Consider the following 68425-nt stretch of genomic DNA (forward strand, 5'->3'; position numbering starts at 1 on the left):
CATCTGCTGGTTCATTCCCCAAATGGCCACAACAGCCAAGCTGAGCCAATCAGGAGCCAGGAGCTTCTTCCAGGTCTCCCATGCGGGTGCAGGGTCCCAAGGCTTTGGGGCATCCTCTACTGCATTACCAGGCCACGAGCAGGGAGCTGGATGGGAAGTGGGGCAACCCAGTAGCTTTCCCTTTCCAAGGTTTATTTTAAAGGCAGAGTTACAGAGAGAAAGAGATATTTCATCTTCTGGTTCACTCCCCAAATAGCTGTAACAGCTGAGACTGGATCAAGCCAAAACCAAGATTTAGGAGCTACTTCCGGTTCTCCCACATGGGGTACAGTGGACCAAAGATCTGAGCTGTCCTCTACTGCATTCTCAGGCTGTTAAGGAGCAGGACCAAAAGTGGAGCACTTGAAACACAAACAGGCGTCTATATAGAATGTAGCCACTGCAGGTGGCAGCTTAGCGGACAGCACCAGCCCCAGTTCTATCTTTCAAATAATTAAATATAATAATACTTTTTTAAAAAAAAAAAAGACAATCCAATTCCCACCAGTCAAGTGACTAATGTAACAGAAGACCCAAAATTTGAATTGAATGGCTTCAGGGAGGGAGGGAAGAGAAAAACAAGCTGAGCCAAGAGTGATTGTGGCTGGAACAACGGGATGGGCAAGTGGGTGGAGGCTCTTTTTCTTTTTCTTCTTCTCTAGTTTAGCTTATTTTTGAAAGTTTCTGGGATGACTGTTCCTGCTAGGATAAGAGGCGAACTGGCACATGGACCCACTGATATGCGCGAAACCTGGCACATGGAGGGGTTCTGATGGAGGAGCTCAGGCAACTCCTCTGGCAGGACACAGACCCTGCAGGTCAGCGCAAGGAACATGCAAGGCAACAGCCAAGAGGTCATAGAAAGTGTCCCACTGGCATGCATTTGGCATGGGTCGGGGGCAGACCAGGCTGAATCTGTTCATGTCATCCACTGGTAAATCTGATCACCAGAACAGAGTGTGGGTCGAACCAGGTCCGGTCGTAACAAAAGCAACACACAAGCTGGAATGCCAAGGCGAGGTAGCCTGAGCCGGATGCAGCCGCAGCACCCAACCAACACATGTGAGAACCAGGAAAGGAGGCGGCAGAGCTGACAGGAGAAAAAGGGGAGGTTCCCTAGCTGAACAGCAAATTACACTGAGGAGCGGGAGCTGGGTGGGGGGTAGACTAGACCAGGCAGGGACACAGCGCCTGTGCACCTCATGGGGACCAGATTGGGTGAAAACCAGGCTGGGCTGACTATTCCCACCGGAGCAAGCTACAATCAGAGTTGGTGAGGGTTGTTGGGGCTTAGTTGTAGCACCAGTTGGCGGAAGCTGGTACAAAGGGTTAGTCACGTTGAGTTGAACCACAGGGCCAAATGGAGAGGGCACAACTGGAATGGGAGCGACCTGGGAGGGAAAGAGTGGGTTCCTCCTTCATGGGTCATCACCTTCCACGGGAGGGCATGGGAACTAGGACAGGGGCTGGGGTGGCTAGACAGACACCCAACAATATCCGTTGGGGACGGTAGGAGGAGATAGTTGGATGGAAGTAGGTGGCAACACCTGTTGGCAAGAATATGAACAGAAGGGTACTGGGGACAGACTGGGCTAGTATGCCATATATACTGGCAAGCCAGGGTAGGAGGTGGGCCTGGTTGAGGCTACTGTGGGCCGCCCTGACTGGGCTGCAACTCCTACTAGTACGTGCGAGGGACAAATGCGTCCAGGGTGGAACCAGGCGGGACTGCAAGAGGACACGGGTGGAGATAGAACCGGCCCAGCAACTGCAGCCACCAGCTGACCGGGGCAGTGGACTGTGCCGGGCCCTATGCTACTAAAACAGCAGGAATCTGGACTGGGAATACCTCAAAATTTCTTCAAGGATCTTCCCATTCGAGACACCGGACTCGGAGTCCTAACCAGGGAAAGACAGGACAAATCAAGCAACAACCTCAGCCATCTGTTGGCAGCAGAGACTGGGCAAATGGAGACCCTAGAAGGGACTGTGTCAATCAATGAACTCTTCAATGACCACATCATGATTGGGGTGGCGAGACTGGCAACGACCCATGAATGGTGAACTATTGGAACCACTTGATCGAGTATCTCGAAGCGCGCCCCACACCCGGGACTTGGGGTGGGCAGGAGACTGGGTGGGGCTTCTTCCTCTATATCCCCCTTTAGACCTTGAACCTTTTTTACCCCAATTAAATTTGTAAGGATTGTCAAAATTAAATAAATAAAAAAAAAGAGAGAAAAAAAAAAGAAAAGAAAGTTTCTGGGATGAAACATGTTTTAAAGGAAAGTCAGAGGCTTGACACAATGACCCAGCGGCTAAGTCTTGCCCTAGAATCCCATATGAACTCCAGAGTATGTTCTGGCTACTGCACTTTCCATCCAGACCCCTGCTTGTGGTCTGGGAAAACAATAGAGGATGGCCCAAAGCCTTGGGATCCTGTACACACATGGGAGACCTGGAAGAAGCTCTTGGCTCCTGGCTTAGGATCAGCTTAGCTCTGATTGTTGTAGCCACTTGGGGAGTGAACCAACAGATGGAAGATCTCTCTGGCTCTCCTTATCTCTGTAAATCTGCCTTTCCAAGAAAAATAAATAAAACTTTTTTTAAAGTCAGAGAAACAGATTTGTACACATTCATTTTAACAGTGAAAAAGTAAATACACAGCATAAAAGCACAATGCTAAAATAGTTCAAAAATTTATGCTGCCGCCACACAGTGGAATATTATACAACTATTCAAATAAAAGGGTAAGGTCCTGGTGAGGTAGCCTAGTGGCTAAAGTTCTCAGCTTGAACATACCAGAATCCCATATGAGTGCTGGTTCATGTCCTGGCTGCTCCACTTCCCATCCAGCTCCCTGGGAAAGCAATAGAGGATACTCCAAAACCTTGGAACCCTACACCCACATAGGAGACCTGGAAGAAACTCCTGGCTCCTGGCTTCAGATTGGCTCAGCTTGGCTGTTGTGGCCATCTGGGGAATGAGCCAGCAGATGGAAGATCTCTCTCTCTGTCTCTCTTCCTCTGTCTCTGTAAATCTTTCTCATAAAAAAATAATAATAATTCTTTTTTTAAATATGAAAAGGTGTTTTAGCAAAATGAAAAAAAAATGTTTACAATGTGAAGCTAAGTAAAAAATGGACACAATTTCAAGGGCCATATTTAACTAATTGTGTTAATTTAAAAATGCATACAAATAAAAATGGATAGAAGTGACTGAAAAAAACCCAAGTGTATCAGTGAGGCTTTGGGTAAATTTTACTTGTGTTCTGGGTGCTGCTACTGTATTTTCCTAATTCCATTTTTTAACACTTATTTACTTTTATTTGAAAGGCAAAGCTACACAGGGAGAGATCTTCCATCCACTGGTTCAGTCTCCAGAGGGCTGCAGCAGCCAGAACTGAGCTAGTCTGAAGCCAGGAGCTTCTTCCAGGTCTCCCAGGCGGGTACAGGGGCACAAGGACTTGGGTCATGCTCTGTTACTTTCCCAGGCCATTAGCAAGGAGCAGGATGGGAAGTAAAGCAACCGGCACTCAAACCAGTGTCCGTTTGGGATGTTGGCACTGCAGACTGAGGATTAGCTTGATGTACCACCATGTTGGCCCCCAAATCTGATATACAGAAAAGCCTGATGGCTGACACAGGAGTTAGCTGGATAACAGCAAAGCAAATTAAATTCTGGGGCCCAGATTCTTCACCTGGAAAAGCAGCATATTGTCAGTATATTTTTCAAGCCACTGTTTATCTGACATTTATTATCCATTGAATACCAAGGCAAGCAGACTACCCTCCATGTATGATGCTAATTCTATTCGTGTATACAGCTTGCACATGGTCACTTCCATCCTCAGCAGAAGTTATGGAGTATGTTACAATGTTTCCATTTTAGATAGAAGGGTTGGGAATACCCTCAAATCTACCCTATTCACAGATGGCAGAGGCAGGACTGGGACGTGGGTCCATCCAGCCCCGAGAGCCTCACTCTTGGCCTTCAGCCTGGATGGCTTGCAGCTTCCGCTAGGTTGGGAGGAGCAGATGAGGTCATGCAGACAGAGTGCCAAGCACAGCACTGGGCTGTCAGCACAGAGCTTCTCCATGTACCTCTGGTTGTCTTTTCTGTGCCACCTGAACGTGGCCAGACAGTAGCCAAAAAAACAAGTATACTCTTGGGGGTGGGAGAGGGTGAGACACAAAGGTGTCCTTAGACTGGAAGGGGGGATTGGAAGAGGTGTCAGGACAGAAGAGAAATGGCAGAAGGCTAACTGCCTTAGCGACCCTGTGGCTCACCCCTCCCAGGCTTCAGTAGTCCTTCTGTCTTTATGTGCAACTCAGAACAGAGTCCAAAGCACCCGTCCCAACTTCCTCCATCACCTTCGTGCTCCAGAGCTGTCAAGAGGAACCCGCCAACTGGCTTGACTTGGCTTGCAGTCCCCTGTCTCTTGGAGGAAAAGGGGTACTCTTCAGAGTTGAGTAAGACGTCTATGGCCATACCTCCCTGAATGCGCTCAATCTTGTCAAAGCTGAGTAAGACATGACACCATGTGAAGCAGGAAGGGTTGGCTGACCCCCAAGGAGCACTAAGCAATCACACTGGAGATTGCTAGTCACTGTCTGTCTTCTCAATTAGATAACAGGCGCCACAATGTTCACCACTGTATCTCTAGCTCCCCACTATGTACCAGGTACCCAGTAAACTAGGTCATGCTTGATGGAAATCTGAATGAAGGAAGAAACAAATGAACTATCAACCATCAGGTACCAGGTGAAGTCCTAGCTCCTGGCTGCACTTTTTTTTTTAAGATTTAGTTATTAGTATTGAATAAGCAGATGTACAGAGACAAAGATCTTCCATCCACTGGTTCATTCCCCAAGGAGTCACAATGGCTAAACTGAGCAGATCTGAAGCAGGAGCTTCTTCCAGTCTCCCACATGGGTGCAGGGTCCTGAGGCTTCGGATCATCCTCTACTGCTTCCCCAGGCCACAAGCAGGGAACTGAATGGGAAATGGAGCGGTCAGGACAGGACGTGAACTGGGATCCCTGGGCTTGGAGGTGGGGGATTAGCCAATTGAACCATTGCACCAGGCCCACTGTGTTCAGCATCTCAATGCTATAGTCCCAGATCTGCATTTTTACATTAAACATTTTTTTTTCACAGTCTCATAGAACACACAATACAAGGAAACTCAAGTGTATCCCAAACATGATGCTGTTTATTTTTGCAAGGAACTCAAATTGGAGCCCCTGAGCCAAGAAGTATTTGGAAAGTGCATGGGATTCTGAGAGCATCTCCAGGGCTCAAAATGACTGAAGCCCAGGGCCCTAACCTTCACCACCTCTGCTGTATGACCTGTGGAGTGATGAGCCTTTTCTCTATGAAATGATAAGGGGAAAGGGAAAAGTTAGTACTTTTAACTGTCCACCGTGCTGGGGGTGGTTAGACAGGGTCATCCCTCCTCCTTTCTGGATGTGCAGGGCCCGGGACAGACCTATCTCAGGAAGCCTAGGACCAGGCACCACTGTGTACACCTGCCTGTGGCTGTCAGGGTCTGGCCCAGGATACCCGCCCCTCTGCCCAACTGACTTGGCGGGGCCTTGGGGAGGCTGAAAGGATCTCCTTGTATGAAGGGCCTGCCCAGCACCGTGCAGCTGTCTTAGCCATACAGTGGCAAAAGGAAAGATTCCCCAAAGCCTCAGAAACTTCACGGCACCACCATGCATGAACCCCTACTCCCCACTTTAGACTAACACAGCCCTCCCCTCCAGGGAGCCCTGGGTTGTTGGGGGAGGAGGGAGTTTGGGTGGCACCAGGCCTGGGTCCAGCTTCCTGAGTTCAGGGAGAACAGGACCCCCAGCATCCATGCCCAGGGGCTTCCTGGCTTCAGGCCAAGCCGGTGGCAGGTTCCTGCTTCTCCCTTGGGCGCCAGCAAACACCACTTCCCAGCCGCCTGCCTTTCTATACCCACACCTGCCCTTCCCTCTGTGCTCAGCCCTTCTTGTGCTCTCACTGTCTCCATATCTATTTCTCCCCCTCCTGGCTCACTGCTCTCCCCACGGAGCCATCCTTCACCTGCCCCAGAATGCTGCTCCCGCCTGCTCCCGCGGTACCTTCCCCCTCCTGGTGCTCAGCCCTGTACCTCCTCTCGCCCTCTCCAGGCCTCGTCGGCATCTCTCCTCCCCCCACCTACCCCGCCCAGCTCAGGCCTCCCCATCCTCAGCCCAGTCTCCTCCTCCTGGCTCCTCTTCCCTCCCCTCCACCTCACCCCACTCTCTGTCAGCAGGCCAGCAATTCCACCCTGGGGGTCTCCTGCCTTTCACCTGCTACACACACACACACACACACACACACACACACACACACACACACACACACACACACTGCGGGTGAGCAGGCACCCATCCTTCCACCACCACCACCTTCTCATCTCCGGCACTGCCTCTTCTTCATCTGCCTCCTCCTCTCCCCACCCTCTCCTCTCTTCTCTCTGCCCCTTTAAATCTGCCTGGTCCAGCCTCCCCTGTGATGCTGAGATGGAGCAAACATTGATTTGTGCTCAGATGGAATCAGAATTTTGATTTTTTTTTCCCTCTCCCAACCACATAAGAAGAAAAAAAATAATAAAAACACCTCCTCTTGCTTGCCCCCTCCCTCTTGCCATCCCGCTTCCAAGCTCCTCTTCCCTAGCTCCATCGAAATCCAAGGCATATTTTTCCCCCTACACTATTCTCATCTCCTTCCAGCGCTGCCACTGCCTCGCCCCCCACTCCATCAGCCTGCTCCTCCAGCTGGAGAGAGACAGAGAGAGAGAGAGCGCGAGCGAGCCAGGCCTCTCTCCTGCGGCTCTCCCACCTCGCGGCCTGGGGTGGAGCAGTCTCCGGAAGGGGAGGGGGCTTGGCTGGCCCCAGCGAGGTGGGAGTGGAGGTGTCCTGCCATGGATGTTGAGCCTGGGAGGCGGCCTGCGCCCCAGCCCACATGGTGAGTACCAGACCCCTCCTTGCCTGCCCATCCCCGCAGGGCCACCCCATCTTCATCCTTCCCTCCTACCCCTACTCCAACAGATGCACCCTCTGCCCACTTTGGTCCGATTTGCCCTCCCCCCACCCCAGTCTTCACCCCTGCTTCTCCAGGGAAGGCAAAAGAACGGGAGCAGAAGGGTACCGGCAGCACCTAGGAAGCGGGTAGCCTGCGAGTCTACCCACCCCCTCCTTCAGGACCCCTAAGCTGCCATCCTCACTGGGCTCTTTAGGATTCTAGATTGGAAAAGTGGCACTCCCGCTTCGGCTCCCAGCCCTGGGAGGGACCTTTTAAAAGAAAGGAAGGGATGGGGAAACCCCCCGGGGCCCCCAAAGCTTGGAAGCTGTTGGAAGATGCTACCGGGGATGGAGAGGGGGAGGGTGGCGGTGGGGGGGAGGCGGTGCTGATGTTCTGGAGCCACCCGGCCAGGGAGCGGCGGGCAGAGAGGAGGGGCCTCGCTCACCACCTGCCTCCTCCCTCCCCACCCCCCACCCCTCCACTCTCTCCGCAGCCACTCAGGATGAGGGTCCGGCCTTGCCTGCCCGCTCTGGGCGCCCTCCGCCCGGCCCCGGTCTAGCTGCTCCCGCCCCCAGGCCTCGCCCGGCTCCCAGGCCCCCAGCCGGCTTCTCCAGCCCCAGGATGCGCTGAGCCACAGGGGTGGGACTGAGGCCGCGCCAACTACATGCATGTCCCCCGGGGGCAAGTTCGACTTTGACGACGGGGGCTGCTACGTGGGGGGCTGGGAGGCGGGGCGGGCACATGGCTACGGCGTGTGCACGGGGCCCGGCGCCCAGGGCGAGTACAGCGGCTGCTGGGCGCACGGCTTCGAGTCGTTGGGCGTCTTCACCGGGCCCGGCGGACACAGCTACCAGGGCCACTGGCACCAGGGCAAGCGTGAAGGGCTGGGCGTGGAGCGCAAGAGCCGCTGGACGTACCGCGGCGAGTGGCTGGGCGGGCTGAAGGGACGCAGCGGCGTGTGGGAGAGCGTGTCCGGCCTGCGCTACGCCGGCCTCTGGAAGGACGGCTTTCAGGACGGTTACGGCACCGAGACCTACTCCGACGGAGGTGCGCGGCCCGGCCCGGCCCACCGCTGTCAGCCTGCCTGCTCGGCCGCCGGCGCCTCCCCCGCCCCCAGCCACATGTGCACCCCTGCGCCTCAGCCTTCCTCCCCATGCCATTCCCGCGTCCTTCAGCCCTTTCCCTCCACCGCCCACTCCTGCCTTGCTCATGCACCTATCCCCTACCCTCCTCGCAGGCGGTTGCTCTCACCCTTGCCTGTCCGCCCGTGCCTGCCGCCTCTCCTCCCCACCCCCTCAAGTCCCCAACACCCCTTTTCTGCCTTCACGCCCGCGCTCCAGTCTCCGGCGTGGCCTGCCTCGTGTCTGTCGTGTTGTCAGTGTGCGCGCCTGGCAGCCCGGCCCTCACGCCCCCTGGCCGCCTGCCTGTGCCTCGCCCTCGCCCTGTCTGCCCACACTGCCCCTTTCCACGTGCCTCCCCGCCTCTTGGCTTGTCTTGGCTCTGCAGTGCACGCCTTCACACCTAGTCCCCAGTGCCCTGGCCTAACCTCCCCTTCCTATCCCATCTGCTTCCAGAGGTACTGGCGATCCGGAGGGTGGGAGGGGGGGTGTCAAAAGCCTAGTGAGGTTTGACTTTTTCTTCCCGTCCCCGACCCCTCCCGCAGGCACCTACCAGGGTCAGTGGCAGGCTGGGAAGCGCCACGGGTACGGGGTACGCCAGAGCGTGCCCTACCATCAGGCAGCGCTGCTGCGCTCGCCCCGACGTACCTCCCTGGACTCGGGCCACAGCGACCCCCCGACGCCGCCCCCGCCCCTGCCCCTGCCGGGCGACGAGGGCGGCAGCCCCGCAACGGGCTCCCGAGGCGGCTTTGTGCTAGCCGGGCCCGGGGACGCCGACGGGGCGTCCTCCCGAAAGCGCACCCCGGCAGCCGGCGGATTCTTCCGTCGCTCGCTGCTGCTCAGCGGGCTCCGGGCAGGCGGGCGCCGCAGCTCCCTGGGCAGCAAGCGAGGCTCCCTGCGCAGCGAGGTGAGCAGCGAAGTGGGCAGCACGGGACCCCCGGGCTCCGAGGCCAGTGGGCCGCCGGCACCTGCGCCGCCAGCCCTCATCGAGGGCTCTGCCACGGAAGTGTATGCAGGCGAGTGGCGTGCTGACCGGCGAAGTGGCTATGGTGTGAGCCAGCGCTCCAACGGGCTGCGCTACGAGGGCGAGTGGCTGGGCAACCGGCGGCACGGCTACGGGCGTACTACCCGCCCCGACGGCTCCCGCGAGGAGGGCAAGTACAAGCGCAACCGGCTGGTGCACGGAGGGCGCGTCCGCAGCCTCCTGCCTCTGGCCCTCCGACGGGGCAAAGTCAAGGAGAAGGTGGACAGGGCTGTCGAGGGCGCCCGTCGAGCCGTGAGTGCTGCCCGCCAGCGCCAGGAGATCGCCGCCGCCAGGTGCGCATCTAGTGTAGACACCAAGGCTGGGCAAGCAGGAGGGCAGTGCTGGGGACCAGGAAAGAGGGGCTGCCTGGCAGAGAACCAAGACCCAAGGCTTAGGAGCCTGCAGAGGAAAGGAGAGGCCTAAGATATGGCAGGTGTAGTTCTAGGCGTTTGGGTGCTTATATCTGAGGCAACAGGTGGAGTGGGTGTTTCCCTGGAGGAGGCTGTGTAAGAGGATCCAAGGCTGGGAGCGTGTCTGGGGATTGCCTGTGGGAAGGTATGTATCTATAGAACCCACTGGTGGGTGTGGGAGTGCCAATGGGCATTGCTTTGGCAGGCCCAAAAACCTCTTTTGGAGCTCAGACATGTCCCTAGTGGGAAGACTCTTGCATCCAGTCCAGCCTTCAGGCCTGGGCAGCAGTCCCAGGCAGAACAGGGAATGTTCCTCTTAAGCACACTGCAGGCTGACACCTTTTCAGCCTGGGGCTTTGGACAGGTCTCATTTGCACAGCTGACCTACCCACCTGAAAAAAGAGTCTCTTCCGGTTTTGCCTCCCTTGCCTCCTTTCACCCAGCTCATAAAGATGTCAGAGGAGGCAGTGGCTTGCCTGCAAATTAAATTTTCTTTCTGCAAATCATATTAGAATCCCACACACCAGGAACCTTGCTATCTCAAGCAGAGCTGTCCAAGAAGACTATCAGTCAAACGTGTAATTTAAAATCTTCTCATAGCCACATTTTAAAGCACAAAAAGAAACAGGTCGAATGAATTTGGTAACGTACTGTTACTTAAACCTGTATGAGTTTATCTGAAAGTGTATCATTTCAACCTGTAACCAATATATAGTTATTGGAATATTCAGGTGTGTATTTGAACTAAGCATATGATTTCAGATCACACTGACCATATTTCGGGTGTTTAATATCCACACATGGCTTTGAATGACTGAACTAGACAGCACAGATCTAAAGCAAGCCACCAATCTATCTGTAATGAGATTCCCGGGCCTTTGATTGATACAACTCACGTATTTGAACTTTTGTATGTTTTGTTTTTTTTAAAAGAGACAGGGGCATGGCTGAGGGATTTTGTTTAAATCTGAAGCTCTTTGTAAGAGGAGACATGCCAGTGCACCTCAGTGAATTTGTATAATACTGACCCTGTGCACAAGTGGGTGTGTGTGCACGCGAAGATGTCAAACACAGAGCAGAGACCTGACCCAGAGATGGTGCATCTGCAGATATTTCTGAGGGTTCTGGATGTTATAGTTAAGCCAGGAAGAGGGAAAAGCAGAATGCTAGGGAATGTTTAAGGATGAAGAGGGTGGAGGCATGTGCAAGAAAATCTGATCTAAGTAACTAGAGGATCAGGCAGTGGGAGGAGGATGGATGGTCTCCCCAGCAACAGGCCTGGCAACCCTGATTGGCTGTCAGCTGCCATGGAAACTGCAGAGCCTCCAGAGCAGGTGCCTGTGTCAGGTAGCCTGAGCCTGGCCTGATGCCTGAGCCACTGCCTAGGGCTTGATCATGCATGTCCTGCCATCTATCAAAACATGCCAGCTTCATGCTGCCAAGAGAGCACAGCACAACCCCAGACTGGGATGCTCACACCCTGCCCCAAACCCTGAGACCTGCTGCTCCACTTCAGTCTGAAAGCCCTCCAACAGAAGGGCAGGGCTAGCTGTGGTCCCTCCCAGCAGTCCCTAAAGGCCCTTTGCCCACCCCTCCCTGAGTCAGATGAAACCAGTCTCTAGCCAGAGATTCGTGGGTCCATCCTACCCATGGGCAATGTATCTGATAAAACTCCATCTGTTCCTGTGTGTCCCATCTTCAGTCAGGATCACAAAACTATTTTAACGATTGTAAGCCAACCAGCAGAGAGGGAAGGGGAAATTGAGGAAGCCTTTGGCATCAGGGAGATGGGCACTGATGCTGCTACCAGGGTTCCTGTGCCTACAGGGCAGGGCACGAGGGGCCAGGGGCTAATGCCAACAGTGACTAGGATCACGGCAGCAGGGGGAGCCCCACCCTTCCTCCAGGGACTGAGCTCAGAAAAGCAGAAGATGGGGTAGGCTTGTGGGGGAGGGAGGAGCAGTGGTAGCAGAAAGAACATTGTGAACACAAAGAATACTGAAAGAAAGCAAGATGGGAAATTCTCATGTTGGGAAATCTGCGCTGGAAGAGGTAGGATTACAACATAAGGAGGGCAGGCAGTGAGAGAGGGAAGGGAAGCTGAGAAAGAGGGTGTGGCCCAGGACTGGGAGCCTGGGGGAAAGACAGGCCAGGATGGGGGCTTTAGAATGGGCCCCCTGCACCCCTTGGAGAGGGGCTGTGGAAGAGGTGTTAAAGATGCCTGGAAGCACCCCGCCCCACACCCCTGCGACCTCCCCCCTAAGAAGCAAGGCAGGGAGAGCTGCCAAGCATCTGGCTGGACTGCAGAGGACATGCCAATACACAGGCCTCAGCTGTCACCTGCAAGGCTGTGGAACAGGAAGGGAAGAGGCCCAAGGCCCCTGCTGCTGGGAGAAGGAAGTGTTACTACAGGCCCTAATGGCAGAGGCTGTGAGAGAAGCAGGGGCAGAGCAGCCATGAGTGCAGCCAACACATCCCAGTGGAAAGAGGGGAGCATCCCTGGCCTGTCCAGGTTGGGGAGCAGCAGTCAGAGAATATAAGCAAGGGTGAGGACCATAGATGTGAGCTCAGTTCCAACGAGGCTGTGTTACAGGATAGAGGCACCAAGGAGGGGGGCAGTCTCCTAAGTCCCTTGTCACTGGAACCTTACAGGGCAGCAGACGCCCTCCTAAAAGCAGTGGCAGCAAGCAGCGTTGCCGAAAAGGCCACCGAGGCAGCGCGAATGGCCAAGCTGATAGCCCAGGACCTGCAACCTATGCTGGAAGCCCCAGGTGAGGTGTGGGCAGTACAGAGGAGGAGGCTGAAGCCCCTGGGGAGCTAGAATGGCTCAGATGTGGAGCAGGGGGACCTGGCATTAGGGTTGGGGGTGGGGACAAGGTGTGAAGATCTGAGGGGAGGGACCAATTATCCAGGGTGTGGGGCCATGAAATTCTAAAATGGACGGCAAGTGGCAAGTTTGGGATCTAGCATTGTGCCTCTGTGAGCCAGGAGAGTGGCCAGGGTCTTATGTAATGACCGCTTGGGGTGGTGGGGATAAAGTTGTGGGCTCCCCCACCCAAGGCTGACTGCCACTCCACCTATACACCAGGCCGCAGACCCAGGCAGGACTCAGAAGGTTCTGACACGGAGCCCTTGGATGAGGACAGCCCCGGGGTATACGAAAATGGACTGACCCCCTCCGAGGGCTCCCCCGAACTGCCCAGCAGTCCAGCCTCCTCCCGTCCACCCTGGCGACCCCCCACCTGCCGGAGCCCACTGCCTCCTGGAAGGGACTGGGGTCCCTTCTCCAGCCCCAAAGCTTGGCCCGAGGAATGGGGGGGCCCCGGGGAGCAGGCAGAGGAACTTGCTGGCTATGAGGCTGAGGACGAGGCCGGGCTGCAGGGGCCTGGGCCTAGAGACGGCTCCCCCCTACTCGGAGGCTGCAGTGACAGTTCGGGAAGTCTCCGGGAGGAGGAGGGGGAGGACGAAGAACCCCTGCCCCAGATGAGAGTTCCGGGAGACTCAGAGCCTGAGACCATGATCATGCCAGTCCTGAGGGGCCCACCCACTGCCGGGTGCCTGCCAGAAGAGCTCGACGAGCCTGCTGCCACCGAGAGGCCTGCACAGCCGGTGAGACGTCCCCCTACCCATGCCCATCCCTGCTTTGTGGCTCCTCTTCCTCTAAGTCTTGCTCTCATCCATCCCAGGTCTCTAATCTTATATCCCCCGAGGGGCCTTGGTTTCCACTTAGCTTCCTCTTTGCCTGGCCAGTCTTGGACCATCTCTCTCTCTGTGTCTGTCTTACACACACACACACACACACACACACACACACACACACACACACACAGGACTTCTGAGCTGGAAGGAGCTTTCCAGGTAGACCTTCAAGTCCAAGTCCTTCACTTGACAAAGAGAAATCAAAGCCCAGCACTCAAAGTGACTCGGCCGTGTTTCCCAGCAAGTGCTTAATGGCGGAGCCAGAACATTTGCCTGTTCCCTTTCCATCTCATTCCCAGTTTCCCACTCCACCCCCGCCCCCACCTCCGCACTTTCTCTCTTTGGTGCCCAGAAATAAAAAAGAAAAAAAAAATTGTTCCCTCCCTCTTCTGTCTCTCTCTCCCTCTCCTGGGAAGAAGAGAAATTGGAAAGGAGACAGAAAACCAGGAGAGGTGGAGCTTCCCCAGAGCCTTCTATGCTGATTGGACCCCAGGTCTTCTCCTGTTTCCTAGCAACCACATCCTCACCCCCCTTCATCCTTCTGCCTCCCTGCAGCACTGGCTGCTGCCACCAATGTCTGCTTCTGAGGCTGTGCACCTTCTGGCTGGGGCACAGGCTGTGCGGGCGGGATGGGAGGAGGGTGGAGGGAGAATGGAGAAAGTGCTGGCCCTGCCCAGACAGGGCCAGAGGAAAGGGCAGCCGGGCCAGCCAGCTGGGGGAGTGGAGTGCCTTGCAATCCAAAGCAATGATCCAGAAGACCCTCTTTGCCCCTGCCTCTGCAGGGCACTGCCTGGGAACCCTTCAGCTTGACCCTGGTGGCTGACCAGCTCAGGAAATGGGGATACCTCGCTCTGTGGCTGGTCCTGGGACTCAGCCTACCTCCTCTTCTGTCTCCCTAGGGAGCTGCCAACCCCCTGGTGGTGGGCGCCGTGGCCCTCCTGGACCTCAGCTTGGCGTTCCTGTTCTCCCAGCTCCTCACCTGAACCTACTTCCTGGCCTGGTTCTGGCTTCCGTTGCCTGCCTCCCCACCCCTGTGACCTGCCTTTCTTCTCTTTCCCTCCTCTTGGTTGATATTTTTTTCCTCTCCTCCTGTCCTTCCTCCTCTTTCTTTATCTTTGTCTCTTGCTTTCTTTTCTCAGATTTTCTCATTTACCTCTGGCTCTGTCTGTGTCCCTCGCTCCCTCCCCGTCCCAACAACCCCTCCTTTCTCTAGATTGTTTACATATGAAGGGCTTTTCTCTCTCTCAGAGCTGCTCCCTTCTCTGAGACACACAACTCTAAGTCAGACCATTGCCCCCACACCCTCCCCGCCTTTTCTTCAGACCCAAACTTCACTGAGGGTGGCGGTTTGGTGTCCTAAGGAGTCTCCTGGAAGTTGAATGTCGAGGAGGGAGACGGAGAAGGGCTGAGGCTCCCTGGGATTCCACCTCTCACCTCCAAGCCCTGAGCTCTAACTCGGTCCTCGCCTGGAGGAAACAGGGGGCTGAGCGTATAACAGCTGCCCGCGGCTCCTTCTGGCTCCCCTCCACTGCCAGCCCACCAGCCCCTCCTCCGGCCCCTACCATGGCACGAAAGCAATGCAGAAAGGAACAAAATCCTCAAGTCCACCCCTCCTCAAACTCTGCCCTATGACCTCTCCCACCCTTTTGTGTCCCCCTAAAAGTCTATTTGGTTGGTCTGGACTCACTTGTGGCCTTTGATTAAATTCCTAAGGGGCCTGAAGAAGACATTTGTAGCGTTAGAGGGTTAAAAGGGGCACGCAAAGGAGCAAGGACCCCGCTCCCCAACATCAGGCAATGGTGGCAAGGTTGGGGAAGGGCACTCCTGGGAACTAGAATCAGGCAGGAGAGCAGGTGCTTGCAGGTGAACAGAAGCAGGGACAGCTAAGCCGTCTCTGGCTGGGATCTGTCTCCACCCCTCATCACTCAGAATCTTACAAAGTGGGGAGACCAGGGGATGACCCGAGAGAACCACCTCTCACACACCTTCCACTGCAAGGCCCAGGCAGGAGCCAGGCCCCCGTGAGAGGTGGGGAGAGAAGCCCTGGAGAAGTTGTGGCTAATCCCTGGTACGAACCTCCCCCCTTGGGAGAAGGAAGCCCCAGGAAGCAGGGTCTGAGGGTCCCCAGGGGCTCCTTCCTCCCTCCCCTGCATGAGGCAGAGGCAAGCTGCCTGCCAATCCCCCTCCCTCCAGGAATGGCCTTGCCCGGGAATGCCCACCACACACACACACACACACACACACACACACACACCCTCTTCTTTTCTAGTCAAACTGTTTACTCCTTGGCCTGACTCCCTCCTTCCTCCCCTCTCAACCTCTACTTCTGATTTCTATTTCATGGAATTTGGGATTGAAGTTATACAACAGTGCCGCCAACAACAAGTCTTGCAGGAAAAAAGAAAAGAAATTTAACAAAAAAAATATATTAATAAAAAAGTTCTAAAAAGAGGGGAAACTGTCATCTGTTTTGGGGATTTGATGGTATCAAACTCAAGCTCTCAGAAGCTGTCCCAACTGGGGATTGAGGAAGTTCTTGGGAGAACCCCTACACTATCATTGTCTGTCTGTCTGGTAAGAGCTCCTAACCCTTCAACTCCAAGCCGAGGTCAGAGGACTCAGAAGGCTCAGCAGGGCGGCCCAGGAGGGGCGGGGTCCCGTGGTGGAGGCGGGGAGAAGGATGGACCCGACCACGCGCCAACCTCTGTACGGCCCCGTACCAGGAAGCGTTGGGGAACCGGAGCAGTGTTGAGACACAAGCCAGGTCAGCCTGGGGTGAGAAGTCGGAGCCCCTTGAGACGGGAATGCGGGGAAGAATACCGCAGGGCCGGGCTGGAGAGGAATGGATGGGCTGGCCAAGGGCGAACAGGTGCAGGTAGCCAAGGGTAGGGGGGAGCTAGGCGGGGCCCTGGCGCATGCTCGGTGGGAACGCGTGCAGGGTGGGGCGGGGCGCGTGCGCAGTGAGCATGTGCTCGCGCGGAGAGCTAGGGCGGGCTTGGAGAGCAAGGTGTGGAAAGGTAGAGGCGGGTTCTGTTGAGTGAGAGTAGTCGTGAGACACCCGGGCCCTTGGCGTCTTGGCACACGGCAAGCTTGGGCAAAAAGGCCAGGCACCCACGACCAGAGTGTGAAAGCCCTGTGCACGTCCCGGCCGGGCTCTGCCCCGCCCCACCTTCCCCACAGAATGGTGGTGTCTTCGCTGAAACTTCAGGATCTAATCGAGGAGATTCGTAGTGCCAAGACCCAGGCACAGGAGCGGGAAGTGATCCAAAAGGAGTGCGCCCACATCCGAGCCTCCTTCCGCGATGGAGACCCCCTGCAAAGGCACCACCAGCTGGCCAAGCTGCTGTATGTCCACATGCTGGGCTACCCCGCCCACTTTGGACAGGTACACCCTACATCTACACCCCTCATCCGACCAGGGAATGTCACTGCCCCGGGGGGCAGGGGCTCCCTGGGCTCTCTCATTGTGTGCACAGTTTCTGAGCCCGCAGTAGTGTGGGCTGCAGGTCGATGTCTGCCGGCTGGCCTGACCCCTGCCTTCCCTGGCCAGCACTGCTCAGGGCGCCCCCTCCCCCTTCCTCTTCCACTCCTGGTTTCTTGCAACTCTATACTCACAACGCAATCATCTTCTTGCTGAAAGGAGAGTGACAGGATGTGCGGCTCACTGGTCAACCTGGCATAAGGCAGGTGGAACCGGGCGGGCAGATGCCTTTTGTTTCAGCCTGCGCCTTTCCGGGCCCACGCCCCTTACCCTGTAGATGGAATGCCTGAAGCTGATCGCCTCCCCCAGATTCACAGACAAGAGAGTGGGCTACCTGGGGGCCATGCTTCTGTTGGATGAGAGGCAAGATGCCCACCTCCTCATTACCAACAGCATCAAGAAGTGAGGCTGGTGGGAAGCCCTGGGGAGTGGAAACTGGGACCTCCCTGTCCCCACTCCCACCACAGGGACTGCCTGCTGACCATACTCCTGACCCCACTGTGCAGTGACCTGAACCAGGGCTTCCAGCCAGTGCAAGGGCTAGCCCTGTGCACTTTGAGCGCCATGGGTTCTGCCGAGATGTGCCGGGACCTGGTCCCAGAGGTGGAGAAGCTGCTCCTGCAGCCCAGCCCCTATGTGCGGAAGAAGGTGAGGCTGCAGAAACCACCCCCATCTGCCCCTCCCCGCCACAAATTTGCCATGCACTACAGAAGAGTCCATCCTCGTCCCAACTCCATCTGAGACTCCCTGACACCCACAGGCTGTTCTGACTGCAGTGCACATGATCCGAAAGGCTCCTGACCTCTCCGATGTCTTCCTTCCACTCTGTACCCAGTTGCTCCTTGAACGTCACCATGGTAAGGCCACGGCAGGGGGTGGGGTCCCAGTCTTAGTCTGAGGTTCTGCCTACAGGTGAGGTCAGGAACCTAGCTCTCAGGAGGAGAGGGATGGTGCCACACATGCACGCGCACACACACACACATGTGGGTGGACCCTCATGTATCCACCCTGACCACAGGCATCCTGATGGGCACCATGACACTCATCACCGAGCTTTGCGAACGAAGCCCTGCAGCTCTCAGGCACTTCCGCAAGGTGGGCTAGGGAAGGAGTGGTCCAGGGAGGACTAGGGCCTAAGGTGTGCAAACTTAGGAAGCAGGGCCCCCAGGCAAGGCTGTGTGCCCCAATTGCAGGTGGTGCCACAGCTGGTGCAGATCCTCCGGACTCTGGTGACCACAGGATACTCCGCGGAGCACAGCGTGGCGGGCATCAGTGACCCCTTTCTGCAGGTGTGCCGGCCTCTCTCTGCTGCATCCCAGGAGCAGATAAGACTGTAGCGGCCCCTCACTGAACACCTTTCCCAGAACACTCTGGCCCTGCGAGTGTACTGGGGAGGAGGATGGCACTGGACACAGGACTGTCCTGCTCATCCCAGGCCTCCTAGGGGGAGAGCCTAAAGGTCAGAAAATCCACGTTGCTACCAATACAGAAAATTTGCAGTCCCCTCCCCCCCAACCCTCATCCACCTTCTACATTTCTTATCCTGTTCAGGAATCAAAGGAGCAGTGGAGGTGGGAGAGGTGGGGCCCCAGCCAGACCCTGCCCCACTGGGTGTTCTTTCCCTACTCCATGGCTCCATTCCTCTTCCCCATCTTCTCCACCTCTCAACCTTTATTAACCCCACCTCAGGTCCAGATTCTCCGTCTGCTTCGGATTCTGGGCCGGAATCATGAGGAGAGCAGTGAGACCATGAATGACTTACTGGCCCAGGTAAGAGGCACTAGGGAGAAGGCATGGGTCAGGGGTGTTGCTGTGTTGTCCCAGCCCCCTGGCATTCCCTTCCCTTCTTTCCCCTGACTCCCGCCCCACCATGAGCTTCCTGCACCTGCTGGCTACCTCTTGGCACTCGCTCTACAAAGGAGAGCCCTAAGTCTTACTGTAGCCTTCCCTGGACTCATGCCATTGTGGAGATACAGCCCCTCTCCTGTCCCCTTAGGTGGCCACCAATACTGACACCAGCCAGAATGCGGGCAGTGCCGTCCTGTTTGAGACGGTGCTAACCATCATGGACATCCGCTCTGCAGCCGGCCTGCGGGTATTGGCCCCAATCCCTGACCCTTTGTGGCTTCACCTAACTGCCTCCAGCCGAGCAAACGGGTCCTGCTCACTGGTTTCTCCCCTACCCCCACCCCATCACCCTGTGCCAATTCCTGCTCCTAACCACCGCCCCTCCCCGCTTTAGGTCCTGGCCATCAACATTCTTGGCCGTTTCCTGCTCAACAGTGACAGGAACATCAGGTGAGGCTCCCACGTGTCTGACTAAGTTGTGCGTGGAGTCCTCCACCCCCCACCCCGCCCCCGACCAATGCACCTGTGGCCCAAGCAGGCCCTGTAGCCAAGGGTTGACATGATAGGTCCATGGCGTGATAGGGCCTCTTCCCCTCCTGGGCCCAGGTACGTAGCCCTGACATCCTTGCTGCAACTTGTGCAATCGGACCACGGGGCCGTGCAGCGGCATCGGCCCACCGTGGTGGAATGCCTGCGAGAAAGTGATGCCTCCCTCAGCCGGTAAGCAGAGGCCAAAGGAGCCACCTGTGCAGGGTACATGCCACCTCAGAGCAGCTGAGCATAAAGGAGGTTGAGGGGACTGGGCTGCCTGGGGGAGGGAAGGGCCCAAGGAGGCCCAAAGCAAGGTGAGCTGGGCCGCCCACCTAAAGCCTTGTCTTGCTCCCACCAGGCGAGCCCTGGAGCTGAGCCTGGCCCTGGTGAACAGTGCAAATGTGCGATCCATGACTCGGGAGCTACAGGCCTTCCTGGAGTCCTGCCCGCCTGACCTCAGGGCTGACTGTGCCTCTGGCATCCTGCTGGCTGCTGAAAGGTGAGCTGATAGGTGCCAGAGGGTAGAGCGGAGCAGCGTGGGGACAAGGGAGGTGGAGGAATGAGTGCAGGGAGGCTCAGGATTGACAAGCTGTGTCGCCTAGGTTTGCTCCAACCAAGCGGTGGCACATAGACACCATCCTGCACGTGCTGACGACGGTGAGGCGGGCACTGGCCAGAGCACTGGACAGGACTGGGCACAGCTGGGCCCAATGACCTGGCTAGCATTCACTCCCCTCCTCCAGGCAGGTGCCCATGTACGGGATGATGCAGTGGCCAACCTTACCCAGCTGATTGGAGGGGCTCAGGAGTTACACGCCTACTCGGTGCGCCGTCTCTATACTGCCCTGGCACACGATATCTCGCAGGTACCAGTCCCCTCTCCCCAGGCCCGCCTTTTCCTGGGTCACCACCTCCCTGCAGCCCAATTCTATGTTTTCCCACGAAGTCATGACTATCCGCTTGGTGCAGGAGACACCCAAGGCCAGGGCTATTTTTAGTGAGAATATTGTTGGACTTACATCCTGGCCTTAGCACCTAGTGGCCATACAACCACAGATGACTAATGGAACTTTCTTTAGCTTCCCTCCCCTCAGCCTTTTACCTTGCCTATCCTGTACCATGCAGTCACTACAGGATCAAATTAGATAAGAACTCATTCTGCATGTACTCGAAGTACTGCAAGTATTCAGCAAGTTACCCTGAATACTAAGCGAGTTCACAGATGCCAGCCAAAACCTGCTAGCATCATCCCTTCCTGAAGGGAACCCCACCCAACCCACATCCAGCACAGCACATCCTGTGCTCAAGCCGTGCAGTTCTGGCGCCTGGCCACCAGAGGGCAGTGGGCACCCAGGCACCAGGACAGAACCAACTGTCCAAGTTACCTTTCCTCACCCTACAAACCCCACCATCTCTGCACTAACCCATAGAAGTCATGGAGTGTGGAAGTGACCCAGACACTGACCCAATAATGTTTCTTACTCTACATATACAGCAACCGCTGGTGCAGGTGGCAGCCTGGTGCATCGGGGAGTATGGAGATTTCTTACTGGAGGGGAACTGTGAGGAAGCAGAACCCCTTGAGGTGAGACTGTGCATTGGAGGGTTCACAGAGGAGAGCCAGGGAGGGGGCAGAGCTGGGCCCAGGCTCACTACATGCATGCACAACTGAAGGTGGAAGAAGAGGAGGTGTTGGCACTGTTGGAAAAGGTGTTGCAATCCCATCTGTCCCTGCCAGCCACCCGAGCCTACGCCCTCACAGCCCTCATGAAGCTGAGCACCCGGCTCCGCGGGGACAACAAGTGAGGCAGGGTGCCCAGGGCCCAGCAGCCCCTGAGCACCCCTGCAGACACAGATCCCCTCTACCCGCCTGGTCTTTAGGGTCTTGCTCGACTAGCCTTCTGGGGCCCTCCCTGGTACATGGGGGTGGTAGGGTCAGTGCACTGCCACTGCTGCTCACACACCTCGCTGTGTCCCAGCCGGATCCGCCAGGTGGTATCCATCTACGGGAGTTGCATGGATGTGGAGCTGCAGCAGCGTGCCGTGGAGTACAATGCCCTCTTCCGGAAGTACGATCACATGAGGTGTGTCTGTGGTCCTGCAGCCTGCTGCTGCAAATGTGGGCCCGCCACGCCCTGCCCTCTCCCAAGAGCCTCTTTGTGGGAACAAGAATCTCATGCACAGGAGAGCCTCCTTGCTGCAGGTTGCTGCCCCTGTGCTGGTGTATGGCCTGCTGGCCCACCTGGAACCCAGAAACAGTGTATCCTGTGGTCTCAGTACTCCTTCCCCCCCACCCCCCTCCACCCCTGACCTCCCAGCTACCTCCTGCTCCCATTCTCCCAGGGCCGCCATCCTGGAGAAGATGCCCCTTGTGGAACGAGGTGGCTCTCAGGCTGAAGAGGGAGAAAAGGAAAGCAGTGAAGCCACCCTGCTTTCAGAAGCCACAGCCTCTACCCCTACAGAACCCCAGGTGAGGTGGGAGCTGGCAGCCCCTGGGATGAGGTGACTGGGTTGAGCCACACACCAGCCCTGAGCCTCCTGCCCTTGGCCCAGGCCTCCAAGCTCTTGGATCTGCTGCATCTCCTGGATGAGCCACCCAGGGAGGCCCAGGGTCCTCCGGATGCCTCTGCAGAAGGCACGTTAATGCATCTGCTTGACCTTCCCTGTGTACCTGCTCCTTCAGGTAAGCCGCAGCCAAAGAGAAGGGGCCTTATAGAAGGAGGGTGGGGTGGTTCCAGGTCCAGGCGCCTGCACCCTTCCGTTCCTGTGTCACCAGTCCCTTCTCAGCAGGTGGGAGGGTTCGTCTGATCATACTGTGGCCTGCAGCCCCTGTCTCCTTCCCAGCCACCTGCCCAACCCGCCACTTCGCTGGCTCCCTCAACTCCTCAAACCCTCCCACACCATGTTTGGCATTTTGTGTTGTTTTTATCTGAAATGTTCTACGCCTGGCACATCAGACAGGTTCAGTCGTCAGCTGCCTCTCTCCTGGCACACCTCTTTAGGTCAGGTCCTCCCAGTTGCTATGGCGTCATTTCCTGCCTATGACAGCCATGCTGCTTTTCTTCCTCACTGTTTTTCCCCATCACCCCCGGCTGCAAGCTCCAACCACATCTTCTTGTCTATTTTGCCACTACCAGTGAGTGCTTGCCAATTTCTGGCTGAACAAATGAACAAGTGGTTATCTGGAGCCTGCCCACTGAGCTGCCTTTCTCTACCCTAGCCCCCATCCCTGACTGCAAAGTGTTTGAGCGGGAGGGCGTCCAGCTGAACCTGTCTTTCACTCGACCGCCCGAAACCCCTGCTTTACTCCTCATCACTGTCACTACCACCAACTCCTCGGGGGGTGATGTCACCCACTTCATCTGCCAGGCTGCTGTGCCCAAGGTTTGTAAAGATCAGACTGCAGAGGTGGCCTGGGTGGGCACTTCAGGAGGAAAGGCCTTAAAGTGGATGTGGTGGTGGATGAGTCCTGGGTGGTAGGGGGCAGCTTCGGGACCTCCAGGCCTGAAGGCATCGCAGGAGCCAGCCAGCCACCTGACTGTCCCACCTCCATCTGCTGTGTTCAGAGCCTGCAGCTGCAGCTGCAGGCCCCCAGTGGAGACACAGTTCCAGCTCGGAGTGGCCTGCCTGTCACCCAGCTTCTCAGAATCCTCAATCCTAACAAGGTGAGTTCCAGGAGCGCCTGGTGAGACCCAGGGTTTGGGAGAAGGCACAGATGCCAGTGCTGAGCTCCATTCTCCTTCCCTAGGCCCCCCTGCGGCTGAAGCTGCGTCTCATGTATCACCACCTTGGCCAGTCTGTGCAGGAGACCTTCGAGGTGAACAACTTGCCTGTGGAGACCTGGCAGTAACTCCCCCCCGTTTAAACCCTGGGGACCCCAGCCGCAGCACACCACCTGCACTTCAGGCCCACCAGCAGGTGGCGCTCCGGCCCCACATTGGCCACAGCAGAAACGGGAAGCGGGAGGGAGGGAGGGAGGAATGTTCCCTTCCCCCACCAGTAATGAAAGCCCAATAAAACCTGAAGGGATTGGAAAGCCATATTTGGGTATATTTGAGGTAGAAAATGTACATGGATCACAGCAAGGGGACAGTGTTCTGACAGGAAGTGTACATTTTCCACTGCATCCCAGGAACCTGCCTTAATTCGGCAAGTTCTCTTCCTCTGGATTGGGAGCAGATGTGCCCCCTCAACTTGCACAGGAGGCAGTCTTGCCATCTGGGCCAGAGCCAGGCACAAGGGCCTCAGCAGACTGAACCTCCTGTGTATTTCTAACCGGGATTCCCGACTGCTTCCCCAACCTGCTGCAATTCCCCCCACGCCCCCAGGCGGGGAAATCCCGCTGCCTCCTCTCATCTCTAACTCAGCTGTAAGGCGGTTTAGGAGCCGCTGGCAGAATCAATGGCATCGACCAAGGGAGGGGGGTGCGGCAAGGGATTTTCCTGTGCTTAACTACTGATCACGGCTAAGTGGAAATCCTTTAAACACGAGCGGAAATCAATGGAGGCTGCTTAGCGGCCAGGGGAGAGGGGCGGCCCACAGATTGCATCTGACGGATGAGGGAAAGGAGGCAGCCGAGGAGGGCTTGGTGAAGGGGAGCTAGGAGGAGGCCGAAGAACGGAGGAGGAGTCACTGTGGGAAGGGAAGCAGCCCGGCAAAGCGATGATCCCACCAGGCCGAGTTCCTTCTGCCTTCAAGTGTAGCCCAGGCAGTCATCAGGATGTTCGGTCCCCGGCCTCCCTCTTACAGTTGTGCGCTTCAGCTTCCAGCAGGCGCTGATAGTCCTGGGGCCGGAAGCGCTGCAGGTACACGATGAGCTTGGCAGGTGCTTTCTCCTGGGCCGGTACACCTACAGGCAGGATCATGGGAGACAAGCAGACACAACAGGAGGAGAGTCTCCTTGAGTGTCGCCCCTGGGCGCCCAACCAGGACCCCACGGCTGTTCCGAAGGTGGCGTTCAGGGAGTCGGAATGCCTGCACTTGCTTAGTGGGTCCTCCTCCAGTGAGGAGAAACAGCAAAGAACAGCTGCCACCCTGGCCCCAGGCCCGGGTCTATTAGCTTGCTACCAGACACCTGGAGAGGTACAAGAAGGCACGCTGGAGCCCAAGGGCGGGGGTCCCACAGCATTTCCCCCTCCACATGGTGAGAGCCTGTGGCCAGGGTCTACAGCAGTGCCCAGCAGCAAGTCAGGCTTCAGGTAGGAAACCGCGCATTTGCTGAAGACGTAGCTCCAACAGCTACCAGGCCCGTAAGGCCCCGTGGGCTGCACAACCCACTCCTCGAATGGAACCAACTATTCAGGGAAAGCCTGAAGGCAAAACTGGGTCGACCAAAGTCTCCCATAAATACTACTTTTACCTTTTACTTAATGCCAACAGGACAAATTAAATGAGGATCTTGGAAGCTATGAAAGAGAGAGAGAGAGAGAGAAAAGCTACTGGGTAGAAGTGCCTGGATTCCATTCCCAGCTCCAGCTCATGGCTCCAGCTGCCCACCAGTGGGCTGCTGGGGAAACAGGAACAGCAGGTGATGGCTCAAGTGCTTGGGGTCCCTGCCACCCATGTGGGAGCCCCGGATATACTTCCTGACTCCCAATGCAGCTGCTGGGGGCATAAGGGAACCCTCAAATGGGAGATCGGTTTCTCCCAGGTAAATGAAAATAAAATTTAAAAGTAAATAAATAAATAGATAAATAGGGCCCAGCACAGTAGCCTAGTGGCTAAAGTCCCCGCCTTGCATGTGCAGGGATCCCATATGGGCTTGGTTCTAATCCAGCAGCCTTGCTTCCCACCTAGCTCCCTGCTTGTGGCCTAGGAAAGCAGCAGAGGATGGCCCAAAGCTTTGGAACTCTGTACCCACATGGGAGACCCAGAAGAAGCTCCTGGCTCCTGGCTTCAGATCAGCTCAGCTCCAGCCACTGCGGCCACTTGGGGAATGAACGAGCAGATGGAAGATCTTTCTGTCTCTCCTTCTCTCTGTATATCTGCCTTTGCAATAAAAATAAATAAATCTCAAAAAAAAAAAAAAGATAAATAGTGCTAGTGCCTTGTCTCAATTGGCTAATCTTCCCCTTCCAAGTCCTGGAATTCCATATGGGCACCAATTTGTATTCCAACTGCTCCTTTCCCATCCAGCCCCCTGCTTGTGGCCTGGGAAAGCAGTGGAGGACGGCCCCAAAGCCTTGGGACTCTGACTCCTTGCCTTCAGATTGACTCAGCTCTAGCCATTGCAGCCATTAAGGGGAGTGAACCAATAGATGGAGGATCTTTTTGTTTCTCCTTCCCTCTGCAAATCTGCCTTTTCCAATAAAAACAAATACATCTAATAATAAGTAAACAAATAAAGATGGTCATCCGGGTGAAGGGAGAGTCAAAGCCCATTTGAAACAAATGCAAGTGAAGGCAACCTGCTAAGAGAGATAAGCGGCAAGTGACATGATATAACTAGAGATGCATGGGCAGTTCAAATGCCACCTGGACAGCTGCCTGAGAGAAGAAATGGGGCTGGGTGGCACTTGCAGCAAACTGGATTCTTTGGGAAATTTCTGGGACAAAGAGACCCCCTCCCCCACCACGCAACCACCTCTGCCCTTACCCAGCAGGCTGCTGAGGCCATGGATCTTCTCCAGCGCGGTGGGCACATCAGCTTCCTCCCTCACCAGGGCCTCAACCTCCCCCACGGCGTAACCAAAATCGGCTGTATCCAGGTCCACCCTGAGCACGGGCTCCTCTTCCCCAGCCCCTCCAGGGAGCACCAGCTTCCAGGCACTCCGCTTGGTCACAAAACTAGCTACCTCCTGCAGCCCCAGCGGGCCCAGCGCAGCCGCCACACTTCCAGCCCCCATGCCCAGTGGCGTTCCCAGCACCTCGAGGAGCTGGGTCACAATGGCAGGTTCTGCAAGGAGTTCCCTGTACTCGGTGTGGGGCCCTGGGACACCCGCCGGGCCAGGGCATTTGAGCTCCCATCCTCTGTTCTCTCGCTGTCGCAGCCAGTGATCGGCCCGCATGAGGCTCAGCTCTGGGGTGTCATAGTAGGTGTCTCGAAAGGTGACCTGACGCTCCAGGGTGCCGCCCAGCTCCTGCAGCCGCTGCTCTGTGCCAGGCCCTGGAGTGAACTTTCGTTCCACCTCAATCAAGCCCTGGGCCATACTACCTGCAATGGAAAAAAAAAAAAAAATCAGCCCCAAATCAGCAAACCTTCGCTGGAGCCCTTAAGGCGTGCTGTGAATACAGAAGGCAGACACAGGCCACAGTGCCTTTGGCTTGGGCTACGGCCTCTTCCTCAGTGACAGCAGGCCCAGGCTGATGTGTCAGGGGTCCGAGGAGGTGACAAGGATGCTACAGCTGTCCTCAACTCCAAGGGTGCCCTCTGTCCACTCTCGATTTGCCTTCCAAGGCCCCTTCCGAACACCGGGATGTTCACTGCCCCGGAGCCTCCTGCCCTTCCCCCGCCACGACACCAGCCAGCACAGCCTTGGGTCTCACCTCAAAGCCCGAGGGTTTCCCTCGTTAGGGACCCGGAGATGGCGGGGAACGGAGCCCACGCCACACCCGCGAGGAATGCCGGGAGGAGCCGGCTCTGGCCCGGGACCTCGGCCCCGATTCTCCGCGTGCGCCCTGCAGGTCCCAGCACCAGCGGCCATGTTAGGCCCGGGTGGCGGTGCTGAGAGAAGGCCGGAGCCCGAGAACCCAGCCACGGTACGGACGGTAGAGGTCCCCCGGTGGTGGGCAGGAGAGTAAGGATATCCCAAGACGCTGTGCTTCTCACCCTCGACCCTTCCAGGCAGCCGGGGTCGGCCCGGGTCTCGGGCTTCAGGATGAGCAGGCACCTTGGGGTCCGGGTGCATGCTGGGAGTTGTAGTTCCAAAGAGATTTTTTTTCCTGCCTGGCTGCCCGCCTGTCGCTATGGTGACAGTACAGCCTCAATCAGTGCCAGCGGGACTCCTACCTAAAACTATCCAAAAAGCTGAACTGGGGCTGTAGGACGGTGGGGACAGCTGGGTGCAAGGAGCTGAGGTGCCAGTCCTTCCCAACTCGGCATGAGGACCTGGGAAATAGTCACTGATTCAAACGCTGTACAGCCAATATTAGATCGACAGTTGTGAAGGCCCACTCGGTGCAGGCCAGCAGCAGTGGCCTGGGGAGGAGGGATAAAGGGTGATTAAGTCCAGTTGCACTACTTTGGACTTTTAGACGGGAACTTATATGTTCTGGCATGAATGTTCAGAGCAAAAAGTGATGTTTGGGGACCTGGCGTGATGGCTCCGTAGCTAAATCCTCATATAAGTACCAGCATGCCATATGGGTGCCAATTCCTGTCCCAGCTGCTCCACTTCCCATCCAGATCCCTGTTTGTGTCCTGGGAGAGCAGTCAAGCCTGGCCCAAAGCCTTGGGACCCTGCACTCATGTGGGAGACCTAGAAGAAGCACCTGGCTCCTGGCTTCAGCTCTGGCCATTGCAGCTATTTGAGGAATGAACCAGCAGATATGAGATCTTTCTGTCTCTTTGTAAAATCTGCCTGCCTTTCCAATAAAAAATAAACCTTAAAAAGAAAAAAAGAAATGTTTGGGATGGAAACTAAAGGTGTGATGGGATTTCAATAGTTAGAGAACCAGATGGAAAACAAAAGACCAGAAACTAGAGAACACCTGGCCAAGATGGGAGTAGAAAAAGCTGAGGTGGGTCCAATGTCGTGGTCACCGCTTATAGCGCCAGCATCCCATCTGCCTGCCAGTTGGAGTTCCAGCAGCTCCACTTCGAATGCAGCTCCCTGCAAATGCACCTGGGAAAACAGTAGAGGATGGCCCAAGGCCTTGCACCCCTGCAGGTGTCCCCTGCTACCCACATGGGAAACCTAGGGGCAGTCCCAGGCTCCTGGCTTCTCTCATGACCATCTGGGGAGTAAATCAGTGGATGGGAGATCTGTGTCTTTCTCTCTCTGACTTTCAAATAAAGAAGAGCTTAGAGGTGTCGGAGAGGAACAGCTTGGCAAAGGCCTTGAGCGTCTGGCTGGGTCCCATGGCCACTGAATAGGTCTAGAGTAGTAAATGCTTTAAAGTGCATGGGGCTGGCCTTCTGCCTTGGAAGCCCAAGGAGAGAAAACTCTTGCTCACTCCCCTGGAGGACTGCGGTTACCCACACTCCTTCATTGGATGTGTGACATCACTGGCACGGACTGGGCTCCCAGATGGGTAAGCAGCATCTGCTTCTCCACTCTGTCTTCTCACCCAGCCTTTTCTAGAATCACATGTCCAGTGTGAAGTGGGGCCAGAGGGACACTGGTTTACAGCCTGGGCAAATAACTGTGTCCCCTGGTAGGAGGTCCAGTCTGGGGGATGGGCAGAGGCAGCAGCCTCATGGGATGGCAAGAACCGACTCCAGGGCTGAACGCAGGACTGATGGCCACTTCCTTCTCTTGTTGTTGGGACTTGGGCAATCTTCTTTGCCTCCCCAGGCATCAGCCTTTATGTTGGTAAATGGGTATGGATGGAGGAGAGGGAGTCGGCAACAAACCATGAAACTGAAAATGCCACTATCTGCTTTTGTCCCTGTAAGCCTTTGTTGGGTGTGAGGGGGGTGGGGGGGACTTATTATTCTTATGAGAAGTAGTCTTTAATAGCTAGTGCAGGTTCTGCAAACTTGAAGCATGGCCTTCTCAATTATTGCCCATTGACCTAGGGTCAGCTAATTCTTCTGTACTTTGAGTTCTTCCACTGTAAAATAGGACTAATCATAGTGTCCTGCCTTATAGGGTCATGGGGATGAAATAAGACAATTCAGGTCCAAAAGCTTAGGGCTATTCCCATACACACAAGAACTCCTGTAAGTTACTGCTTCTGTATGATAATCAGATTCTGGGAGCACTCAGGAGCAAATCAACTAAAGATGAGGAGGAGGAAGACCTAGAACCTTCTTCCCTTTCCCAACTCAGAGGACTATATGACACTGTGTGGAAAACAGAGGAACCTAGCTCTTTTTCACAAGTAACTGAAGAAGGTCCCAGTACCCCAATCGGGAGGGAAGGGTGATACTAAGCCAGACAGAAGGGAATGAGGAGAGGGAGGCCTCTTGCCAATCTGGAAAGCCACTAGAAGCCCGCGATTCGCTCTGAATCGGCGCTCACTTAAAATGAAACAGCAGAATACATGTATAGCTTCTGTAGGCAGGAGGAAGAGAACAGAGAAGAGTTTAAAAGGGCCTGCCCTGTTTTGCTAGCGAGTCAAGGACGCAGCCAGGCAGATAGGCCCACCTGCCTCCCTGATCCCAGGTCCAGGGAGGTTGACAGAGTGCGAAGCTGGGCTGGCGGGTGGGGATAGGGCGGGCTGACTACAACTCCCGGCATGCGCCGCGGCGGGCGGGCCGCTGCACCTGCTCAGTGGGGCCGCCCCGGGCGCCTGGGTATTGATTATTCCATTGTGTGGGACGCCTCGGCTCCAGCCAGTGAATGAGGCGGAGGAGTGAGGCCGAGGAGGAGGAGGAGGAGGAGGAGGAGGAGGAGGAGGAGGAGGGCGAGGAGGAGGAGGGCGAGGAGGAGGAGGCAGGGAGCTAGCGAGTGCCCTGGGTGAATCAATGGAAACCCCCTCACGAAGCCAGGAAAACACTTCAGCCGCAGCCAAATAGCATTGATTATTTTCCTTCACTTCCCTCACCGCCGTGAATTTATTTATTTATTTTTTTCCATCTCCGTCCCCGACGCCCCGGAGTGAGTGCTGGAGGGAGGGAGGAGGAAGGGAGGGGAAAAAAAAGGAATCAACACATCGGAGAAGTCCCTTCCAAGAGCCGCCCCCTCCCCTCCCCGCCTCGCGCTGCTCGGCGGCCGCGGTTCGACTCCCGTCCCTGCTTCCAGCTGAGGTGTAAGTGCATCGATTTCCGATGCTGCTGGGTTGTGTGTGTGTGTGTGTGTGTGTTTTTTTTTTCTCCTCTCCCTCTCACTCTTCTTCCCTTCCTTGCTCTTCGGGAGCTCGACACGGAGGGGAGACGAGGCGCTCATAGGCCGCCGCTGGAGGGGACGAAGAGGGACGGGAAGGGGCTGGGGGTGGGGAGGGGACGCGGACGGACGGCGAGAGAGCCTGGGGAGCGGGGCGGAGGTGGGGAGGGAGAGGCAAGGGAGCGGCAGGGCGAAGGCACGGGGACGAGGAGAAGAGAGATGCCGAGCAGAGGAGGGAGGAACCGGGAAGGGAAAGGCAGGGGCCAGCTGGACGCACGGAGGGTAACGAAAGCCTAGACGGGGCCCGCGCCGAGCCCAGCGGGAAGTGGGGTTCCTGAGAGGGTAAGGGAGGCCGGGTGAGTGCCAGGGCTCGGAGCTGTCAGCCTGGAGGAGCCCGGGGTCTGGTGGCCCCTCGCCGGCTGCGGGCTTGGGGAGGAACCGCGGCTGCAGGCTGATGGATGGGCCAGCGCGCTAGGGCGTGGGGCAAAAGGGATCATGGACACCCTCAATTTTCGTTTCTGCCTGAAGTTGATTTTTTTTTGAAAGGTGCTAGTAGATGAGGGGAAACCCTGTTTCTGAGGAAGCGTGTCTGTCTCGGGCCCTCCACCCCGACCCTCACCTGCTCCTCGGAGCGACATCATTTCCCAGCACTGGTCCATGCTGCTGCTCGCAGGGCCAGTAGCAGGTTCATCTCCGCCCGCCCTAATGTCCTGCCATTCCTCGCCTCGTGTGTCCACCCCATCTGTCTCCAGTTCCGTGTCACTGGTTGTGCTTGTAACCCTTCTCATCCACGCGATGCCCCTCTGCCTGGGTGTTCCTGTCACCAGTGTCAGGCCCAGTGGCCCGGCCCCACTGCTCTGTCTGTCTAGGGCTGCATGTTGGCAAGACTTTGGAGTTTTCCTCTCAGTCATGCTTGTAGATGTCACTGGTCAGGGGAACCTGTTTCTGTCTCCCATGAGAGCCTCCGCCTGCACCTGGGCTATGGCAACACCACAACTCCCTATACTGCTAACTGTCCCCTCTGCCATGTGCCTGCCTGCTGCCTCAGGATCGCAGCTTCTGGCACGTTCTGTTCCCCTGCGTGGTGGCTCCTGGACCTTGCCAGGCGCTTTCTGCCACCAGCCTGCTCCCTGCTCAGCTCTCTCCCTCCCTTCCCCCACTTTACCATTGTATATGCTCTTTTATTTCCTTATTTTGTTTCACACCCCCCCTCTTTCCACCATCCTCAAGTCTCATAATCTCCCTGCTTATTCTATACCTTTGTTCCCAGAATCTGTTATCTCCTTACCTATTCTCCTTGGTCACCCCTAAGTTCTTTTGATGATCCCTGATCCTCTTACCCGGTGTTTTAACCTAGGCAGCAGCAGCTACCACAAGCAAGGGGCTGGGAACTGTGGGAGGTATGGTGTGTGAAGGCACATAAACAGGCCAAGAAATCAATTTAATGGGCTTCCAGGGGCATATAACCCCTTCATCAGCCAGTGCCATTATGTCAGTTAACTGTCAACTTTGATTTTGTAAGGGGACATTCCCTAGGACTCTAAGCTCCTCCCAGCCTGGTGACAAATTCCCCTAGCCCCTCAATACACAGAGAGAGAGTGAGAGAGAAAGAAATATACACTCTTTAGCTCCTTCTATCAGAGGCTTTTTCCTGCACTTTTTAGTTTATCTTCTTTTCAGGCCCTGGCCATGACTGTGTTTAGATTCAGCGCCATTCTATAGGAGGCAGTTTCTATTATGGTGAGAGACGCTGTCTTCTGCAAGGGGCCACATTTGATCAATCTAAGGAATGGCCAAGGTGGAGACGGGAGCTGGAGAGTTTATTTCAGTGTTCAGCCCATCATAGTTTTTCAGACCTCGGATTTGGGAGGATAAATGCAGGAGGTAGATATGGGTGGAAGACAGATGATTTCAGAGGTGAATAGAATTACAGAAAGGGAATGGGGGGGCAGGTGCAATAAACACATGTGGAGGAGAATATATGACATGAGGGATGTGCAGAAAAGGAAAGAAAATCTGCCCAAAATGGGGCAGGGGGGGGAGACACAGGGAGAATGAAGGGTGATGGATGAAAAATGGAGAGAATGAAATAAATACAAGTTAATAGCTCTAGGAAGGAAAAAGATAAATGGCAGACTGTTCCTAAAGAAGGGGAGGTCAACAGAAAAAGCAGTATATATAGAATGAATACAATAGTGAAGGGGGGAAGGGAGGGAGGAAGCAGTGAGTAAGAGAATGTGGTACAGCAAAGGTAAATGGAAAAGGGGGGAGGAGTGTGCTGCAACTGATCAGAGCTGCGGGAGTCAGTGGGTGAGGAGGGAGGAGAGGGAAGGAGGGGGTATCAAAGGAAACGGATGCCTCTGGTGTGAGGGGCACAGCAGGACTGAAGCAGAGAGTGCGTGGTGCGCAACCGCACTGAACCAGCCCCCTAAGAGAGAAAGGTCTAGAGAGGGAGAGGAGGCACAGGAGAGATCCGGCCCAGCATCCCTTCCACTGGCCTCATCACTCGCTCCCCTACCTATCTGATTCCTCCAGCCAGGAGAACACAAGCAAAGAGATGAAAAAAGTAGAATGCCCATTTACTTCCGCTGACAGGAACTTGAATCTCCCTGGCCCCTTGAGAACCAAAGACCTCAAGCCTCTGATGTCATAAATTGCCAATGTTGCCTTGGCAACCTGACAGTGTTCCTCCCTCCATGATGTCAGAGGCAGCTGGTGTTACCTTGCAGCCCATGCAGGCACACAGTGTTGCTTTGCTGAGGAGCTCCATCACATGGGGAGCTGGGCACCCAGTGAATGTTAGAGGATTCCTGGCTCTGGTAGCTTGACCTTGCCTTCCAGGAGCTGTTCCTAGTTCAGAATGACAATTGTCACAACCTGAGGCTGTGAAAACCTGACAGGAGCAGAAAGAAGGGACCTTGGGAGGCAAGGGACATTGAGGAGGAGATGGTAGGACTGTGTGGCAAGTGAAGAAGAAGGCGGAGAGCCAGAAATGGCAGCTCCAGGATGGGCAGGGAGATGGGATGGCCACCTATCTAGTCACGTCATCTGAGCCTGGCTAGAGCTAGAACTGCATAGGAGTGGTGATGGGTCGGAGTTGTATGAGGGAATGGGCTGATGGCAAGGCTAAAGAAGAATACAATGGAATCTAGTGATGGAAAAAGGACCCTTAGTCCTGGAGACTGAGGTGTCTGATGAGAGGTTCAGTGTGGTCACAAAGGTCGCCTGAGAAGGGCCCACATCTGCCCAGTTTCGGATTGTTTCTTAGCACAGTGTCTGGCATGCAGAGCAAGCTGAAGAAACGTGTTAAATGTTGAATTTGTTGGGAAAGGCCAAATAAAAGAGTTGTTCTAACGAACTCCACCCCAGCACCATGTCCACATAAATGAGCGTGTTTGGGCAGTCAGAGATTGGGGTGAAGGCTGGTGGGACATTAAGCAGAATGGTGAGACTTTGGTTTAGAGGCACATTTGGAGGCAACCAGGGTTGATCTGGGAGGAGTCTTTTTTTTTTTTTTTGGAGACTACAGGTAGGAAAAAAAAATCATGAATGAATAGTCCTAGGAGCCCAGAGGAAGAAGCGGAGGAGGGTAAATGAAGGAGGCGGTTTCCAGAAAAGGTTGAGAGTTGTTGAGAGTCAGCAAATTTGAATTGGAAGTAGCACTCCCACCTCATCCCCAGTGGTGAAACCGCAAGTGAGTCGCTCATACCTGCAGACATACTTGTGTTACAAATAAAGATTTCATCAAGCAGCCCTGGCCTGTCCTAAACATCGAGCCCAGCCCAGGGGCTTACAAAGAAGTCAGGTTTGGCCACATAGGCTAAAGGAAGCGGAAGTGACTGCTGCCCTCGAGGGAGAGACACAAGGGCAGGGGTGGGGTGGGAAGAGCACTTACCATCTCACTGACTGCCCACTGGTTAGAGTCCAGAGCTCTCTAGTTGAGTGGTAGGTGAAAGAAGCAGACCGAATGCTGTAGGGAAGGAGATCAGCCTACACAGAAGCCAGAAGGGAGGTGGGAGTGTCTGGTCAGGGGTTAGCACCTGCTCTGTTCCTGCAATAAAGAGGCAAAAAGACCCCACATGGGTTCCAATACCTAGAAAAGAAGACGAGGAAGAAATATCAAGCTTAGGGAGCCTGGGGGATGGTCTGGCTATAATAATAACAATAGTAATCATAATAAATAATAATAAAGGCCAGGGCAGTTGCTGAAGGGGCTGGTGGGCGAGGGCCCAGAGAGAGGCCATAGTGACTGTATGTACTGTCGGCCACCACCACGGGCTTGGGCAGCTCATATTTTGCAGCAGGCGACAGGCTGTCGACACTGCGGTCCTTTACCTCACCGTTAGAAACTCATTTCATTGATTTTTCCATCTTTCTTCTCGGGCTCCTCATACTAAGCTCAGTCAGCCCACCACCCACATTCCTAGAGCCCCTTGTCTCTCTGGGGAACACCAGAAGGAGGGCCGTGTGGAGGGGCAGAATGGAAGGGTGACTGCCTGCCCATGCTTCCCCCACTCCAGGCCAGTGGGGAAGGGGTGAACAGCTCTGAGGGGACTTCAGCCTCCTGAGATGGTTCCCCTGGCTCTCAGCAAACCCCTGGTACAGACAGCAGGACCCACATGGATGAAGGAGTGACAGGGCTAAAATCCACTCTGACTTCCCCCACTAAACTATTACACCCATGTAGAAGCTGCATACCCCCGGAGGGAGACATCTTTCTCTACTTCCCAGCAAGGCAGTTCAGCAGCAGCCTGCAACAGTTTGGTTGTGTGTGTATGTGTTTTCAAATGTCACAGGGGAGCAAATATATTTGGGCAGGAATATGGGATTGTATCTATGGAATTGTATCTATGGAATGGCACATGCGTAGGGGACTGCTTGGCCTGGGATGTCCAGAGCCCTGTGTGACGAGAGGAGGCTGTGTGCATGGAGGAGGGTCTGGTTGTGCCAGGGAATGTGCTGATGGGCAGTCATGGGACAGGATGGGCATGGGCCAGAAATCTAACCTTCACGCATGGACTTTTTTCCCCACTGCCTCCTGCAGTCACAGCTAACTCCCCTCCATCTCTCTCCCTTTGGAGCTGGGCTTGGGCTTAAAGGTCAGGAGTCAATTGCCAGTCATTTGGCTTCTCTGTGAAGGAGGGCAGAGAGTGGGACAGGAGGGGCGGACTGAGTCTCCCAGAGGAACTGAAGGGCTAAATGCCACTTCCATCCTTGGATTTCTCATTCCTTGTTCTGTGGCTGATCCCACTACTTCCAACCAAGCCTTAAACCCTGGGGCCCTCTGCCTGGGCCCTGCCCTCTTTATCCTCGGCTCTCAGGTGTGAGTCTTGGCTTGATTTCCATCCTCTGGCCAGGGGTCTCCTTCTGCCTCCTTCCCATCACCAGCTCCAGCAGACTGTGAAGGTTTCTGCCAACCTGAGCCACTGCTGCTGGGGCTCTTGGAGCAGGAAGAGAAGACCAGGGAAGGACAAGAGAAGGTTCTGGATAGATTGAAACAGTGATGGAGGCAACTCCACCTAAGACGGCCCCTGTTGATGGGATCGAAGAAGGAAGGAGGGTAGGCAGTGAGGACTAAGAAATATTGGAGAGAAAATAGGTGCACGCATGCACGTGTACACACACACACACACACACACACACACACACACACACATAGAAATAGAGGGCTGAGGAGGAAGAGGAAGTATGGCTATGGGACACCAGAAAGCTGGAAAGCCAGCGGTGTTGGCCTCCATGTCAGTCATGAGTTCAAGCCGGAGCTGGCTTTGACCCTGATGGGAGGAACTGAAGTGGCAAATTAACGATGATAATGAAGTCACTGCTCCTTGTTTGTCGTTGCTGGTTTCCCCTTGAGATTTGTCCTTTGGCCAGAGAGGGCAATGTGGGGGAGGGGAGGGCCGACAGCCGTGCAGGGCAGGAGAGGAGTGTGGGAAAGAGGATGGAGAGGTGAGGAGGACAAATGGACTTGCGAGACAGTGGAAGCTAGGCAGGCCCCAGGGAGGGAGGCAAGAAAGGAGAAGGAAGCCGAGGGGAAAGGAGAGAGGTATGCACGGACAGTGGGGAAAAGAACAATGGGGAACCGCACCGAGAGACCTGGAAGGAAGAGCAGAAAAGAAGGAGGGAGACCCTGGGAGAGGTGGAATGGAGCCTGGGCGAGCTGGAGGGAACGGACGTGGCCAGGGGTGCGGGAGCTGCAGCTGGCGGGGGCCCGTGGGCGGGGCCTCATCTCCATCTCTAATGGCTGTGAAATGAGGTTAGGTCCATTAGAGGCGGTGAGAGTGTAACGAGATCACACTCATTAGGGCTGGGCCATCCCAGTAATTACCACCATCCCAAACACGCCCGCGCCAGCCAGCCGGGCCGCCAAGTACACACAGGCACACAGCAACACACCCACACGGGCCAGCTTTGCTGCTGAACAGGCCCACACAGGTGTAAGCAGAGGGGCCCAGGAGAAACCTAGCCTCAGGGCCTAGTTTGAGAACCTGCACTCATCCTCTGTTGAGGTGCTCCTCTGGGCTAGGTACACCTGGTCAAAAAACAATCAGCGCGTGCGCGTGCACACTTTCCCCCTCACCCCCACCACCAAGAAATGAGGCCTGCGGATGAATACTTATTGTTTCCATTTATTGATCCCATTCAAAGTGCCAGTCTCAATAATGGCCAGCTCAATGAGGGGACTCATCCTCATTCTTTACAGGAAGAAGTGGAATTGAGGCTTTCCACAACTTAGCTGAGGTTATTTGCATGTTAAAAATAGGAGGAGAATTAGATTGTAAGCCTGTCCAACTCTGAGGGAACATCAGCCTGCTTGTGTGCTGAAGTTCATGTACCAACATGGCTACGCATCTGTGAACTTGAAGAGACATCACAAAGGCATACACACATCATTTGGTTAACCTCCCCGGTAAGGTCTATCTTCTTATCCGTCTCTCTCCCCCTACACACACACACTCACTCACTCACTCACTCACGTGCCCCTGCATAGCCTGCGCTGTGAATGGCGCCCCCTGGAGCTCACACAGAGTAGTGATTCTGTTCTGGCTAGAAAGAGGCTGCTTCCAATACCTTCTCACCCGCTAAGGAGCACAAGTGCAAGGCAGCACGCAGGATGGGATGGGAGTCACAGTAGCACCCTCAGACTCAAGAACCCCTCAAAATGCGTAGCAGCCAGCAGACAGATCTTACAGATTCACAGTGGAGTTCACCCACTAGGGTCAGGCTAATTGGGGGACCATCTGAGTTTCCATGTGGGTGAGAATGGATAGCTGCAGCTCTTGCCCCAGAATACGCCGGGGAGTTGGTGATGCCGTGCTTGTCTGGCAGGTGGTAAATGTTTGAAGAGGTGAACAATGTCGGGGTGCAGCTACAGGTTCAGTACCCTTTATCCAAAACCCTTGAGACATAGTTGTGATTTTTGGGTATAAGAATAACTGTTTGTATTTATTTGAAAGGCAGGCAGGGAGAGAGGAGAGAGGCCAGGGTGAAGTCAGGAAGCAAGAACTCGATTTGGTTCTCCCCCATGAGTGGCAGGGACTCCCAAGTCCTTGAGGCATCCCCTGTTGTTTCTCACCGTGCACATTAGCAAGAAGTTGGATCAGAAACAGAGCCAGAAGTTGAATCCAAACACTCCAATGTGGTGCAGGTGTCTTAATTGCTTCACCAAATGTCTGTCCTTTGGCCCTTTATTTACATATATGGGATAGTTTAGGGATGGGACCCAAGTCTAAAGTTGGGAATCCATTTGTGTTTTGTATACATCTTTTACACAATTTGAAGATAATGTTATACATTTTTTAAGCATACCTGCATTTTAAAAAATTTATTTGAGAGACAAGCAAAGGGCAGACAAGGCAGAAGGACCTCCCATCCACTGTACACTGTCCAAACGCTGGCATCAGCTGGGGCTGGGCCAAAACCCCGAGCTGTGAACTCGGGTCTGTCTCCAATGTGGGTGGCAGGAAGCCAAATGCTTGGGCTGAGGCTCAAACCCAGGTACTTCATGGAGTTATCCTAACCAGTCTCTTAACCACCATGCCTAATGCCCACTCCTACATCTACATCTATGTGTTGACTGGGACCTGTCACATGAACTCAGGTATGGGCTGTTCTGCATGTTGCATCATGTCAGTGCTCGGAACATCTCTGGCTTTGGAGCACTTTGCTCGTTAGATTCTCAGATGAGGGCTGCGCATTGTGTAGTAGCTGTGTGCGTGTATAGATGGAGTCATTATTCCAAACAGGCTCCTACAAAACCAAAGAGCTGGACTGACTTATTCACACCATCACTTACCAGATAATCAGAGAATTGCCTGCAGTCCTGTCCAAGCATAGGGGACCAGTGTCCAGCTACAGAAGCACAGAGGCACAGAAGGCCCCTGTGCCAGAACCAGACAGGAACCTGTTTGTGAAGTTCAGGGCCAGTCCCTGCCTATTCATTCTGCAGTGTTCCTGCCGATGTGGGTTCTGGCATGGCTTCATGTGGTCACCTAAGCTTGACATGCCTAGGACAGGTGCCCCTGGAGCCTGTGGGGGCTGTAAGAGCACACAGCTCCACACCGCTGTCCTGATTCTCTGCTCTATTCCCATGCCCCCAACATGCAGCTCACTCACCCCGCTCAACAAATGCACTCTCCGCAGCCCCCTGCCACTGTCCACTCTCTTCCCATCCAGGCCTTCTTCCCCCTGAGCCTCCTCTTCTCTTCCCAATCTCACCCAGTTCTTCCATCCCCACCTTCAAGCACCTTGCAAGATCTGACAAACTCCTGACAAGGGACAAGAAACCTGCCCAGGGCAGTTGCCAGAGCTGGTAGGCCAGGAAGAGATTCAGTGTTTACCTGTGCAGATCAGGAAGCAACCTTGGCCCTCCTCAGGATCTCCCCTTTCGCCCCCTTCTCCTCTCTCTCTCCCTTTTATTCTGATACTTCTTTTCCTGCTTGTCTATCTCATTCACCACCATACTCTTTCTGACAAAACAGGTTGCACATACACAATATAAGTGCTTCCTAAATATTTGCAGGAGGGACAAAGCAGAGATCTAGGATAGATATGTAGAGGTTAAGTGCAGGAATAGAATTAGTCCTTGTCTTGTCGTTAAATGTAGAAGATAAGGCTCAGGGCCAGAGCACGCTAGTTTTCAATGCAAGGAAGTGGCTCATAGTTTTGATGCAAGTAATAGCTCCTTTGTGCCCAGTCAAGGGTGAGCCCCAGCAAAGCTTCCGCTCTTTGTTCTGGGCACACAGACACCGTTGGGGAGGCCAGGAATCAAGACAGGAAGGACAAGTCGGAAGTAAACTCTGCAGCCTGGGTGGGCTGGATCTAACCTCTGGGAGTCTGCCCTTGGCCAGAAAGGGCCAAGATTCAGAGATGGATCCTGGTCAGGAAAGAAGTGAAGCAGAAGGAACACGGTCAGCCTCTGGGCCAACAGCTAGCTCCACTCTGTGGGAGGAGAAGGAGGGCAAGAGAGCAGGAAAGAACTGCTCCTGGTGAACGCCCAATATGCACACATGACACCTGTTACCTACTCCTCACAACTGAATCAGGAAGATGCCACCGCTCCTGTTTTCCAGATCGGGAAACTGAGGCTTGACGTGTAAATTCCCAAGGCTGCACAGTGGCGTGCTAGACACGGATCCACATTGCATGTTCTTCCACTGCCTAAAAAGATAAAGCTCAACTAAGTGAGAAGTTCTTTGTTGTTTCTATTAGACAATCCCAAGCTCATCATTCTCTCCCTCGAGGCAGCCTGGTCTTAAACACCTCAGGCAGGGGCAAAGGGAGTTGGAAGAGAACAGCGGATCTTGGAGGGAGAGGAGGACAAAGGGGTGGTTCTGTAGAGGGGCTCTGAGCTAGGAAAGCAGGAGCTGGAAGGGCTCCATTGGAAGCAGATGTCATGGTGCCCTGTGATAGATGTGGCTGCCCGAGCTAGGGCCATGTGGTTGGGCCAAGGAAGGAACAGGGGGCTTTGTTTTTTGATGGGCCATTGAAAGGCCACCGCCCCCTCCTTGGTGTTGTTCCCTCTGTTACCACCAGGGAGCAGTAGTGCTTCTTTTCCTATCCTGGTGGGCAAGAAGTGGGAGGGGGTTGCACCCAGGGCAGTCCTGGTCAGGCTAACTGCTCTGGGCCAGGGCACCTCCTTCCTCTCTATAGGTCAGCCTGGCCCTGGTGACAAGAGGTAGATTCTCTGGTTCATGTTTCCCTTGTCAGGCTTGGTCTCAGAGCCTACTTTCTCTTCTTTACCTATGCTGCTCCTGCCACTTCATATCCTGGCCTTGGAGGCTGGCCCAGAACACCCTGCCCTGTGTCTTGCTGCCTCGTGGTGGCTGCCCCACATCTTCCTTTTTAAGCTCCATGATCCTGCCCACCTCCTTAAGTCCAGGAGTCCTGATTTGTGGGCCACTGGCGCCATCCTGCCTGATAACAGGATGGCGGGCAGGAGGAGGTGGCAGTACCAAAAGAGAGAAAAGGGAGCAGTGTCTTGGGTTTCTCAGCTTTCTCTACATCTGGTCTGTCCTCCCTCGTCCTGCAGAGGCAAGCAAGCACTAGGACAGGAAGGAGGAGGAGTGAAGGGGCAGCGAGAGTGCTGTGGGATGAGGGCCTTCGGGAGCTGGAAGATTCATCTCCTGGGATGACTACACCCTCAGAACTCTCCACCCTCCTCCCATGGCTCCAGGCCTCCCTCCTCCCATCCCCCTCGGTGGCAGCAGCCTTGTAATTTAAAGCTCTCTCTGTCGCCTCTAATGTGATCCTCTCGTTTTATTGACTCTCTCTGCCGTCTGTGGTGCCCCTTCACATCAATCTCTTCTCTAATCACACCGCCACCACCGCCTGCTCGGTCCCCCTAACCCCTCTTCTCAGTACCTACCGCCTGCAGCAATCGACCCCTCCCCACCTGCCCTTGCCTCTTCCCCGGGGTCTTCCCAGTGGATAGTTCCCCATGCACTGCATGCTGCACCTGCCTTCTCTCTCTGTCTGTCCTCCTCAGGCGGCATTAGGGCCTCGGAGAGGTCATCTTCCCTTTTTACTCCCCAACCCTCCGGTCTGAGATGGGTTTCCAGGGAGCTGAGATACCCTTAAGGACAGGCAGGAACGAAAACGAGGAATGGCAGGTGGAAGGGGGATGACTTTTAGGGTTGTCCTGCTTCCACACCATCTCCAGTTTCAAGTAAGAAGGGCATTGAGAGAGGTAAGAGGAGATGGAGGAAGGAGGGAGGAAATGCAAATAGAAAAAAAGTGAAAAAAATAATTGCTGCAGCTAAGGGTTTGTAATAAATAGTGGGTGATGGGAGAGCCGGGAGAAGGGGTGTGGAAGGGATGGGGGAGGCACTGAGGCAGAGATAAATTTGCAATTGAAATTCTTTCCTGAAGGAAAGGAGGGGTAGGTTGGGAGGTGGGGGAGAGATTTGCAATTTTAAACAGTTTTCCTCTACCCTGGACAGATCTGGGCTCACCCAGGAACCAGTCCAGAGCTCTGTCCCTTTAGTTTTCTAGCTAGTAATCAGCTGTGTCTTTGTCTTGGGAAGTAGATGCTTTTGGACAGAGGTTCCAGGAGTGGATGCAGGACTTGGGGGACTGACGCCCTCCTCTGCCCTGTGGACTAAGAATGGGGAAGACTGGTCCCAGGAGACAGGGAGGGCTTGGCTGCAGAGCCAGCTGGGAGACAGCACCCCCTGCGGCCTGCCCCTCAGTGGCAGGGCCCACCACTGGCCCCTCCAGCCAGCCTGCATTTCCTCCCACCAGGTGGGGTAGGAAGGGCAGTGGGCTCCAGCAAGTGGGGACAAATGGTCTAGCCGACCCTCATTCTGCCCTAGAATCCCCACCAGGGCTTCCCTGGGGTAACCGCTCCCACATCTGATTCTGTCCAATTTTTTTACTTCCCTTTGGGTTTTCCAGCTCCACCACCACCCCCCCTCCACCCAGGTAGTGATTTGCATTTTCATTAGCATGCTAATCCAGCCCCCTCTGTGAGCTCCTTAATGGTTTCACGCCTGGCTGGACCCCCAGGAGGAGGGAAGGGAAGCCTGCAGGCTGGGTGGGACCAGGCTAGAGATCCCATTCCAAAACTAAGCATCTCGGAGTTGGCACCAGGCAAAGTGAAGCCATCCCCTTCACCCTTCCCTGAAAATCCTCTGGACAGAACTCCCCCAGTGTGATCGTGAGCCAGCTGTTGTTAGAGGTTGGGGTGAGCCAGAGGAAGGGATGGAGACCTGAGGGAATCAAGGCAGGTCGCACTAGGTTGGGAGGCCCTGGGAGACTTGGTGCTTCCAGATCAGCTGGAGGCAGCCAGGAATCCTGACTCCAAAGTCCTTCCAATGTTTGGTTTGCCTTAAGGGACTGAGCAATGGTCTGGCCAGAAGGAGGAGCCCAGGCCAGAAGGTGGGGTGCACACTGTGCCCAGCCAGTCCCATGGAGGATTTTGCTACCTTGGAGCTGAATGACTATTAGTCATTCATTTGACCTGTTGCCTTGTCTCTTGTATAAAATAGGGTGGCTATTGTGAAGCATGAGTAACTGACCCGAAGCATGATGTGCATGCCTTATGTGAGCTAGTAGAAATATCATGACAGCTACTCACTGTTAGTAATAGGATCACTGTGACTTGTTGGATCTTTGGGGGGAACGGAAAGCAGCAGGCAAGCTATTGAGGAAGTGCCCACCTACTCCACAGACTTGAAACCAAAGATAGATCTAGAAGGCACCAGAGAACCCACCCGGTGCCTGTATGCTAGTGGCCCCTGTCTCTGGCAGGATGGTCTTCACACGGGCACGGGAAAATCTGAGACATTTTCCAGAGTTCATTCCTTCAAGAGGCAAACACTGACTCTGCGCCTATGACAGAGCGATAAAGGAGGCTCTGCTGGGACTCGCCTTCTAGAAGACAATGCTGGAAATATCAGGAGGTAAAAAAAATCTCTGAAGAAAATCACTGTAGGGCTGTTTCAGCTTCTGGGGAGAGGAAAAACTTGTTGGAGGAGGCGATATTTACTGATTTACAATTTTTATTGATTTATCTGAGAACGAGCAAGCATGTGTGTGTTAGCTGTCACCTTCCAGGTCACTTCCTAAAAGGCCCACAACTGGTCCCGGAGCCAGGAGCTGGGCACTCAATGTGGGTATCTCATGTGGGTGGCGGGGACCCCACTACTTGCCAAAGATCTGAACCCACACTCTGCTTTGGGTTCCAACCAGTGTGGTGATGGCTCCAGACCAAACAGCTGCGCTTGAGGAAGTGACATCAAGGCACACACCTGACTTCCAAGAGCTGCCACACACACGCTGGGCAGTATGCCAGGCTGAGTAAGCACCTGGGCAAGAGCTTGAAGGTGGGCACGATCTTGGCATGCTGGAGAGTCAGGACGAGGGCCAGCAGGCCGGGAGCCACTGCAAGATGGACTTTTGTGTAGAGGAAGAAGACAAGTTCCATGCAATGAGAAGTCACTGGTGGGGTCTGAAGCAGGATACAGTATGATTTACATTTTTTAAAAAAGATGAATTATTTTAGGATGCCAGAAATTTTCTCTAGAACAATGCACAAAAGCCAAAAAGTGTGTAAAGATAAAGATGAGACAAGATTGGCCATGAGTTGATCTTTTTTTTGTAAAGTATGAGTGAATGTATGTATGTATTTGAAAGGCAGACATACAGAGGGTGGTGGAGTCTGGTAGGGGAGAGCGAAAGAAAGAGCTTCCAGCTACTGGCCCACTCCCCAATGGCCAGGGCTGGGCCAGGCCAACACCAGGAGCCAGGGTCTCCCACACGGGTGGTAGGGGCTCAAGCACTTGAGTCTTCACCTGCTTCCTTCCCAGACACATTGCAGAGAGCTGGGTAGGAAGCAGAGGAGCCAGCACTCAAACTGGCGCACCCCTGTGGAAAGCTGGCATTGCAAGCTTAACCCACTGCACCACCCACGAAGTTGACAATGGTTGCAGCCGGAAGGCGTGTAAAGGAGATCTGTGTACTCATTTGCTTACTCATCTATGTGCGCATTTTCAGGATTACAAATTAGAAGACGATGGGGGGCTGTGAGCAGTGGGATGACATTGGAGGGTGGTGTTGGAAATGAGAGGCTCATGTAGATTGTGTCATGTTAGTTCAGGGAAAAGGTGACAGTAGGTGGGTCAGGGAAGATGAGCACAGGGAGCAGACGTGGGGGGATGCTGAGGGAAGCCAAGGCTAAATGGTAGAGCCAACTTTCTAGATAGCAAAGGTGGAGGGGCAGGCTCACTAAGAAGACTTTAAACCCTTTAAACACACTTCATTTTGGAAGCCCATGGAACAACACATGAAGTTGTCAAGTTGCTGAGTGTGCACCTGCTTAGGGTGTCTGAACAGGATGGGGTCTCCCCTACACCCCTGGTCTCACAGCACTGCTCTCTCCCTCTTTGCCTGCAGGGTCCTGGCTGTTGTGCTGAGATGAATGCCCAGCACCCCTCCATCCACCATGGCCACCTGTAACTCAGCATCTCCTACTGGCACGGCTCCCTCCCCACCGCACAATGCTCAGTCCCCACCTCCAGACCCCCCCTCCTTCGAGCCTGCCACCAAAGATCCCCCTGCTGCCCCCTCCCCCTCTGAGAGCATGAGGCCCCCAGAGCTGGGTGGACAGCTCCTACAGTCAGGCTGTGGCCTCATCCCACCAAAGGAGACTGGGGAGCCCCTGGAAGAGCCTGGCAACAGTCACTTCCCAGGGGTGGACCAGGACCAGGGACAGGACCAGGGGCGGGAGGAGGAGGAAGGGCTCCCTCCCTTGGACCTAAACAACCACTTGCTCTTCACAGCAGGTGGACATGCCTACCTGGTGGCGAAGCTGTCCCTGCCTGGTGGCAGTGACCCCCTGTTACCAAAGGGCTTTCCTTGGGGTGAGGCAGGCATCGAGCCAGAGCCCAGCCTGCCCCTCCTCCTTGCCCACCCACCTCCTGCCCCGCTCACCACCTTTCACATCCAACATGGCTTTGACCCCACCCAAGGCTTTAGCTCTTCTGACCAAATTCTGTCCCATGATACCTCAGCGCCATCTCTGGATGCCTGTGAGGGGAGGGAGGAAGCCTTCTGGAGCTACCAGCTGGCTCCAAACCCACCCGGAGATCCCAAAGACAGTCCCCCGGGGAGCTGTGGCCATGGTGGCCAAGACCACGGGGCACTCTTCTGGCTCTGTCTTCTGTGCCGCCTAGGGTTCAGCAGGCCCCAGGCCTTTCGGAGTCACACGCAGTCTCACGGGGTAACGCTAACCTCCGCCCAATACCAGGGCCTGCTGGGCAATCCAGCCATGCTCTGGGAGGCGGACAAGGGCTGCACGGCCCTCCTAAGCTTTCTGGAACCAAAACCTCCCACTTGTGCCCCTCTGGAGACGCCCCTAGATGAGAGTGGCACGGTCAATGCAGAGGCAAATGTAGCCCAGGTCGAAGCTGTCTCCTCTGAGGGTGGGGTCCAAGCCCTTGTCCGCCCCAGCGAAGAAGTCACAGCCCTCAGCCCACCCTCCCCAGCCCCAATCCCAGCCACCTGGGACCCCAGCCCAACCCAAGCCAAAGAATCGCCAGAAACAGCAGCAGGCGAGGCAGGGCCAGACTGGTTTCCCGAGGCGCAAGAAGTGGATGGAGGGTCCTGCCCCCCACTCAACCAAAGCTCACCCACCTCCAAGGAGGGGGGCCCTCTCCCCATCCCAGTGGGCTCCCCTGAAGATCCTGGTGGGGACCCCCCTCAGCCCTACCGCCTGGCTGATGACTACCCGCCAGCCCCTGCGGCCTTCCAGGGCCTCAGCTTGTCCAGCCACATGTCCCTGCTACACTCACGCAACTCCTGCAAGACGCTCAAGTGTCCCAAGTGCAACTGGCACTATAAGTACCAGCAGACCCTGGACGTGCACATGCGAGAGAAACATCCCGAAAGCAACAGCCACTGCAGCTACTGCAGTGCTGGAGGAGCTCATCCACGCCTCGCCCGTGGGGAGAGCTACAACTGTGGCTACAAGCCCTACCGCTGCGACGTCTGCAATTACTCCACCACCACCAAGGGCAACCTCAGCATCCACATGCAATCTGACAAGCACCTGGCCAACCTGCAGGGCTTCCAGGCGGGGCCTGGTGGTGGCGGTGGCAATGGTGGTGGGGGTGGCAGCAGTGGGCAGGGGAGTCCCCCAGAGGCCTCCCTGCCACCCTCTGCTGGGGACAAAGAGCCCAAGACCAAATCATCCTGGCAGTGCAAGGTGTGCAGCTACGAGACCAACATCTCCCGCAACCTGCGCATCCACATGACCTCCGAGAAGCACATGCAGAATGTCCTGCTGCTGCACCAGGGCCTGCCCCTGGGCCTGCCTCCCGGGTTGGTGGGGCCAGGTCCACCTGCCCCACCAGGAGCTGCCCCTGCCAACCCACCTGAACTCTTCCAGTACTTTGGGCCCCAAGCTCTGGGACAGCCACAGACTCCCCTGCCTAGCTCCGGGATGAGGCCCGACAAGCCCCTGGAAGCCCAGCTGCTGCTCAATGGCTTTCACCACCTGGGAGCATCTGCCCGCAGGTTCCCCACACCTGGTAAGCTCCCCAGGTTCTGCTCTTTCCCCCACCACCCTCCTTCCCCAAGACAAAATTCCATCCCCTGCTTTCTCCCATAACCCCTTGGTGCTGTTCCACTCATTAACCCCATCACCCCACCTTGTTCCCTCCCTGAACCACTGACCTATCTGTGTTCTCCAGCCCCTGGCAGTCTCTCCCCTGATGCCCATCTGCCTCCGAGCCAGCTGCTGAATGCCTCGTCCGATGGCCTGCCTGCCACGCCACCCCCGGATGAGAGCCCGTCCCTAAAGGTATTCCGCTGTCTGGTGTGCCAGACCTTCAGTACCGACAGCCTGGAGCTCCTGCTCTATCACTGCAGCGTTGGCCGCAGCCTCCCAGAAGCTGAGTGGAAGGAGGTGGCTGGCGACACGCACCGCTGCAAGCTGTGCTGCTACGGCACCCAGCTCAAGGCCAACTTCCAGCTGCACCTCAAGACGGACAAGCACGCTCAGAAGTACCAGCTTGCAGCCCACCTGCGGGAGGGTGGGGGGACCGTGGGCACCCCATCCCCAGGACCCCTGGGAGAAGTGGCTCCTTATGGCTCCATCTCCCTGCTGCACCTGCGCTGCAACATCTGTGACTTTGAGTCCAACAGCAAGGAGAAGATGCAGTTACATGTCCGGGGCTCCGCCCATGAGGAAAACAGCCAGATTTATAAGGTGAGGCTGGGCAGGATGGGTCTGTGTCAGCTCAGTCTGACATGTCATTGCCATTCACACACCAGAGGGCACAGGATTGGCAGGAGCAGGAAAAAGAGACGGGGAAGAGCAAGCAGTAATGCTCAGGGGAGGAGGGGTGTATAACAGAGAAAAGGGGGCTCAAGGCAGGTAGTGCGTGCTGCTAGTCAGGTACCCACTGGGAAGGCAAAGACAGAGACATCTCCTGAACTGTGGATGTTTACCACCTGAGCCTGAGCCTGATCCAGTCTCTTCCCCTGGTTCTAGTTCCTGCTGGAGATGGAGGGAGCAGAGGCAGGGACCGAGCTGGGGCTTTACCGCTGTCTCCTGTGTGCGTGGGAGACACCCTCCCGCTTGGCCGTGCTGCAACACCTTCGCACACCTACACACCGTGATGCCCAGGCTCAGAGGCGGCTGCAGCTGCTGCAGAACAACCCAACTGCTGAGGAAGGGCTGTCTGCTCTACAGAGCATCCTGAGCTTCAGCCACGGGCAGCTCCGGACTCCCGGTGAGGAACAGGGGGACTGGAGAGTGTGGGCTAGGCAGGGAGAGTGGGCAGTGGGCTATGGTGGGGAGCCAGCAAGGGGGATGCCAAGGATACAAGGGGAAAAAGAAATGGGGCTGTGAAGGGACAGTGGTGGCAGGGGTGGGTGGAGGTGGGGTTCTAAGAGCAGCAGTGGAGGCTGCCAAGCAAGGCAGAAGAAGGAGGAGGCAACCAGAGGAGGGCAGGCCCTGCGCTGGGCAGAGAGCAAACCAGCACGGGAGCGGAGGAAGAATGGCTCCGTGATTCTAACACTAGACAGGTGTCCTTGCAACAATGGGCATGGGGGTGGCAGACTGGAGCTGGCAAGAGAGGAGAGGGAGGGGAGACAGGAAGAGAGACAAGGATGGAATCTGCTTCATGCAGAGCCAGCACCTGCTAGATGAAGCCAAGTGCTGTGGGCATGGTCCAAATCAGCAGTGATGCTGCCCAGCTTCTGGTCTCCCAAGAGGGCTTGAGCCTCAGAACAGGTCTCAGAGTGCCCCTGAGTCAGCTGAGGTTGTAGAAGCAGAGGCTGGGAACAGCCAGGTGCCATTGATGCAGAAGTTGCAGGAGTGGGACCTGGAAGGTGCTGTCAGGGGTGGGCATGGGTGTCCAGGCTTTCCAGAGGCCAGTGGTGGGTAAGGGCGAGGGCACAGGCGGCAGGAACAGGCATCATTGACTGGTGCTAATTGAATTGCCAATATGCCGGCTGGAGTTAAGTGCTGGAGGGGGCCCAGATCAATAGCTAACGATCCTGGCGCAGGGCTGAATGGAGTGAAGGAACTTTAACACTTTAATTAGGCTGCCACCAGAAATAAATTCCTACACATCTGTCAATTCTTAGTTGTGTGGTAATCGCCTCTCTCGGCTGGACCTGCCGCTGTTTCCATTCTACCTCTTAGTCCTTCTGGATGGGCCTCCCACTACATGTCTGGAGCTCCCCACTTCCAGGGTCAGCAGAGATTGGCAGAGCACTGAATTTGGTCCCGTTTCAGCTGCCTGCCGCTATACATGTGTGGCACAGTATTGGGCCCTTCCTGTGGCTTCTCTCGGCAGCAGCTTTCCCACCTCTCCTGCCTGTTGATTCATGCGTCCTTTTTCCTGCTTCCACTGTCCCACATCCTCTCCTCCCTGAGGCTTGCCTCTCTAAGCTGACTCTCTGCCATTCCTGCACAGGGAAAGTTTCTGGCGTCCCTTCAGCTGAGCTACCCAACCCAGAGAAAGATGCCCAGAACAAGACGGAACAACCAGGTAAGTTGCTCATCTGATGCTGAGTGCCCAGGCCTCCTACTTGGTGACACTCAGGAACCTGCTGCCCAGCAAGGCCTCTTGTACCAGACCTGCTCAAAGAAAAGCAGGCAGAGCCACAGAAAGCCAGAGGCTTCCACCTTCTCTGAGGGCCCAAACCTTGACCATCTTGCTCACCTGTCTCCTGCCCTCCTCTCTCCTTCTTCCTTGACCCCACATCCCTGTCCTGGAATCTGGAGGCCACACGTTATCCTAAGGGCAAGGGGTTGTGACCCAAAGGGGAGACGGGTCGTTTAAGTCCCTTCATCTCATTTCCTTTCGTCCCCAGCTTTTGAAGAGGCAGAGAGCAAGACTGGCCCTTCCACCAGAGATGGCACCAATCAGACCACGGTCAGAATCAAGGTGGCGGGGTGGGGCAGAGCTGGGACAGGGGCGGGCTCACATGAGATCTCTTGCTCCCAAGGAAGCCCCCATTTTTGTCACACTTGACGCTTATTGTGCTCCAGGTTCCACCTAGGTCCAGTGACGGTCTCAGCACACCTTGGCCAGAGGTGACCCCAAGGGGTGGGCCACAGTGAGAGGAGGTGAAAGAAGGACTAGATGGACTAGATGTGGACAGAGGAAGCAGAGGAAGGGAGAAAAGAAATGGAAGGCAAAGGGCAAAGACAAAAAGCTAGTGGCTGCCCAGCTCTTTATTCTCCAATTAGGAGCAGGAGGAAAACTAGACATGACAGCTCAACTCCTCAGAAAGGCCCAAGGTTAGAACTGCCTGAGGTCCCCTTCTTGAGGGCAGAGACCCCAACCAAATGACTTGCTGTGACAGCAAATGCCACTGAGTCAAGTCTCCAGGGCCTGGGACCAGGAGATATTTGGCTCTGTGGCCTGACAGTGTTGATTCTGAGCAGGCTTATAGTCTCTGAGAAGCTGCCAACCTGGGCCTAACGGCCTCTCCCAGCCACACTGGCCTGAGTCATCCTGGTTATTACCGAGCTGTGTGGGGAGACAGTGTCGCTGCCAGCAGCAGTAAGCCTCTCTACTCTCCAACTCCTGTTCCCTCCTGCATGCTTGAGCTGGATGTATGCTCATTGGGCCAGGTATGTTAAGCTGAGCATCAAGATCCCATGCCCTCCCTCACATGCAGGCCTAGACCAGTGCCACAGGGGATGGGAGGGGACAAGAGCTAGAAGGGTGAGCTTGGTTTAAGGCTGCAGACAGGAGGGAGTCAGTGGGCTGCTCACAGCCTACCCCACCCCCCCAAGGTACTGGCAAGAACATGCCATGAAGGTCATGACAGGGTTTTCCTAGGCCACTGCAGGAGCTGAGGCACTTGTTTTCTGTTTTTAAGAAGGAAAAGAGGGCCTGGTGTGGTGGTCTGGTGGTTAGGGTCCTTGCGTTGGACACACCAGGTTCTGGTCGCAGCGGTCCCGCTTCCCATCCAGCTCCCTGCTTGTGGCCTGGGAAAGCAGTCGAGGACAGCCCAGAGCCTTGGGACCCTGCACCCACATGGGAGACCTGCAAGAGGCTCCTGGCTCCCGGCTTCAGATTGGCTCAGCTCCGGCCATCGCAGTCACCTGGGGAGTGAATCATCGGACAAAAGATCTTCCTGTCTATCTCTCCTCCTCTCTGTATATCTGCCTTTCCAATAAAAATAAATAAATTTTTCAAAAAAAAAAAAGGAAGGAAGAGCAAAGGGAGTGAGAGAAGACGGGTGTGGGGGGCTCTCTTCAACAGTTCAGGGGATAGCAGAGGAGGAGATAAGGGTACCTCTGGGTCCAGAAAGTATCCTGCAGAAATGGAGGCATTTCTGGGAGAAGACTGACAGGATGAGGTTAGCAGCTACAGGCTACCTGTCAGCTGGAGGACTGAGCTGGGCAGCAGAGATAGAAAAATAAACGGAGGCAAGGGAAAGGTGGCAAGTGGCCAGGATGGAGGCAAAAGGCCATGAAGGCAGGTGAAGGAGCAGCTAAGGTTGCTGTCCCAGGTGGGGGAGGTGCCAGTTTCGGAGATTTGGGGGGATGCCCATGCTTCCTGTCTGGCTCCTTCTAAACGTGGCATAGGGCCAGTGTGCATTCGGGAAAACAAGAACACTGTGGGATGATGCCTCCTCCTCCATCCCTCTTGCCCCCCAGGTATACTGCTGTCCGTACTGCAGCTTCCTGAGCCCAGAGTCTGAGCAGGTAAAAGCTCACACACTCTCCCAGCATGCAGTGCAACCCAAATACAGGTGTCCACTGTGCCAGGAACAGCTGGTGGGCCGGCCCGCCCTGCACTTCCACCTGAGCCACCTGCACAATGTGGTACCTGAATGCGTGGAGAAGCTGCTACTGGTGGTGAGTGGGGGCTGGAGCATGGGGTCAGGGCAGGGAAGCTGTGCAGGAGGGGAGATAGGCTCAGGGCTCCCCCAACAGAGGGAAGCACCAAACTCCAGGAGTTTGCAGTTGGAGGGACACTCCAAACTGAGCCTGTCTAGTCACTTGCACTCACGGGTGACAAAAACAACACACTTCTTCCGGCTCCCTAAGCCCTGAGCCAGGTCGTACGGCAGCAGGCAGGGGCCAGGCAGCCTTGAGGAAGGAGGGGGCCCATGGGGAGGGACAGCAGCCGTGAGAGGAGCAGGAATTGAGGAGGAGGGGAAGGCAATGTCCAGAGAAGAGATGGGATCTGCAGTGAAGAGGCTTGGCGCAGGTCCGACATCCAGACTGGTAGAGGAGCCACTTAGGATGTCTACCGTCACAGGCCACGACCGTTGAGATGACTTTTGCAACCAAAGTGCTGCCTGGGCCCATGCTGAGCCCCCTGGAGGATGGCCCTGAACTTCCTCCCCTGGGACCGGAGCACACAGTCAGCAGAGACCAGATGGCAGGTAAGGAAGACAGTGAGGGGACCAGGCTTCCACGGACCAAGAAGGCCCGAAGGTGACTGAGCCATTGTGTTCTCTGCTCTCTCCTCAGAAGGCCCCAACCTGTCCCCAGAAGCCAGTCCAGACCCTCCTCCTGAGCCTGCCCTGGCTCCAGCTGAGGCCCCCGACCAGCCCTCAGGGAGCCCCAAGCAAGCTCCTTCCCCAGCCCCATCTCCAGGCCCCCGGCCTGACACGCAAGTAGAAGAACCAGCTCCTCTTCCCACCATGGCAGAGGAGGATGAGGGGAGCGTGGGGGAGCCCCGCTCTGCCGAGCCAGTGCCAGCTGACCCCCGCCACCCTCTGACCTACCGGAAGACCACCAACTTTGCTCTGGACAAGTTTCTGGACCCTGCACGGCCCTATAAGTGCACAGTGTGTAAGGAGTCCTTCACGCAGAAGAACATCCTCTTGGTCCACTATAACTCCGTCTCCCATCTTCATAAGATGAAGAAGGCTGCCATCGACCCCTCAGCCCCAGCCCGGGGAGACACGGGTGCCCCACCCACGGCCACTGCTGCCACCGACAAGCCCTTTAAGTGCACTGTGTGCAGAGTCTCCTACAACCAGAGCTCCACCCTAGAGATCCACATGCGGTCCGTTCTGCATCAAACCCGCTCTCGGGGTGCCAAGGCTGACACCAAGGCTGAGGGGCCAGAGCGCAGCCAAGACGAGCCCAAGGACGGCGAGGGTGAAGGGGAAGTGGGTGCTGAGAAGAAGGGCCCAGATCCTGGTGGCTTTGTGTCTGGGTTGCCCTTCCTGTCCCCACCACCGCCTCCCCTGGACCTGCACCGATTCCCAGCACCCCTCTTCACCCCACCAGTCCTGCCTCCTTTCCCTCTGGTACCTGACTCACTGCTTAAGCTGCAGCAGCAGCAGCTGCTCTTGCCCTTCTACCTCCATGACCTCAAGGTAGGGCCCAAGCTGGCTCTGGCCGGGCCTGCACCCATGTTGTCCCTGCCAGCTACTGGCACCGCTGCCACTGCCACCACCGCCACCACTGCAGTTGCCCCTCCTGCCCCACCCCCAACCCCCAAGGCTGAGTCCACGGAGCAGGAATGGGAGCGGCCCCCAATGGCTGAAGAGGGGTCCGACGCAGGGCCCTCCTCACCTCCCCACCCATTGCCCAACGAAGCTGCCCGCACAGCAGCCAAAGCCCTTTTGGAGAACTTTGGCTTTGAGCTGGTGATCCAGTATAACGAAGGCAAGCAGGGTATGCCGCTGCCCCCAACACCCCCTCCACCTGAGGCCCCAGGTGGTGGAGACAAGCTGGCCTGCGGGGCCTGTGGGAAGCTCTTCTCCAACATGCTTATCCTCAAGACCCATGAGGAGCACGTCCACCGCCGCTTCCTGCCCTTCGAGGCCCTGAATCGATATGCTGCCCAGTTTCGCAAGAGCTACGACAGCCTCTACCCGCCCCCAGCAGAGGCTCCCAAGCCCACTGCTGTGGCCACAGCTGCCACCACCAACACTGCCGGGCCTCTGGAGCCACCTGCTCCCCAATTGGGCCCACCCTTCCTGGTCCCAGAGCCGGAGGCAGGGGTGCCCCGAAGTCTTGAAGAGAGGAGCCGGGCAGGAGGACACTGGCCCCCGGATGAGGAAGAAAGCTCCAGAGGTCCCCTCCTTCCCCTGGTGCCTGCAGGCCGCCGCTTCTCCAGAACCAAGTTCACAGAGTTCCAGACCCAAGCCCTGCAGTCTTTCTTTGAGACCAGTGCCTACCCCAAGGATGGAGAGGTGGAGCGCCTTGCCACTCTCTTGGGTCTGGCTAGCCGCGTGGTGGTGGTATGGTTCCAGAATGCCCGCCAGAAAGCACGGAAAAATGCCTGTGAGGGTGGACCTGTGCCAGTTGTGCCAACTGGAGGAGGTGCCGGGGGGCCCTCTGGCTGCAGGCGTTGCCACGCCACCTTCTCCTGCGTGTTTGACTTGGTGCGGCACCTCAAGAAGTGCTATGATGACCAGCCTCCAGAAGAGGAGGAGGAAGAAGAGGCAGAGAGGGCAGATGAGGAGGAGGCAGCAGTGGAGGCTGCAGAGGAGGAAGTAGTGGAGGAAGAGCAGGGCCTTGAGCTCCCAGCAGGGCCTGAGGCTCCATGTCTGGAAGCTCCAGAAGGGGAGGAGCGAAGCCAGGCAGAGGCAGGAGAGGCGACTGGCAAAGAGCCAGAAGGGAAAGCACCCCCATCACCTTCCCTGGCCCACCCCTGTGACCAGTGCACCATCTCCTTCCCCAACCAAGACCTCCTGACCAGTCACCGCCGACTGCATTTCCTGCCATCTGTGCAGCCCAGCACTGCCCCTCAGCTGCTGGATTTGCCTTTACTAGTGTTTGGAGAGCGAAATGCCCTGGTGGCAGGTACCCCGCCAGTGCCGGGGCCACCCCTCAAACGCAAGCATGAGGATGGCAGCTTGTCCCCAACGGGCAGCGAAGCAGGGGGTGGAGGAGAGGGCGAGCCCCCCCGGGACAAACGCCTGCGTACCACCATCCTGCCCGAACAGCTGGAGATCCTGTACCGCTGGTACATGCAGGACTCCAACCCCACGCGCAAGATGCTTGACTGCATCTCTGAAGAGGTGGGGCTGAAGAAGCGAGTAGTGCAGGTCTGGTTCCAGAACACCAGGGCCCGGGAGAGGAAAGGCCAGTTTAGAAGCACCCCTGGAGTAGTGTCCAGTCCAGCAGTCAAACCGCCCATCACACCCAGCCCAGCTCCTTTCCCCAAATTCAACCTTTTACTGGGCAAGATGGATGATGCAACTGGAAGGGAGGCCCCAAAAAAGGAAGCACCTGCTTTTCCCTACCCCACAGTCATGCCTGCCTCTGGGCCCATGCCCTTCCCACCACTGGGGAAAGAGGCCAGCACCCCAACACCGGAGCCCCCTCTTTCTCTGCCACCTCTGCCTCCCCCTCCGCCCAGTGAAGATGAGGGCCCAGAGGAGCCACCAAAGCCTTCTCCTGAGAGTGAAGCTTGCAGTCCATCTGCAGGAGATTTGAGCGATTCATCTGCTTCTAGCCTGGCTGAACCAGAATCCCCTGGGCCCGGGGGGACCAGTGGGGGACCAGGTGGCGGGACTGGGGTTCAGGACGGAATGGGGCAGCGGCGCTACAGGACCCAGATGAGCAGCCTGCAGCTGAAGATCATGAAGGCCTGCTATGAGGCCTACCGAACCCCCACCATGCAGGAGTGTGAGGTGCTGGGGGAGGAGATTGGGTTGCCCAAGAGGGTCATCCAGGTCTGGTTCCAGAATGCCCGTGCCAAGGAAAAGAAGGCCAAACTGCAGGGGGCGGCTGTGGCAGGGGCTACAGCCAGCAGCGAGGGTCCCCTGGCAGCCCAGCGCACCGACTGCCCCTACTGTGACGTCAAGTACGATTTCTATGTCTCCTGCCGAGGTCATCTCTTTTCCCGCCAGCACCTGGCCAAGCTCAAGGAGGCAGTCCGGGCCCAGCTCAAGAGCGAAAGCAAGTGCTATGACTTGGCCCCAGCACCTGAGGCACCTCCGGCTCCCAAGGCCCCACCTGCCACCACGCCCACCTCTGTGCCCCTCGGGGCCACTCCAGCCATGCCTCGCCTGGCCCCAGTCCTCTTGCCTGGCCCAACTTTGGCCCAGCCCCAACTGGGCAGCTTAGCTCCTTTCAATTCAGGTGAGTTGAGAAGCTGGGATGGAGTTGCACGTCAAAGAATGCATTTCCCTCTTGACTTCTGGTCGCGTCCTCAGCTCTTCCCTTTGCCAAAGGCCCCTGGAAGAGAGAAGGGACTTTTGGAATCCGGGTGATGGGAGTGAGTATGCAGTGGGAGGTGGCCTGTGGCCAGAAGGATGCTGGGGGGAGCTGGAGGTGCCTAATCCTGCACCATTTTTTCATTTTCCTAGGCCCTGCAGCCTCCTCAGGCCTCCTAGGCCTTGCCACTTCAGTCCTGCCTGCTCCCACAGTGGTCCAGACTGCTGGCCCAGGCCGTCTATTTCCTCAGACACCTGGGCCCGACCAAACCAACACCTCCACAGCAGGCACCACTGACCCTGTCCTGGGCCCGCCCAGCGAGCCCTCCGGGGACAAGGTCTCTGGTGAACGAAAGCCAGCTGTGGCTCCTGCCAACCCTACCGACGCCCTCAAGAACCTCAAAGCATTGAAGGCCACTGTCCCAGCGCTTCTGGGAGGCCAATTCCTGCCCTTCCCGTTGCCCCCTGCAGGGGGTGCAGCTCCACCGACTGTCTTTGGCCCACAGTTGCAGGGGGCCTACTTCCAGCAGCTGTATGGCATGAAGAAGGGGCTCTTCCCCATGAACCCTGTGATACCTCAGACCCTCATTGGGCTGCTCCCCAATGCCCTCCTCCAGCCACCTCCCCAGGCCCCGGAACCCACAGCCTCAGCACCTCCCAAGCCCCCTGAACTGCCCGCCCCAGGGGAAGGCGAGGCCGGTGAGGCTGATGAGCTACTGAGCGGCAGCCCCGGCATCTCCACGGTTGATGTGACTCACCGCTACCTGTGCCGCCAGTGCAAGATGGCGTTTGATGGGGAGGCCCCCGCGACTGCCCACCAGCGGTCCTTCTGCTTCTTTGGGCGAGGCGGGGGCCCCATGCCCCCCCCACTGCGGGTACCCATCTGTACCTACCACTGCCTGGCATGTGAGGTGCTGCTGAGTGGGCGGGAAGCCCTGGCTTCCCACCTGCGCTCCTCGGCCCACAGGCGCAAGGCAGCCCCGACGCCCGGGGCACCCCCCACCACTGTCACCAACGCCACCACCGCTGCTGCCACAGCTGCTGTGGCTTTTGCCAAAGAGGAAGCAAGATTACCTCACACGGACTCCAGCCCAAAAACTACTACTACCTCTACACTTCTAGCTTTATAAACAGATAAACCAAGATGGGGGAGAGGAGTGGGCCTCAGGGCACCTTCTTGGGCCCCCAAGGGGTGGGGTTCTATCCCTAGTTCCGCCTACCTTGTGGGAATCTCCATTCCCACCCTCAGTGGGCTAAACACACCCCACCTCCAGCAGCGTCCTGCCTCCTCCCACCCAGACACACACACACACACACACACCCCCTCTCTTCCGCCAGTCCTTGCAGATGGAGCCCTTACCCCCTAGCTCCTGCCCCCAACATGCGTGCGCAAGGCATGGCCTTCTGATTCAGTGTCCACACCTGTGTCCTGTGTCCTGCGCACTACAGCGAGCCTTGGTTCCATCGCACACTCCGCCGCGTTCTGCGAACACATACACCACCCCGTGCTACATGGACTGAGAAAACACCAAAAAAAGAAAAAAAAAAAAAAGAAGAAGAAGAAGAAGAAGAAAAAACCCAAGACAAAAAAGGGGCAAGAAAAACTTTGCCGCTGCCCGTCTCCTCACTACCCTTTTGTCTAAAGCGCCACACCGCTCACAGACTTTCCAAATACCCAGCTAACTCCCAGGGCTCTAGCCTGGGGATGGGCAGGGAACCCATGGGACTCAAACCAAACTGGAGGTTGGCTGTTGGGGGGGGACAAGAGGGGTAGTACTCCCAGTTCATTCTCCCCGGCCCTCTCCTAGCCAGAGGGAACCCCTGCAGCCTGGACTCTGGGGGAAGCCACTGCTGCCAGAAAGCCCTCTTCCAGCCCCCACCCTGCACCCTGGGAACTGCAGTAATTTATTCTCAAAGGCTTTAAACACAGAGATCCTCCCAGCAGCCGCGGGCCTGCTCCTGTGCTACCCCGTCACATAGTGGGGGGTGGGGCCCAGCCTCGCGGCACCAGTGCTGCCCACCAACGGCAAATCCAAAGTTCTTTAAAAAGAAAAAAAAACTGAAACATACACAACCAAAAAGAGAGAGAGAGTGCATGTGCACGAAGGAGAGATGGAGAGACCAGAGGAATGAACTAAAAAAAGTGAAAATACAGAGAAAAAAAAAAAACTCTCCCACCAAACAAGTGATTCTTCCTGTTTGTGTCACTCACCCCCAGCTCAAGGGTTTCTTTAAAGCCTCCTTGCCTTTGGAAGACCAATGGTTTTGTCCTGGCTGTGGGACGGGGGAGGGGTCTTCACAGGAGTGTAAGCAAGATGGGGGAGGGCCTGGATCCCGAGAGACTTCCCTAGAATGGATACTTTTCAGGTCAGGTGACATACTCCGTTCCCAGCCATAAGTTAGTCAAGGCAGCATCCGCAAAAGAATCACCGCAGCCTGATGGAGAGAGGGCTGTGTGGGGCCGCTTGGATTCTCAACCCCAGCTCAACCCCTGCTTCCCTTCTGCCCACCACCATTTCCTCTCCTGCACTTCTATCACAGCCTGCTACTCATGTCTCCCTCCCAGAGGGACACACCTGTCCCTCTGGAGTTTTCTTTGCTTTTATAAGGTCCTTTGCTCCCCTTCTTGCTTTTCCTCCCCTCTCAGCCTCAGCCCTTCTTCCTGGTCCCCCCAGCCCAGCCCAGTTCCTATGAGAGGCAGGATGCATGGAAGCTCTCTAGAGGGGCAGGAGTGGATGGACAAGCACAGAGTGAACCATTACTGGATGATGTCATCAAGGGATCCCCACCCAACAGGACTGACCCAAAGAAGGGGCCCCACTGGAAATTTGGCAATCCCAAAGGCCAACTACCATGGCAAAAGATCAAGAAGTAAGTGTTTTGTCTTGGCAGAAAGAAGCCTGAACATTTTCCCCATGTCCTGTAGCCCCTTTTTCCTAGTACCCAGCTCTCCCAGATGTCTCCCCCTTGAACACATTTCCCTTCCGTCCTCTCCCCTGGAGTCCAGGTCATAGCCCCGCCCCCACCTCCCATACACGGGCGCACAAACGCGCGCGTGCACACACACAGAGCCAGCCATCCCTGGGACACTGGCTTTCTGGTCTCAGTCACTCTGTTCTGTAAACAGGGTGATACTGGAGGAATGAATTAGGTACAGAAAAGATGAGAAGGGAGAGAATTCAGCTCAGCCCCTGGTCCCCACGTACTCCAAATCTTTCCTATCCCTGTTCACTCCGAAAATGAAAAACTCCAGCTCTGACATCTTGAGGGTGGGATGAAATTCATTGTCTGTATGATACCAAAAAAATGCAGGCGAGAGGAGGGAAACTGGTACCCTGGACATGAGCTTGCTGCCACCTTCTCCCCTGCCTCTTGGCATTTCGTTCCCTTCCATCCCTGTCTCTTTCCTGCTGAAAGTTCTATGTATAAAACTATTTTCTTAGCAGCATGTGTATGAGGGGAAGAAGCTTTTTCACTCTGTGCTTTCTGGGAATGTGACTTGTATATAAAAATTAAAGAAAAAAAAAAGATAAAAAGGAAACGTTTTTTAAAAAAACCCTGATGAATCCCTAGTGTGGGATGTTTACAAGGGTGCTGTTGTGCCGTCTAAGGGTTTGCTACCAGGGTAGGTCAGCTTTAGTGTGAGCTGTGTTGTTCTTACCAAGAGTGCATAGGGGCAGCTCTTACCCTCTAAAACATTCCTCCACATCCTGACCCGGCAGACTGTGCACATTCATGACAGTAGGCAAGCAATGACCGATAGCAGCTATACTTACCAGCAACCCCGCACAGCAGGGAGCTGATTGCTGACTTGAGCTGTTCTCACACTTCTAGAAGGCGTGTGCCACTCCATGCTCCTGGCATGGCCAGAGGACTTGCTCCAGAGCCACCACCTCAACCCAGAGGTCCGGAGCAGCAGCACTCCTGTTCCAGTGGTGGTTCCGCTGGACAGCACACTGCATCAGCATACCATCATGCAGAGTGTTGGAGGTGCCCACCAAGGCATCAAGATGAAGTCACGTTGCCTCACCTGTGGAGTGACAGGCACAGCTCAAGTGCTTAACTCAGCAACACCTAATTTACAGACCCTCCTGGAGCCTGGTTTGTAAGGTTTATCACCCATGGCTCGGGCAAAGTCAGAGCTTCTAACCTACAAGATCCTACAGAAGCAACCAAAGTCAGGTTTACCCTCCTCACCCCCAGGGTAATGCTAGGAAGCAGGAAGTGGCAATGATCTTGGCTGGTATGTTTGTTCTAAACCAGAGTCTGTGAGGATGGTTTAAGGTGCCCAATGCTTGACCAGGAATAAAGATCAAAGTCTGTTGGAAGGGGCTAAGAAAATATGAAGATGTTTTAGCAGCCAGGGTCTGCAACTAGATCACAAACTAAAACCTGTTTTACCTTGCCCACAAGCCCTGTGTTCTATGTAAGAACCAAGAAAGCCAATTGTTCTAGGTTTTCAGGGCTTGTAGGCCAGTTCACTGATTCCTCAAACCTACATCACCTTGTTTTAAGATGCATTCATTCACCCAATCGCCCAGCCTTGGGAGATATTCACAGTAGAAATACAGAGCCTTTTGCATGCAACTCCACCAAAGAATCGGCAGGTGTGTTCACAAGTGGAAGGTCACAGAGGTCCCACATGTGCCAGTGGGATGAGGCTCGGTGAACTTGAAGGTAGGCACGTGGGCCCAGGACCTACACTCTTGTGAGCACAGGCACTCCCTGATTCATGCTGCGTTTCCTCATCCAATAGGAGGCAGGGAAAACTTATCAACAGAGAAAGTCAGAGGAAGACTGGTACCAGGAAGGGCAGCCAAGGGAGAGAAAAATTAGAAACTGTTAGAAAAGCTCAAATGCCATCACTCTGGGCTGAGGTCCTGTGGTGTCGGGGCAGCAGTGCTCACAGCATCCACTAATCAGGAACTTGTAAGCCTGGTGGTGTCATTTCTAAAACATTGCTGGGGAGAAATGTCCCAATACCAAGAAGGCTCTTGCTACAAGAAAGGCCATGGATGCAGCCGCAAAATTTACAGGATTACAGCTTGAACACATGGTGATAGAAAACCAGAGAGATGAAATTTAAAAAAGGAAAAAGAAAGAAAAACAGAGAGATGACATTGGTCTCATACCCAGGCTGTGGCCATCCAGGGGAGGGAAAGATGGTGAAAACCCCAGGGGAAGCCCTTGTTCATGGGCAGAACATCAACCTGGGTGATTCTTCCAGAAGCACAGGACTCATACTGAGCCCAGGCAAATGGTCCAGACTTGCTGCTGCTTGCAACCTGTAGTTGCCCAGTCTGACTTAGAATCATTCTCAGTACATTTGTTAGAGTTACAAACACTGGCTAAAACACCAAATCAAGCAAACAGCAGGGGCCTGCCCCACAGCTGCAGTCCCTCCCAGATATCAACACCTATACCACATCTTCTCGACTGGACTTGAAGAGTGGCCCAGTGACACTGGCTACTCTCCTGCCCCTCCTCCTCTCCTGCAGCATCTGCAGTTGCTGACTGGGCAGTGGACTAGGCCCTGCACCCTGCCGATCCTCTGCTCCCAGTTGTGGGAACCCTGGCCTGCCTCCAAGGAGAAGTGTGACTAGGACCCATTCTGTCCCTTATCACAAAATCCATATCAACCTGACTAGATCACCCAGAACAATCTTTTGGCCATGCTCCTAACCTAGTGGGTCTCAGTGGTAATGTATCAGAAACATACAGGCAGCATCAAGATCTAGGGGTGAGGAAAAGAGTGACTCTCCAAAGAGTTCCCAAAGGGATTCACCTGTGCTAACTACTGCGGACAAGAACAACTATCTGCACCTGATTTGGCCTCAAAGTCCCTCCTTTTTCTCTTCCTGCCCCTCCCACACCACACACAGGCATGGTCCACAACACTTGCTCCCAGGTATGGCAGCCTACATATATACATCTTGCTGGGTAAGAAGATGCGAAAATCCAGGGAAATCCAGACTGGACCAACTGTCCTACAAGGTGACTGCCACCTCTTAGAAAGATCTCCAAGTTTTGTCCACAGTCAGCTGAGATCTGATTGGAAATGCATACTCTCAGGCTTTACCCCAGACTAAGTGAACCAGAAACTCCCCCCAGGGATGCTATGCTCACTGGAGTCAGGGAGACACTGCCCTAGAGAGCTCCGCCCCCATGCACACCTGCAACCTGCTGCCCTACTCTCCAGTACCTTGGCCCAAAGCCTGCTATACCAGGACTGACTGTACAGGGGCCTCTCATCACCTCATCTGATATCATGCCCCCACCCTCCCACATGCTAGAAACCTGACAGTGTCTTCTGCCTACATCAGCTGTTCCTGAACAGGAGAAAGGACGAACACCTTGTCCACTCACCCCTTTGGCAGGCTGTCTTTTTCCTCTGTTGCATGCAATCTCTTGCCTCTTCCAAAGCTGCCAGGTGCTTTCCAGAGATACTGCAGTCAGAACCCCCAGCCCTGAAGCTGTTCCACTCAGCATGGGCAAGGAATGGCCTCACTTCCCTCCCGGCAACCCCCATCTGTCAGAACCTCTCCATCTTTCCCCTCTCCGTCACCCAGATCCAGATTTCCCAGCAGACAATGTTTCCTAGGCACTGACACATAGCTTCTGGCTACCAGGAAGAAGCAGAACCTGCTAGGATTTCTTGTAGAGGGGTGCTCCAAGTCCAGCTTTGGAGGAGGCAGTCTGTGTTACCACACAAGTTGCTTATTCTCTGGCTAGGGGTCTTCCCCTCCCCCCATGGCTCAGGGTTAATCCTCAAGCTCCCATACAGGGGTAGATGTTAAAGCCAGGGAAATGCACCCAACTCCAATTGGGTGCTTCTGGGAAATTCCCAATACAACTTCGTGAACTGTCTTCCACCGGTGCCTGGGTCTTAGCACCAACCTACTTTTCTGGTCTTCTTTCTGAGACTGTTCGTGAATATGGGCCTTTTCATTAAGGAGAAGGAACCAATTCATCTCAGCCACAAAGCACACAGAATGAAACAAACAAGTACAGATCTGCCCCGCCCCAATCCGGCAGCAAGGCCTGAGGGCCTCTCCTCCTTGTTCTCCCTGCTAGCCTCTTCTCGCACCATCTTGGTGACACCTTGTCCCTTCCTGTAATTTGATTCTGTTCTCACTGTCCAGAGAGATGGACAGTCCATTGATCTGAGAGGATGGCCATAGCCCATGTCCTTATCTCTCTGTGCTATTTACTTTTGCCTAGCTGCTCAAACATGGAACACAGTCCCATCTAAATCCCTTTCACAAAGGCAGTCAGGGTGAAAGGGAAGTGGGGTGTCCTGAGTGTACGAACTCAGCCCAGCTGTTAGGGGCATCATCATGCCATTTCCCAGCACAGAGCTCCACCCAATGCCTGGCACTTGTATATGTACGTGGCCCCTCTCTCTGCCGCCAAGTGGCGTTGTGAGCATGTTTGGCGACTTTAGGTTTGCCGCAGCGCCAGGATAAGAGATACTATTCACATGCCAGTGCAGCACCACCAAGCGTGGCGGCATGCACTTGGTTGGGTGCCAAGCGGTAGGACCCAGGTGGTGATGGAGAGATGAAACAGGGGTTAGGTGAAGGGAGAAGCAAGAGAGGGAGACAAAGCAGAAACCTCACTTGTTAGAGTGCAGAGTCCAAGTGGGATCCATGGGAAGGTGCCCTGCCCATCCTGGAGCCCAGCTCAGCAAGCAACCCTTTCCTCCCCCACACCCAAAACAGTGATACACACAGACCAGGCAAGAGGAGCTGGCCATCTTCCGCAGGGAACTGGCTGGGGGCCAGGCAGGACCGCCAGCCGCTCTCCATCCTTCTTCCTTGGGGTCTTGGCAATGGCGCGCTTCCTCCTTTGTGTCCTCACGCCGCTCCCCGGCTGTTTCTCCACTCCCCAAGCCTGAGAGGGATGGGGAGGAGGTCCTAGCAGGAAAAAAAAAAATCTGTGCTCCCCAACAGCTCCCCCTGCCCTGTCCACTTCTTACCTCCTCCCCTCCTATTCCTGGCACAACCACCCTCTCCACCAGATTGGCAGGACCCACTGACACCCTCCTGTATTCCACACAATGCCAGAGCCTATGCCAGGCTCCATGGGCAATGCCAGTGCCTCCCACCTCCCGCTCCAATTCCCCTTGCTGTCTCCTGCAGTGCTTGGGCAAGGGGTCAGATCCTACCCCAAACCAGTCCTTCCTGGGGAGTGAGAGGTGACAGTGGTGGGGGGTACCATTCTTGACTCTGCAACTCTGGGCACTTTCCTGGCTACTATCTCCACCACATTATTTCCTTGGGCTGGCAGAGAACTCATTACTTCCTTGTCTAACCATCACTCAGAGCCAAGTGTCCAGAGGGACAGTACCATCAACACCCCTCCTCCCTGCCTCCTGGGTCCTCTACTCCCCAACTGCCCCCAGCACTGGACTCCAGCCTGACAGATGTGATGCCAACAGCTCCATGTCTGCACCTTGCTTCCAGAACATGAGGACTCCTGCCGCTGGCTCCCTCCATGCGCCTCCCTCCCATCTCTGTAGGCACAAGGGTGGCAGCTGCTGTGCCAAAACCTACAAGCAGGCAGCATGAAGCAACTCATGCACCTTCTTCTCCCCTCCCAGGCCCCATACTGCCCCCTCCATCTTCCACTCCAGCCTCAGTCCTGCTTTTCGGACACTAGATTGGCAACCGCCATGCCAACCCCCACCCATGCCCAAGAGGCTCACATACAGCACATGCTAACTTGTACATGTACATGCGCGCGCACATACACACACACACACACATACACACTGCCCCATGAGTGCCAGGCAGCGGTGGCAGACACACAGCAATGCACAGGGACTGGTACCCGAGAAGGCAGCCAGATTCGGCACCTGATTCAGCACCCATTTGGGATTGGGCGGGTAGGCGGGCGGGCGGAAGGGTGATGGAGGCAGACGATGGCCCTAGGTTGGCAGCCGATGGAGCCGGGAGAATGGAGGGAACAGATGCTCTTTGCCCAGCCTCCCTCCCTCTCTCTCCCCGAGATCAGTGCCAAGCTGGGGGGATGGGGAGGGGGAGGATGGGGGAAGGGTGGCATTTGGAGAGCTGGCAGGCGGAGGAAGCTGGGTCCGCCCAGGCTGGGCAGTGCCGGCACTGGCTGCCGCCTCTCCACTCTGCCATCTGTCTCGCTTCTCTCCCCACCCCCTTTCTCTCTCTTTCTCTCTCTCTCCTTCATCCACAGCAAAACGAAAAGAGGAAAACAGGGTCCTCATTCCGCCCACCCCCAACCTCAGCAGAGCCCCTCTGCTACCCCCCCAGAACTCACCACACCACCACCACCACCAAGCCAGCTGCGTTCTCTCCTCCTGGCTCGGTCACCTTCTTTCACTCGCCTTCGCCCTCGAACCAGAACGGGTGCGATTTAAAAATATATGTATATATCTACATGTGTATATATATATATATTTTTAAAGCAACTTAAAAAAAACAACTATTTTCTTTGGAATGCCCCGTCCTTCTGATTCTGGGTGCTCGGTGCCAATATTTATGGCCAGCAGAGGGAGGGGACCCTGTCCTCAGCTGGTGCCCATGACTCCCATGCCAGGGAGGAGGGGTGACTGGGGTGGGGTGGGGGTGGGGTGGGGTGTCGGGAGAGCTCTCCTCTCTGCGCCTGTGGTTGTTTCTTTTTTCCCCCTCCTCTTCCACTTCCGGAGCAGATTCAAATACATCTAGAGCCTTCCCCACCCCCAGCCCCACACCCCCAGTTCCCAGGGCCCTTGTGCCCTTCTCTCCTGCTTGTGATTTTACTCCTCGATCACCCCTTCCTTTTTGTGTGTGTGTGTACGTGTACGTGTGCGTGCGCGCGAATGTGCTTGCATCTATGGCGGTGGGCACGGTGCCAGCCACCGCACAGCCATCTGCGATGCCTTCTGCAGCCTCCGCTATTTCTCCCTGCCACCTCCAGTCCCCAACCCCCCTATACCCCAGCTCCCACCCACCCCCAGTCCCCAATCATTAATTAGCTACTGAATTAATTAAATCATGAATGCTAATTAACATTCCTACAAGGCAGACTGCCAGGTTGGGGGGTGCGGTTTGCAGAGGGCATGTGAACAGAAGTAGAGATTGGGGTGGGGGAGGAGGAAGGAGAGCCTACAGAACTGGGGAGCCCGGGCAACAGAGAGAACCAAAATGAGCCTGAGGGCAGAGTGAGAATGGGTGTGGAAGACGGGGTACAACCTAGCCTTTCCTGCCCACAGGTTCATTGCCCTCCTGGCCTAGCTTCGCATACCTAGAGTAGGGGCCCCCAATAGCCCACAGCTGCCACCTGTCAGTTCAGCCACCTTGACCCTGGGACTAGGTTACTAGGAAAGGCTACATCCTTGTGGGGTCCCATGCTGAGCTGCCCTCTCTACCTCTCTGAGATTTGGGGAGGGAGTCCTGTGAGCAACCCCTTTGGGAGGTGTGGGTACTGGAGAGCAAAGCTGTGAGGGGCACCAGCATAGCATGGCTGGCACTGCCCACCATAGCATGGAAATACTGCCAACCCATAGAGCTTCAGAGCAGCAATGCTGGGCAGGCACATCCTCCCAGCCCAATAGTCAGAAACTAGGGGAAAGGGCCCTATGTAATGGCTCAATGACTAAACCTTCATCTTTCAAGCAACGGGATCCCATATGGGTACTAGTTCAGTTCCCAGCTGCTCCACTTTCCGTCCAGCTCCCTGCTTGTGGCCTGGGAAAGCAATGGAGGATGACGAAGGCCTTAGGACCCTGTATGCATGTGAGAGACCCAGAAGAGACTCCTGGCTCAGGGTTTTGGATCGGCTCAACTCTGGCTGTTGGGGCCATTTGGGGAGTGAATCAGCAGATGGAGGATCTTTCTGTCTCTCCTTCTCTCTGCAAATCTAATCTACCTTTCCAATAAAAATAAATAAATCTTTTTTTTTTAAAGGGCGGGGAAGAACCCAGGGAAGACAGTCTAATCTGGCGGTGTCATTTAAGAGGCACTGGAATGGGAAGCATCCTTCTGCAATGTCTCTGAAATACTCACCTGATGGGAAACTCCCAGGAAAAGTTTTCCCTGATCAAATCAGTCTTAGAACTCGGGCTGCCCGCCTTCTTCAGAGACTTGCACGTGAGTGTGCTAAAGAGCCTGTGGTCAGACCACTGATTCTCAAACTTACTTGGCCATGGATGCCCTACTTTTTCATTCATTGTTTCTAGCAATTTCCCCTTTCCCTGTCTTCACTCTGGCACCTAGAGTTCCTGCCAGTCCCTGGAGTGAGCAGATCCAGAGTCAGCTCTTGTAGGCTTCTTCAGCTTTAGGAGGGAGGACCAAGCTCCGTCCTGCCAAACAAGCCATCACAGCTTGCATAGTGGAGCTGGGGAAGTGTGGATTGTTGGAAAGGGTGAAGGATGGTATTCAACAGTTTTCGTTTCCCAGGTCCTATGATGTGGGCTTGTCCTACCTCATCCTAAATATAACAAGAGGAGTGACCCTGTACACATGACAAGCCACTATAGCATGTTAAACAGAGAATGACTTTGAAATAAAATGAAGAGCCCTGCACCTGCATGCCCAAGTGGTGAGGCCCCTTTAAACTCTAAAGTCTCTGCATGTGCCATCTTCCCTCATATCTTTCCTTCCCTAATGCCTTTCCCGGAAGCCCCATGCCCTCCTGGCCCTTTGCCACTGGGTGGACAGAGACACTTGAGATGGCAACCCACGGTCCACGTGTTGGAACTCTTCAAGCAGCTGAACCAGTGCTACTTCTTTCATCCACCGCATTTATTGCTCTTCAACACACTGTATAACTCAACTCCTAACACATTGTATTACCCACATAGAGACAGCAAGAGGCAAAGCCTAGATATTCTGAGGCAGCATTTTTTTTAAAAGCCAGTTTTTATCTTCACTTTCATCTTCACTCAGCCATTCCCCTTTTACGCGGACAGTGAGAGAGGCCAAAGCCCAGCTTTCCAGGATCTTGGATTCTAAGCTGTTTCCCATTCCTTCCCAGTGCCTGTTTTCTGTCTCCGACACCTAGGGACTCAGCTGTTGTCAGAAGCAGACTCCAGAGCTGCGATATAAATGATGATTATTATATTATCAAATAACATTGGCAAGCCTGGCCAGCTCTCAACAACGGTGGCAGCGGAGGCAAGCTACAAAATTCAATATTGATAAACCGTATATTGTCTTCTGGAACCATCGCTCTGCCTGACAGCTACTCTCTAAGCCTCCCACCATTAGCAGCACTGAATGGGGACAGGCTGATTAGTAATGACCCCTGCAGGGCAGGGAGGTGAGGCAGAGGGATGAGAAGTCCTTAGCATCCACCACTTCCACAGCATCCAACCAGAACCTGCCTCCCCGGCTGATATTTTCCCACTTTGGAGCCTTTGGCTGAATTTTCCCAATATAACTGCGTGGCCCACTCCCTGTCCCCCTGCTTTTTGTTCAGTGATACCAATCTTACTGAATGTTTCAGTGTATCCTCCACATATCCCCATCACCCTGCTCTGCTATTCCTTCTTCCCATTGCATTTATTACCATCTGAGATGTTGTGTACTTTACTGTTGCAGCAACAATTATTATTAATTTTCTGACTTCAAAACTCCACATAGGCCAGAATCTTTGTTCATGGATGTATCTTGAGCGCCAGTAAAATAGTGTCTGACATGAGGCTGGGTGCTGTAGCACGAGGGGATGTCACTTGTGATGCCAGTATCCCCATGTCAGAGC

The 68425-nt window shown here is 55.4% G+C and overlaps 4 protein-coding genes across 5 annotated transcripts; 3 read left to right on the plus strand and 1 right to left on the minus strand.

Annotated features, from left to right (window-relative positions):
• Positions 1-6870: 6870 nt before the first annotated feature.
• On the plus strand, positions 6871-14307 carry JPH4 (junctophilin 4). Its single transcript, XM_040969327.1, has 6 exons — positions 6871-7016; positions 7567-8120; positions 8737-9508; positions 12278-12396; positions 12714-13234; positions 14224-14307. The coding sequence occupies exons 2-6, from the start codon at positions 7742-7744 to the stop codon at positions 14305-14307; spliced, it is 1875 nt and encodes a 624-aa protein (XP_040825261.1). The 5' UTR covers positions 6871-7016; positions 7567-7741.
• A 1727-nt stretch (positions 14308-16034) lies between these two features.
• Positions 16035-23224, plus strand: AP1G2 (adaptor related protein complex 1 subunit gamma 2). The gene is made up of 22 exons (XM_040969326.1): positions 16035-16088; positions 16505-16709; positions 17083-17207; positions 17312-17453; positions 17566-17662; positions 17824-17900; positions 17999-18094; positions 18495-18575; positions 18802-18900; positions 19048-19103; positions 19260-19373; positions 19543-19683; positions 19787-19841; positions 19928-20050; positions 20680-20769; positions 20859-20986; positions 21164-21268; positions 21528-21654; positions 21738-21867; positions 22405-22568; positions 22751-22849; positions 22933-23224. Exons 2-22 carry the CDS (start codon positions 16506-16508, stop codon positions 23032-23034), a joined length of 2355 nt encoding a protein of 784 aa, XP_040825260.1. The 5' UTR covers positions 16035-16088; position 16505; the 3' UTR covers positions 23035-23224.
• On the minus strand, positions 23214-27020 carry THTPA (thiamine triphosphatase). 2 transcript variants are annotated; one of them, XM_040969329.1, is made up of 3 exons: positions 26953-27020; positions 25780-26337; positions 23214-24033 (listed from the first exon to the last, which is right to left on the minus strand). In XM_040969329.1, exons 2-3 carry the CDS (start codon positions 26330-26332, stop codon positions 23900-23902), a joined length of 687 nt encoding a protein of 228 aa, XP_040825263.1. In that variant the 5' UTR covers positions 26333-26337; positions 26953-27020; the 3' UTR covers positions 23214-23899. The 2 variants fall into 2 exon arrangements, with proteins under 2 accessions (XP_040825263.1, XP_040825262.1); XM_040969328.1 differs by having other exon boundaries at positions 26670-27016.
• Positions 27021-42798: 15778 nt separating this feature from the next.
• On the plus strand, positions 42799-57018 carry ZFHX2 (zinc finger homeobox 2). Its single transcript, XM_040969593.1, has 10 exons — positions 42799-43014; positions 44507-46641; positions 46804-47321; positions 47607-47847; positions 49039-49113; positions 49439-49500; positions 51240-51440; positions 51847-51973; positions 52062-55637; positions 55865-57018. The coding sequence occupies exons 2-10, from the start codon at positions 44532-44534 to the stop codon at positions 56839-56841; spliced, it is 7887 nt and encodes a 2628-aa protein (XP_040825527.1). The 5' UTR covers positions 42799-43014; positions 44507-44531; the 3' UTR covers positions 56842-57018.
• The last annotated feature ends 11407 nt before the right edge of the window (positions 57019-68425 follow it).

Source organism: Ochotona curzoniae, unplaced genomic scaffold (assembly GCF_017591425.1).
Source record: "Ochotona curzoniae isolate NIBS_2020 unplaced genomic scaffold, NIBS_Ocur_1.0 scaffold_4701, whole genome shotgun sequence".
In the NCBI taxonomy this organism is placed as follows: Eukaryota; Metazoa; Chordata; class Mammalia; order Lagomorpha; family Ochotonidae; genus Ochotona; species Ochotona curzoniae.

Bases quoted from the DNA above. Each gene is read 5' to 3' on its own strand.
- THTPA (XM_040969329.1), bottom strand. From the start codon at position 26,332: ATGGCCCAGGGCTTGATTGAGGTGGAACGAAAGTTCACTCCAGGGCCT. The intron at 24,034-25,779 runs GTAAGGGCAGAG...TCCTGCCTGTAG, and splicing joins TGGCCTCAGCAGCCTGCTGG to GTGTACCGGCCCAGGAGAAA.
- ZFHX2 (XM_040969593.1), top strand. From the start codon at position 44,532: ATGCCCAGCACCCCTCCATCCACCATGGCCACCTGTAACTCAGCATCT. The intron at 46,642-46,803 runs GTAAGCTCCCCA...TGTGTTCTCCAG, and splicing joins CCGCAGGTTCCCCACACCTG to CCCCTGGCAGTCTCTCCCCT. The intron at 47,848-49,038 runs GTGAGGAACAGG...ATTCCTGCACAG, and splicing joins CGGGCAGCTCCGGACTCCCG to GGAAAGTTTCTGGCGTCCCT.
- AP1G2 (XM_040969326.1), top strand. From the start codon at position 16,506: ATGGTGGTGTCTTCGCTGAAACTTCAGGATCTAATCGAGGAGATTCGT. The intron at 17,454-17,565 runs GTGAGGCTGCAG...TGACACCCACAG, and splicing joins GCCCCTATGTGCGGAAGAAG to GCTGTTCTGACTGCAGTGCA. The intron at 22,850-22,932 runs GTGAGTTCCAGG...CTCCTTCCCTAG, and splicing joins GAATCCTCAATCCTAACAAG to GCCCCCCTGCGGCTGAAGCT.
- JPH4 (XM_040969327.1), top strand. From the start codon at position 7,742: ATGTCCCCCGGGGGCAAGTTCGACTTTGACGACGGGGGCTGCTACGTG. The intron at 12,397-12,713 runs GTGAGGTGTGGG...CCTATACACCAG, and splicing joins ACCTATGCTGGAAGCCCCAG to GCCGCAGACCCAGGCAGGAC. The intron at 13,235-14,223 runs GTGAGACGTCCC...CTGTCTCCCTAG, and splicing joins CCGAGAGGCCTGCACAGCCG to GGAGCTGCCAACCCCCTGGT.